This window comes from Aedes albopictus, chromosome 3, assembly GCF_035046485.1.
Source record: "Aedes albopictus strain Foshan chromosome 3, AalbF5, whole genome shotgun sequence".
Classification (NCBI taxonomy): domain Eukaryota; kingdom Metazoa; phylum Arthropoda; class Insecta; order Diptera; family Culicidae; genus Aedes; species Aedes albopictus.
The window spans coordinates 185,059,409-185,114,679 of NC_085138.1; the positions used below are offsets into that span (position 1 = coordinate 185,059,409).

At 39.3% G+C, this 55,271-nt stretch overlaps 2 protein-coding genes across 2 annotated transcripts; both read left to right on the forward strand.

Moving 5' to 3' along the window:
- The first annotated feature begins 7,276 nt into the window (after positions 1-7,276).
- Positions 7,277-32,391, forward strand: LOC109398904 (solute carrier family 35 member B1 homolog). Its single transcript, XM_062860793.1, has 4 exons — positions 7,277-7,958; positions 30,890-31,128; positions 31,190-31,551; positions 31,675-32,391. The coding sequence occupies exons 1-4, from the start codon at positions 7,702-7,704 to the stop codon at positions 32,122-32,124; spliced, it is 1,308 nt and encodes a 435-aa protein (XP_062716777.1). The 5' UTR covers positions 7,277-7,701; the 3' UTR covers positions 32,125-32,391.
- An 8,453-nt stretch (positions 32,392-40,844) lies between these two features.
- LOC109429210 (solute carrier family 35 member B1 homolog) lies at positions 40,845-55,048 on the forward strand. Its single transcript, XM_019705099.3, has 3 exons — positions 40,845-41,221; positions 41,282-41,643; positions 54,367-55,048. The coding sequence occupies exons 1-3, from the start codon at positions 41,023-41,025 to the stop codon at positions 54,811-54,813; spliced, it is 1,008 nt and encodes a 335-aa protein (XP_019560644.3). The 5' UTR covers positions 40,845-41,022; the 3' UTR covers positions 54,814-55,048.
- Positions 55,049-55,271: the final 223 nt, after the last annotated feature.

The following is a 55,271-nucleotide window of genomic DNA, read 5'->3' on the forward strand; positions in this document are numbered from 1 at the left end:
CATGTTGATTTTTTTTGTGTGAAAAAAAAGGTTGCCTATCCCAAACATATTGACCACCTTACGAGGAACAGGCCGGAGCAATTATCGTATTTTAAAGGAAGAAAATTATACAACACAACACAAATGGAATCCGATCCCATCCAAACCCCTAATTTTTGTCGTTTTCGTTGTCGGAGGCCCACATCTTCATTCATTTTTTGTTCTGATTATCATCTGGCTGCGTGCAAGCAAGGCTATATAGCACTTGCAGAGAAGAAGCTGGGCTCTCATTTCTGCATTCTAGCAGCATGCTATTCCTCCTTTTCTGGCATTACATCAGCATTATATCAGCAATTCAAGCAAGGATGCATTTTATGATTGCATTGAATGCTGATAGAATGCAGCATTTTAGTGCTAACTGGTTACTTGACTAAGGCGCCCGTCTAGCGAATTGGGAGTCGTGGGTTCGAGTCCCGTCGGAGTACGTGGGTTTCTTTTCATAATTCAAATCTCAATTTGTTCATCGAGCACGTGTTTCTGTTATGCACATGGATGCCAAAGCATTTTAAACGGTTTATACAGTTATGGCGTTTTACCGACCACACTGCAGTCTCCCACAATTCTCAAGTCGGGAGGGTTGAAATGCCACGTAATTTCTTCATTAGCACGAAATCTAGGGAGGTCTTGCCGATGCTCAGAATCCGTCCATGAATGGAACCGTTCCACAGTGTTTTATTTTGCCGATTTCGTGTGCTTTTTTAATAACGTTTCAACCGATGATTTTAGCGATATAGTTTCTTCGGAGAAGTTTCTACATTAGACAAGGCGCATCTTTTGACATAAAGAGTTGAATGATCAATCCACCTATAAGTGAGATGAAAAAAATATTTTTTTCAAAAAATGCAGATAGACGTTTGATGTCTTCGGCAAAGTTGTGCAAAATGCAATTTTGAACAACTTTGTCAAAGACGCCATAATGCTGAATCTCATACTTTACGAGATATATTGCACATACACATGACCCCTAGAAATCATATATTTCATCATAACTTTTTAACGGGATTTTTTAGATTTTTTGCGTCTTCTACATAGTTTTTTGGAATGTAAAAATACATGTTTTTGCTGAACGTTGGAAAACGCTAGCTTTTAAAATTACAAATTTATTTACAAATTACTGATATTTTTAGGGTAACTTTGAACTTGTCTAACTGCATTCGGCGCAAAATGGCGCAGAGAACCGTTTCGAATAATGAAACAACTATATTTCTACTATATCAAAATGGCTTAAGCTTTTGTATACAAGTGTATTTATTATGTGTTATTGTAAATAAACAAACAATTATCAAATATTGAAATTATTTAATAACTTCTTCATTTAACGAGATAGAATGTCGCAATGTTCAGCAAAATTGTGTATTTTTATATGCTCAACAACTTTACAGAACATGCAAATAATGTAAAAAGTATGGATCAAAAGTTTTTGCCGATTGTATCGAGTCGTATTTTCTCCTATGTTATTCGCAATGGGGATTTTTACGGGTGGCTTATTGGGCCTACGCCAACACTCCTGTCTCGCCGGAGGGCCATCGTGCCAGTTCTGTTTAACGTCCCAACCAACACTGGGACCACCACGCTGATGGGGCTACCATCTTGGATCTAGCTGGACGTGGTGCAGCGTTTCTTACTCAGCCGCTGGATGCCAGAACAGACGCTGTTTGAGCCGCACCTCCTTGGTGAACAGACACTCGGATCGTACCTCCTCAATCTAGCTGAAGTCAGAAGGACAACAGTGCCCAGGCTGCACTACCAGCTAAGCACACAACTCTTAGCTGGCGGTCTTTGTCATCGCTTGACCCGTGGAAGCATGAGGTAGGAACTTGTGAGGACCAGAGCTATATTGGACGCTCTCCTTATCGACTCACCGTTTTGCATCAACTACCAAGCGAGCTTCTAAAATACGGTGGAGAAGCACTGGTGAGAACACTACACTGGGTCATTACCAAGATTTGGGAGGAGGAAGTATTACCGGAGGAATGGATGGAAGGTATCATGTGTCCCATCTACAAAAACGGCGACAAGTTGGATTGCGGGAACTATCTCGCGATCACACTACTGAGCGCTGCCTACCACCGATTGCAAGAGAGTTCGTGGGGCAATATCAGGCTGGATTCATGGGTGAACGCGCTACAACGGACCAGATGTTCGCCATCCGCCAGGTGTTGCAGAAATGCCGCGAATACAACGTGCCCACACATCACTTGTTCATCGATTTCAAATCGGCGTATGATACAATCGATCGAGAACAGCTATGGCAGATTATGCACGAATCCAGATTCCCGGATAAACTGATACGGTTGATCAAGGCGACGATAGATCGAGTGATGTGCGTAGTTCGAGTATCAGGGACACTCTCGAGTCCCTTCGAATCTCGCAGAGGGTTGCGGCAAGGTGATGGTCCTTCGTGCTTGCTGTTCAACATTGCTTTGGAGGGTGTAATAAGAAGAGCGAGGATAAACACGAGTGGGACGATTTTCACGAAGTCCGTTCAGCTGCTTGGTTTCGCCGATGATATTGATATTATTGCTCGTAAATTTGAGACGATGGCGGAAACGTACATCCGACTAAAGAGTGAAGCCAGGCGAATCGGATTAGTCATTAATGTGTCGAAGACAAAGTACATGATGGAAAAGGGCTCCAGGGAGGAATCACCGCGCCCGCCACCCCGAATTCATATCGACGGTGATGAAATCGAGGCGGTTGAAGAATTCACTGGTGACCGACGACAACGACAACGCATTGTGGCAGGAAATCGTGCCTATTTTGGACTCCGCAGAACTCTACGATCGAATAAAGTTCGCCGTAACACGAAGTTAACCATCTACAAAACGCTGATTAGACCGGTGGTCCTCTATGGGCATGAAACATGGACCCTACGTGCAGAAGACCAACGCGCCCTTGGAGTTTTCGAACGGAAGGTGTTGCGTACCATCTACGGCGGGGTGCAGATGGAAGACGGGACTTGGAGAAGGCGAATGAACCACGAGCTGCATCAGCTGCTGGGAGAACCAACCATCGTCCATACCGCGAAAATCGGGAGGCTACGGTGGGCGGGTCACGTCATCAGGATGTCGGATAGCAACCCGACTAAAATGGTTCTCGAGAGTCATCCGACCGGTACAAGAAGACGTGGAGCGCAGCGAGCTACGTGGGTCGACCAAGTGGAGGACGATCTGCGGACCCTACGCAGAGTGCGGAACTGGAGACATACAGCCATGGACCGAGTGGAATGGAGCAGAGGCCACCCGGCCTTAGCCTGACCGGTAAGTATGGATCAAAAGTTATAACAAAAATCAATTTCTGAGTAATTTTTAAATATGTTTTTTTTTTATAATTCGTTAAAATAATCATAGCTTTTTACCAAGATTTTCTACAAATTTTTCATGTTCTAGAAAGTTGTTGAGCATACAAGAATACACAATTTTGCTGAACATTGCGACATCCTATCTCTTCAAATTAAGAAGTAATTTAATACTTTGAATATTTGATAATTGTTTGTATATTTACTATGACACATAAAGAATACACTTATATACAAAAGTTTAAGTCATTTTAACATAGTAGAAATATAGTTGTTTCATTATTCGAAACTGTTCTCTGCGCCATTTTGCGCCGAAAAAAGTAACACGAGTTCAAAGTTACCCTATAAAAATCAGTAATTTGTAAATAACTTTGTTATTTCAAAAGCTAGCGTTTTTCGATATTCAACAAAAACATGTATTTTTTCATTCCAAACAACTTTGTAGAAGACGCAAAAAATCTAAAAACTCCCGTTGAGAAGTTATGATGTAATATATGATGTCTAGGGGTTATGCACATACAACGCAATATATCTCGTAAAGTATGAGATTCAGCATTATGGCGTCTTTGACAAAGTTGTTCTAAATTGCATTTTGCCCAACTTTGCCGAAAGCATCACACGTCTATCTGCATTTTTCGAAAAAATATTTTTTTCATCTCACTTATAGGTGGATTGATCATTCAACTCTTTATGTCAAAAGATGCGCCTTGTCTAATGTAGAAACTTCTCCGAAGAAACTATATCGCTAAAATCATCGGTTGAAACGTTATTAGAAAAGCTCACGAAATCGGCAAAATAAAACACTGTGCGTTCCCGCAGTTAATTTCGGCCTCCAACGAAATTCGAACCGTTATCCGAATACAAATCGGTATACTTTCCTCTTTTTGTCATAGGATGAGAAAATCTGCTGATCAGATATTCAAGAGATTCATCGGGTTATGTGGGGATCGACTTACTAAAATCTCATTCTCTGTCTTCTTTACCTTCGCGGTACGCCCGTTAGGGCTGACTTCGAGAAGGAGGGGACGACGATATACGACGATATTCCTGCAATAGGGGCACAACTCAAAATTTGTCATTTTTCAGATTTTGATGGCAAATGATGAAAAACCATGCAAACTTTCATCTGAAAAAGACCCGTTCCGAAATTCGATGAGAAACGCGAGATTTTTGCATTTTCACCAATTTTCCGCAATAAAGGCACAACTCAAAATCAGTCAACTTTTTCAATAGTCGATGAAAAATAGTAATCTAAAATTCATGAAAGAGATAGTCCTTCAGTCTCTTTCCATGATACAACAATCAAAATTCGTATGCATTTGTCTAATAATGAGAGAAATAAGTAAACTTGTAGGATTTGCTTCAAGATTGCCAATTTTCAAACGCTCATTCTGAAAATTTTCATTTTTTGAGTTGTGCCCCTATTGCAGGAAACCGACGATATGAGTACTCTCTATTGGACGATTGTCACGGAACTAAAATAACACATCGATAGCAGCTTCTACTCCAAGCAGCTTCAATACTGCAAATATATTTAATTAATAAATGAATAATTACATATTTATTACATCTTACAATGTAGTGTTCGTTCTCGGGACAGACGTATGTCCCAACCACAGTGCAGTTCCTTTCTCGTTGATGGCTAGTTTCCACTTTGTACGTACTGTGCAAAAAGATAGGACAAGTAATGGTCAAGTAATGATGCCGCTTCAAAACTACTTGAGCAGTTCGCAGATGGCAAGTAAGGAAAAATGTGTATGGATTGCGAGCGTTCGACTGAATGAGATAGTTATGCTACAGAAACGGCTAAGCAGTCTCGAGGAAATCAAACGATACTATTTGATTTTACCCAACGTTTCGACCACTTTTTTGTTCTTCTTCAGGGGTTAATCGCTATTATCGTTTTTCGTCAAATTTTCTGCATTGAACTGTCGGGGTCTGGTTAACTATTTTTTACATCGAGGTGGTGAATTAGTGACTCGTAGCTAATTTTAATTTCTCGTCACTAAATTCTTCCACTTGTTTTGGGCACTGTTTAGTTTTCTGTTTGCAACTGTTAAATTGAAAAACCCACGGCCTCGATGGCCGTCTTAATGGCTACTGACGGAATAGCGCCCGAACCCGGAGCCTTGTTCAACTTAAGGAGAAACTTCAAAGAATACCAATATGGCTGCCACAATGGCCGACTTGGACCCCTACTCACGTTTTCAAGAGCACCAATCTTAAAAATTCGTAAACAAATGCGCTTAATTTGGAAAAGCTGCCTCTTTTTGCAAGTGAGCAAAAAGGCTTGGTTCGAGGCCTCGTTCGTCAGATTTGTGCCTCTAAAGTTTGTATGCAAAATTGCAATGGGATTTGTTGATGTTTCACTTAAAACGACTTCGCTATTGCGTCGTTCATCACCGGGGCGACCTTGCTTTGGCCAATTAGAAGATGGAGGCGCATGGACTTGTATCGCGGCGCGGGAACAACGTTTCTACGATCTTCTGCAGTATCTCGGGGGGAGCGTTATGAGGGGCTGACGCACCCGTTTTCGCCATGACAACTCTGTATTCATTACCCCAAGAAGTCGTATTGGCTGCCTGACGAGGTTTTCGAAGCACGCCCACTTACACGTCCTAATCTCTTTGTTCAATGCCAGTTTAGCCGCCCTGAAGGGTTTACTTCGTTCCATTCTACCCTTATCGGTGCAAGCTTTTTTGCATCCTCGTTCTAGTTCCTAGGCAGGATGCGCGAAGTTTTGCGATTTCTGGACACCACCAGTAGGGTGCCTGTACCAATTATGGCACTACCTAAGGAAAACTATTTGTATAAAAAATAACAAGAAGACCAACGAATATCACCAATATGTTAAAAAATAGCTGAGCTAGCATACTTAACAGGAAAAATATAGAAACGGAACCAAAACTACTTTTAGTATTTATTAAAGCGTGTGCCAATGATAGGAACCCTGTACCAGTTATGGCTACATTTGTTAACTTCGGTTCCTTTTCGCACTATTTGCATGCATTCCTTATGGGATTAGCCATAACTGGTACACTATGGCGAAAAAGGGTGCAAGAAAGTCGAAATTTTAATTTGAGCAAAATGTGGAGTTTAAATGAGTGCAACCATCTTTTGTGAACGTGATATGTTGTTCATATTTTTTTCTTGTTGATTTACATCGTTAAAGGGTGAAAATCAACTATGGCGAATAATTGGTACTACAGCCACAATTGGAGCACTTACCCTACATCGATTTACGTCTATTTCTGAGTAGATAGGGATTGCCTTGGCATTGCGACGTCACATGCTTGGCTTAGGGTTCTGACTAGGATTAGATCATCGCTGGATAGATGGATTGCTTCTACAAATGCCGGCTTATCGAAGCGCGTGGTCAGCCTTTGGCTGTGGCTAGATGATCACTATGCGTGTATTCATCGTCGACCCTCCAGTCCAAGCTAGGGTTAGATGACGTCCTTATGAACTGGCACGTTACTATGTGAGTACATATTTTTTTAACTGGAAAAAGGAAATTTTTCGAGAACGATCAACAAATCGAAGAAATTAAGAATGTCAAAGTGCCACATTTTACTAAATGAACAATCGCACTTTTATATATTCTATATTTTCACCGAATTGTTGATTATTTCCAGTTTCGTGTTCAAAAGGATTCGCTCATAAAGTTTCTTGACCGATTCCTGGTAGAATCTTTCTACAGGGAATACTATTTGAACTGACATTTTTTTTACTCAAGTTCGTACAGCGTGCGAAAAAAACAGGTTGGATGCTGTTCATAAACTACGAAACTCAGAACACCAAACCCTAACACCATACACAACATCGGAAATTGGTATGAGCCGTAGACTTTGGCCAGTAGTGCCTCCTTCAGCCATTAAAGTCTTCGTAGTTTATGGACGGGTTCTTACTCGAATGATTCAAGCAAGGAATATCCCATGCATAGGGGTAGGCAAAAGAACTGAGAGAGAATAAATTATCATTTCCAGTTTCAGAAATCCATGATTCTCATTTGAGCGATTAAATCTTACCGGCGATGTGGACGTTTGACGACTTGAATCGAATGAAAAGTAGAACATTCGTTGAAACGGGATTCCCTCTTGGTTCACCGATAACCGACATAGCTGCCAGCCGCAGCCATGTGAGACGACTGTTGCAATAAAAAGAGAATGTGCAAGCTAAGCGGTTTGATTTCTTTGCTTCGGGAGATGGTTTGAAAAGTTCTTAATAAATTGTTGAGTCTTAATGAAGTAGGTACGCATTTTACTTCGGTTCGTCTCTGGCGGGAATCGTCCACCATTATCTGCATACAATCTTGCGATACAATATCTTTTTCGTGTGATCTATTCATCTCAATATAACGGAAAATGAGAAACCAAAGTGATCTGGAAGAAGGACGCGATTCGTGGGATACCGATCGGTCGCAGCAGTTCTTAAACGAACAAACGGAGTCGTTGAATGTGCAACAAGGAGTTACGGAGCCACAGATCCTGCATGGTGACGTCCAACAACAGCAGTTCCAAAATCAACAGGGGCAGCTAGATATGCAGCAAACAAAATTAATAATGCCAACCGAGTGCGAAGCAAGTCATCATCAAACGTGTGTTCCCTCTGGAGAGCCACCGTAAGTTTGTACCTACCTCCTTTCAGCTGCACGAGATATGCCAATCACAATTTTGTCACGTTGTAAAAGTTATGCTCTGCAGCAAATAATGGGCCAAATATTTTAAATAGAGTGTCCATTTCCCGCTGGATTCGGTCAACGATCGAGACTATGTTCGCTGGGAAAAAGTCTGGTGAATCTCTTTAGCCGAAGACCTTACCCTGGCCAGCTGGAGGATCGAAATCAACCCGAGTTATTTGGAAAACGACATAATCCGGCGAAACGGCATAATACCACCGTCAGTAGGTCGGCTCCTGAGGCACCGTAAAATATTTTTGTAATCAATATCGCTTTTTTTGTAGATAGGGCAAATTAACTCCTTTTTTACACTCTTAAAGTTGTTGCTCCGTTTTCCAGATTCTGACTATCAGCCGGTGCAAACAAATGGTCAACTTTACCGGGCCCATCTTGATGAGTTCAATTGCAATATGTATCATCTTTAAGAGCTGCGTTTTTATTGTTGAGCTGTTGAACGGCATCCTTAACTTCACTCAATAAGGAAGCTGATTCCTATCATCCGCCGTGCTAATGTAGTCATTTCGTCCGAGTGTTCGTCGAAATGCTGCTTCCACCTTTCGATCACTTTTCAAGACACTCCCGTCGTTATTCCGCTCTTTTCCTGCAAAGTAACTCCTCGCTGAACCTATAGATTTTTCGACTCCGTTCCATGTACGGTTCTCTCGACTGCGTCGTCAATTCAATTGAACTCCAGCAGTCCTCTAGAGGGGCTTCATGGAGCTCGCCCTCGTCCGTCAATGTAACTGTAATTGTTTCGTTCCACAAACTGTAGTTCAATTCTGACGTGTTCAAAACAGAAAAACCAACTTCAGTTCCCAAAGATCCGATATTTTGCATCATTTGTCCTCCTTCTGATGGACAACACTATGCTGCTTACCCAGCTACAATTTAGCTCCGCCCAGCTAATAAAAAGACGTTTTTCTTCTGCTTCCCCTCCGTTGTGCGTTGTTCTAGCTGGAAAGGAAAGTTCATTCATGTTGTTGTGTACCTACCTAGTGCTCTTCATTCATGCGATGATGTTTTATCTCCGAAAATAATCCAGGAAATCCCTCTTCGCTGCATGCTCGATAGCAAAGCGTGAACACGTGGCCAGCTGTGTTTATTTACACAAACGTTCTATAAAAGCATCCCTCAGTCTATCAAACAGCAATTTGTACTCTGAAATTGTGGTTTATCGGGGTGTGAGGAGCACTCTATGATGATTTATTTGGAGTGGGTGGGGTGCACCCCTTGCAGTTTTTGCACTTTGAAAACCTTTGCTCTAGTAATACTACACTTCGCACCTTGTCATCTCATAGGCGGGTATAAATTTTGTTTTAACTTTACCGGCCAAAAATGGTGGGACAAAAAGTGCAATAAATATTAGTAACGGCCTTATAGAAAAAAAAACTGCCTGAAATGATGAAATGAATGCAAACAGATCAGTTAGAAAAATGGAGCTTAGTACAATACAAATTGGCCGCAACACGCTCAAAATGGCTGCTGTTAATGTAACGGCTACCTCGCTGGTCGTACACAAAATCAGCGAGTTTGCGTTGGTTACACTAGTTTACAGCATTTCTCAACTCGGTAAGCTGATGATCATTTTTAGTGCAGAATCATGTCTTGAGTTGGAAAATCTGGAGGAAAAAAATAATCAACAACTGGTGAGTTGAATTAGATTTTTGTTTTCTATTATTGGGAAAATTTTCTCATTTCGCAAATCCCGTTTTCTGTATCCGATGCTCCTATCAAGAAGATTTTTTTTCTGTAATTCACTGTATATTTCAAATGTACATTGAGAACAATTTTTCAATTGTATTTATCTCGTCAAAAAATCTTCATTTTTGATAAAATTTAGGAATGATGTCTCACATCCCGAGCAAAGTCCAACAACAAAATTACAGCAAATCGGAAGAATGATTTGTATTCAACAACAAATTGATAGCACATTTTGATATCAGTTTATCCTCAGTTAATTTGATTTCAAATTTTGTTTTTGGTTTGCTGTGATTTAAAATTAATGTAAATATTCAGTGTTAGAATAGTTTTATATGTTTTAGTAAACTTTGTAACGTAATTCAAGGGATATATCATAAATGCAATTGAGGGGGTTAGAGGCAGAGGGGTGTAAGTGACCAAAAATTCAAAATTGAGATACATATCCTACGTGACTCTACGAGATCAACTTTGTTTGTTGTCAAAGACCCGTAATTTTTAAAAATGGTTTAGCATGTTTTCTCACTGAACAAAAAAATGACGCTTAACAATGGAGGACATTTGTTTGGAGGCAAAGGGGTGTAAGTGCAATATTACTTTTATATTATTTCTAAAAAATCAACATATCAAACTTTATTACGAGTCGATGTGCATCTTTGATCCCTTTGTTTTTGTTTTGAATCATGGCTCATGTTATGGGCCCACGGCACGTGCCGAATGTTATTGGAAATGTAGAAATTGCAATTTATCAGGAGGTAGTTTTCAAAGTAACCTCTCAACTAAGCTTCATTAGTTATTCAAACTTCCAAGTTCCAAGAACATTTTTTTACTGGTGAGGAATGGAAGAAGCTTTAGATAGTTTTTCTTCATGTTTTTCTTACTAATAGTAATACAAACATGAGAGTCTTAGACGTTCTGTTTTATTTTTGGTATGATGAATAGTTCGCTAAAGTCGTTAAATTCGCGGAAGTTTTTAAAGTAGATTTATTGAAAAAAAAAACGGCTTGCCGTCTAACAAATTGCATCGATTAATTACCTCCTATCGCCCACATTTCGTTCCGGCTGGACCATCTTCAGAGCTCGATACACAGATCAACGTCTCTATATAAAAATATGAGTTTGAATTCCTATAGAAGCAACAAAACTCACGAACGGGTGAACATATCAGCACGATTCAATTTGTCTACCGGTCGGCTGTGATTATAAGTAGAAATAGTTCCGAAAATCAACTAAAAAGTATAAAAATTGAGAAAACACTGAAATGTGTATGAGCTGGGCAGACGTATGAGACGATCGCGATAAATTAATCTAGATAACGCCAAATAGTTGTCATAAAACTCTATATCACTACAATTTATGATGGCGATACAGCGTTTGCCGGGACAGTTAGTTTTGTATAATTTTAAAACTGTCGGGTTGAAAAGGATCACGCTGTCTGGTACACCTTTGGACCATACATAACATATGCCATGATTATTTCTAACTAATCTTGAAATAACGAGGGTTCCAAATAATCAAATAAGTAATAAAATTATAGCTCAATGGCCCATACTCGATTCTTGGTTTAAGCTGAAAATCACTAGCGGCCACTTTTCAAACCACGCATTTTCTCGAGCACAAATCTAGATACCCATCAATCGCATTAGCCTGAAAGTGCTACTCGGTGTTCACTATAAGTAATCGCAGCAAGAAACAATTTCAAATCAACTTGTTTGCTGGATTCCCTGATTTGTGCTCAACAAATTCGAGTAGAATAAAAGACGGTCATTGTGGCGGCCATCTTGATACTCCAGCAACTTTGTCCTTAAAAGATAAAATACGTGCCAAAAATGCGCAATTTCCTTAATTTTACGTTTTTATTGAATCGTTTTGAAATGTATTCTTTAGTTAACATCACAAACAAATAAAAAATAAATTCTGTGACCATTTTGTCGTATCAAGGTTACATCAAGAAAGGCCTTCAATATTAAAATAAGCTTTTCTGATTTAACCGTTTCTTCATCTGTATTTTCAGTTAGGAACAAATAATTATGCTTGTTAGCATTATTCACTTACATCGAAATTATATTTTCAATTTTGAGACACTTTTTGCATATTAACACTTGAGAGAGTATTAGAGTTGCAACCTTATTAAGGATTTGTTTGGAGGCAAAGGGGTGTAAGTCAATAGTTTAGTGGTAAAGGGGTGTAAGTGCCATTGATCAAAAAAATCCAATTTTCATATTCTAAGAAAAACAACATATATAACGTCTGTGGTCATCTCCAATGATGGAGTTACTTGATAGTAGCATATTCGAGGCGATTCCGACCTTCTCCGGTTGCTGTTGATTTTTTTAAGATGTCAAAGTTAACGTCCATTATCTCAAAATCAGCTTTTGGTCACTTACACCCCTCTGCTTCTGACCCCCTCAATTATATTATTGCATTTATGATTTGATATCAATCGGAAAACTCTACATTTAACGATTTTTCATTTTTCTTGCGCTGATAACACAAAACAGTTATCAACTTGCTACCATCGATAGCAGGAATTGTTTTCAATTTGCTGTCACAGGAACATTCTTCTGCTCTCATTTTCGATGTTTTAACCGTTAAAACGACCAAAATGACAGCCACCTGAGCAATATCAAAACATCAAAATTAGTTTTCAATTTGCTATCAGACTTTGTTCGGGATGCTCGTTAATTACAGGACTGTCATTAAATTGAGACAAAAACTATGTTCAGATTCGAAGGAGTGTAATCAGTTTTGTACCTTTTGATTCCGCCCTAGTTTGTTCTCCTTTGACAGATACGCGTATTTCGACTACCACTTGTTATCTTCCACAGTGTCAGTTATTACAAGTGGTAATCAAAATACGCGTTGTCAAAAGAATAAGCAAACTAAGGCGGAATTTAAAGGTACAAAACTGATTACACTCATTCGTTTCGCAGAAGGTATTCTGCTTAGAGGGTTCGAAAAGTCGCTAAGAGATCATATGTTCAGATGATTGAAAGGTATTAAAGACTGTCCACGTTAAATTTCGGCCAATTAAAAACTGCTGAATCTCGAAAACGATGTTAAAATTAGGGTAGTAGAAAAAAAAAGAAAAATTAACCCACCATCAGTCGCTTGCGTGTACTGAGTACACGCATCTCAGAAAAATGCAATAAATAATCGAAATTCGCACCAAATTGAACCGGGTGTTGGTCCTATTCCAAGATCCACTCTTCTTCTTGTTAGTAAGACAGAAAAAAATGAAAAAATGCACGGAAAGTACTCGAAAAATACGTAATTCTAACCTCACATTTTGAATGTGTACTCAGTACACCGGCGCGACCGCTGGTGTAACTTTTTTGTGAACCAGACCGTTACACGAGCGGTCGCGTCGTGTACTCAGTACACGGCATACGCTTTCAATTATGGTTTATATGCTTTAGGTACTAGATACAATGTTGGTGTCTTCAGCAAAAATGTCCAACTGGATAATGCGCGTCTGATAGTGGACATGTGGAACCGGTCAACACGATCTGGTCCTGTCCCGGGTGTCGGAATGGCCCTCGCGGGAACCTGTTTCGTGGACATTTCAGTTATGGCACCAAAACTAGGCATGTGACGGCTATATTTTCATGATTTTCCATATCCATTATTTTGGTAACCATGAAAATGACCAGTGACCTCCCTGGCCAACCCGTGGCCACCGGAATGTGCCCTGGAGGAACCTGTTTCGAGGACATTTTGACCATGACACCAAAACTAGGCTTGTGACGGCTCTATCGTCATGATTTTTCATAACCATTATCTTAGTAACTATGAACATGACCAGTGACCTCCCTGGCTAACCCGTGGCCACCGGAATGTGCCCTGGAGGAACCTGTTTCGAGGACATTTTGACCATGACACCAAAACTAGGCTTGCGACGGCTCTATCGTCATGATTTTTCATAACCATTATCTTAGTAACTATGAACATGACCAGTGACCTCCCTGGCTAACCCGTGGCCACCGGAATGTGCCCTGGAGGAACCTGTGTCGAGAACACTTTGACCATGACACCAAAATTAGGCATGCGACGGCTCTATCTTCATGATTTTCCATATCCATTATTTAAGTAACCATGAAAATGACCAGTGACCTCCCTGACTAACCCGTGGCCACCGGAATGTGCCCTGGAGGAACCTGTGTCGAGGACATTTTGACCATGACACCAAAACTAGGCTTGCGACGGCTCTATCGTCATGATTTTTCATAACCATTATCTTAGTAACTATGAACATGACCAGTGACCTCCCTGGCTAACCCGTGGCCACCGGAATGTGCCCTGGAGGAACCTGTTTCGAGGACATTTTGACCATGACACCAAAACTAGGCTTGCGACGGCTCTATCGTCATGATTTTTCATAACCATTATCTTAGTAACTATGAACATGACCAGTGACCTCCCTGGCTAACCCGTGGCCACCGGAATGTGCCCTGGAGGAACCTGTGTCGAGAACACTTTGACCATGACACCAAAACTAGGCATGCGACGGCTCTATCTTCATGATTTTCCATATCCATTATTTTAGTAACCATGAAAATAACCAGTGGCCACCCTGACTAACCCGTGGCCACCGCAATGTGCCCTGGAGGAACCTGTTTCGAGGACATTTTGACCATAACACCAAAATTAGGCTTGCGACGGCTCCATGTTCATGATTTTCCATATCTATTATTTTAGTAACCATGAAAATGACCAGTGACCTCCCTGGCCAACCCGTGGCCACCGGAATGTGCCCTGGAGGAACCTGTTTCGAGGATATTTTGACCATAACACCAAAACTAGCAATGCGACGACTCTATCGTCATGATTTTTCATAACCATCATCTTAGTAACTATGAACTTGACCAGTGACCTCCCTGGCTAACTCGTGGCCACCGGAATGTGCCCTGGAGGAACCTGTGTCGAGGACATTTTGACCATGACACCAAAACTAGGCTTGCGACGGCTCCATGTTCATGATTTTCGATATCTATTATTTTAGTAACCATGAAAATGACCAGTGACCTCCCTGGCCAACCCGTGGCCACCGGAATGTGCCCTGGAGGAACCTGTTTCGAGGATATTTTGACCATAACACCAAAACTAGCCATGCGACGGCTCTATCGTCATGATTTTTCATAACCATCATCTTAGTAACCATGAACTTGACCAGGGACCTCCCTGGCTAACCCGTGGCCACCGGAATGTGCCCTGGAGGAACCTGTGTCGAGGACATTTTGACCATGACACCAAAACTAGGCTTGCGACGGCTCTATCTTCATGATTTTCCATATCTATTATTTTTTTAGTAACCATGTAAATGGCCAGTGACCTCCCTGGCGAAACCGTGGCCACCGGAATGTGCCCTGGAGGAACCTGTGTCGAGGACATTTTGACCATGACACCAAAACTAGGCTTGCGACGGCTCCATGTTCATGATTTTCGATATCTATTATTTTAGTAACCATGAAAATGACCAGTGACCTCCCTGGCCAACCCGTGGCCACCGGAATGTGCCCTGGAGGAACCTGTTTCGAGGATATTTTGACCATAACACCAAAACTAGCCATGCGACGGCTCTATCGTCATGATTTTTCATAACCATCATCTTAGTAACCATGAACTTGACCAGGGACCTCCCTGGCTAACCCGTGGCCACCGGAATGTGCCCTGGAGGAACCTGTGTCGAGGACATTTTGACCATGACACCAAAACTAGGCTTGCGACGGCTCTATCTTCATGATTTTCCATATCTATTATTTTTTTAGTAACCATGTAAATGGCCAGTGACCTCCCTGGCGAAACCGTGGCCACCGGAATGTGCCCTGGAGGAACCTGTGTCGAGGACATTTTGACCATGACACCAAAACTAGTCATGCGACGGCTCTATCTTCATGATTTTCCATATCCATCATCTTAGTTAGTTCAGACACGAATGCCACATAAGTGGTAAAGTGTCTTTAATAAATATTAATAATAATAATCATCTTAGTAATCATGAAAATGACCAGTGACCTCCCTGGCTAACCCGTGGCCACCGAAATGTGCCCTGGAGGAACCTGCTTCGAGGGCATTTTGACCATGACACCAAAACTAGACATGCGACGGTTCTATTTTCATGATTTTCCATATCCATCATCTTTGTTACCGAAAAAACTGCGAGTGACCTCTCTGGTTAACCCGTGGCTACCAGCTATGCAAGGGCTCTATCTCCATTATCTTCATCTTCTTTTTTGTGTAACGTCCATACTGGGGCAAAGCCTGATACTCAGCTTAATGTTCTATGAGCACCTCCACAGTTATTAACTGAGAGCTTCCTTTGCATATGATCATTTTGCATGTGTATAGCGTGTGGCAGGCACAAAGATACTCTATAACGAAGAAAGCTAAGAAAAAATCCATTACAAAAAGTTCCAGTACCGACCGCGAATCGAACCTGTCACCATCAGCATGCATATACTGAATAATCACGCCTTCACAACTGTGGATATAGTGGTTTTCTATCGTCATGATGTTTCATGTACATCATCTTTGTAACTGTGAACAGTGCCAGTCATCTCTCTGGTTAACCTCTGGCCACTGGAATTTGCCCTGAAGAAACCTGTTCCGAATACATTTTGCCCTTGGCTCCTCATGTTTTTTCACCTTCGTTATCAAAATAGGACCAGTGACCTATCTGTCACACTCGTGGCCACTGGGGGTAACGGTTACCAAGACAATGAATATAAAAATTATGAAAATAGAGCCGTCCTCTAACATGTTCCTGTGGCCACGGGTTTATGCTAGGTATCGCTCGAGTAATTTTCGTTCAGTTCATTATTTTTTCTTTACCGGAATGGTCAAGAACTTCAACACAGAAAGCTTCATTTGATTTGACGTATCTTCTCAGTTCCGTACTGGAGTCAAGGAGAATCAAAAGCTTCCTCATTTCTCGAGCGATTCCTTACCTGAATTTTCCACGCAGGGCCAAAAAATCTTGCGAACTGCGTACTTCTTATAATGCAAGGACGCTGCACAGTGGTTCCACCATAGGTCTAAACCTTTGACCACAATCAACTGTGATATCAATGTGGTAACATTAAGTTTATTGATTTTTTTTTCTAATTTCAGTCGTTTGCATTCATCACTCTACCATCCAACATGTATTTAGTTGATTGTGTTCAATTTTTATATGGTTGAAAACGATGTAAATGTAAAATTTAAATGCTACTTTATCATCTTATTTGAATAAGTGTGACTGGGTTATGATTTTTCAAAAAATGTTTCCTCTTACGATCTCTTCGGACGTTTTTTTTATAAATCTTCCCTATAACATTGAACAATGATTTACTGACGAATTCAGTAGTAATTTTTATACATTACATTTCACTATTCTTAAGCAGCTGTGAGTACCGTGGATCGCCCAAACTAATATTACTATACATTCATAACTCGATATAACGTAACAACATTTTCATATTCGTTACGACATATCAAAGTTACGTTATATCGAAGCCAAAAAAGATCCCCCCCTCAAATTATGTTATTCACTCAACAATGATTTTTAACCTTGTTTAAATGTTGTTTTTTTCATTGTTGTATTTTATATACCTATCTTCAAAAGTCAACTTTATAGTATACCTTTTTATATCTAACTGTTTGAACCAATATCGCATAAAACAAGATTATTTTTCATTTTTACATACCGAACTGCTCAAGCGTCAAACGTTACCTGATCATGTGATTAAAAGTAACAAATGCCCTAGCAGGTAGCGTTGGAGTGTACATCATTTCATTTTCAGCAGTGGAAAATTCAAAGTTTCCTATACGATAATGCCTCCTAGAATTTCTCTTGAGATTCCTCCAAAACTCACTCGGGAATTCACCCAGGAATCTCTTAATGAAATACCTTCTGTGATTTATCCTGAAATTCTCGAAGGAGTTCCACTTAGAGTTTTTTTTTCAAGGATTCGAACTCCTCCATTTATACCTACTGGCTTTAATCTGCTAGGATTCCTCTAAAAAGGGCTTTGAAATAGGACTCAATTGGTAAAGTACTAGAATTGTAGTAATGAGCTGAATTTGTGTATGGTGAGAAGGTCAATTCTTCGTTTCTGCAATGAAATGGTGCAAAAAGCGTGCAGTATAATTATTCCTTGCCTAATTTGATGCTGTTTGAGCAAAACTACGGATAACTATGTTATTTATGTTGCAAGAAATGGAGAAAACAACAACACTGTTGCCTGAATTTTTGCTCAAACAGCATCAAATTAGGTAAGGAATAATAGTACCCTCGCCTTTTGCACCATTTGATGATGATGATGATTGTGTACCCACCATCAGCGCAAGGATTACCTATGGCTGCAGAGTCATACCGGAACGGAATGATCTACCTGATGGTTTGTTGTAGCAGGGTAAGCTAAATTCACTGGAGACCTTCGGAAAAAAACATGATAATTGTTATCTCGTGACAAAGTCTGGCCACCCCACGAACATTTGCCCGGAAACCAGTTCATTTAACTTCCTTAGGCTACCCTTCCGAAATCCCCATATATGTCATGTTCAAATATAAAAAATAATAATAAGGAACGAACTCACCGGGTAATCCTGACCAGCTGGTTTTCTATGTTTGGCTTTGGTCTCAGCATGCAAACGGTCCAACCATATTAAATGTGCACTCGTTCACACCACTCGCTGATTCTCCGATCGTCCATCGAAGAATCCGAAAAAATACATAAGCGAGAATAACCGACGCACTGAAAAACAATCTCTTGGATACTAGCATTTCCGAACTCGGAATAACGACGAACACGAGCACCACGATGCGGGCAATGTGGTCTCTTGCCACCGAGCCATCGTCGATCGTTTACACAAATTGCGAACAAAAAACACAAAGAAAAATACGAAAACGCGGGAACGACGAAATGCGGTAAGTTTCAGCCTCCGCGCCCTGCTTGTCACTGACGACCGACGACCGTTCACTCTTCCATCAGCGTTCCACTCAAGTACGAACGAAAACACAAAGAAAATTACGAAAACGCGGGAACGACGAAATGTGGCATGTTTCAGCCTCCGCGCCCTGCTTGTCACTGCCTCGCCTTTTGCACCATTTCATTGCAGAAACGGAGAATTGAACTTCTCACCATACAAAAATGCAGCTCATTACTACAAATCTAGTACTTCATCGATCTGTCCTATTACTCCAAAAGTTCTCGATATGATTCCTCCAGGAATTTCCTCTGTGGCTTCTCTAGGATTCCCCATGGGATTCCAGAGATTTTTGCAAGGATTCATCCTGCCATCCCCTTTAAAATTTCTACTGGGATTCTCCCAGTCATACCTGCAATGCTCTAATACCTTCCTGCTCAATAAGTATTTGCTGAGATTCACCCAGTAATTCCTGCTGGTACTTATTCTGCACATTTTGAACTCTTTTCTATTTTTTTTTTCAGGGATTTCACCGGTAATTCTTCCGAAAACTCGGGATATCGGCAAAAACCACCAAGAATTTCTTCAGAGACCCATTCAAAGATTGCTGGTTCCAGAAAACCCTGTTGAATTACTCCAGGGATGCCTCATTGATTGGTTTGTCTTTATTAAAAAGACTTTCAGCCCTTGGTAAGAGGGATGCCTTATTTTCTTTTAAAGCATTTCTTTTAATGATTACTTAAGGAATTTCCCCTTTTTCATAGATTTTCGCTGTGATTCCTCTAGAAGTTTGCTTTGAATCCCTCCAGAAATTCCCTCTGGTACTTCACGTGGCATTTCTACATAAATTCTTCATGTGATTATTCCATGAATTCCTTTAGGAAGAATAGAATACTTTTGAAATATTTCCACCGAAATAATTCATCCATGGGATATATCACAAAATTTCGCCAGAAATTTATCAAGAAATTTATCTAGGGATTTATCAGAGAATTTCTTGAGCGATTTTCTGCAGGGTTCTTCTAGGCGGACTTTCCCCGGCGTTATAACTCGCAGTATCGCATGAAACCGAATTTGCTTCCACTGCTGTCTACTGTCATGTCTTTTGGAGTTGGAAGGCTATGTTTCAGTAGGAATGACATGTCAAGAATAAGTACAGTAGACGTTCGGTCGGTGCAAACGGTTTAACTGCAATGCTTTTTAGTCAGGTAAGTTCAACAAATTTGGAGTTATCGCACCGCCAAAAGTCAAAATGATGTGCCATGTTTGCCCTGATAGGCTGGAGGAATTGAATGAATGTGAATGAATTAAACGAAGAGAAAAAGCAGGATCTTCATATAACGAAATGCAGAAGTAACTGATGCTGTGAATAAGTTCCTCTGGCCTATGAACAGTCGCATGAAGTTCACGTTCATTTTACGTCAATTGATGGCTTTATGAAATCTGTCAGGCGTTGCAGTTACTCAATTTCATTCGTTAAGTGAAACGTAAACATGTTGCAGTTAGCAGTTAAACAAAAATACTGACACCGAAAACTGTCATATAACTGCGAAAATGTTCGTATATCGCTAAACTGGTTAGTAGACTTGGTTCCAGGAGGAGCGTAATATCATAAAGACTATTCCGTGAATCACGTTTATTATTCAAATAGCAAAACATTGGAACCATAAAAAAGTTACGTTATATCGATGTAAAAGTTCCGTTATACTGACTTACGAAAACTACAAATTTAGATTGGACATATTTTTATACAATACAAAAATGCTTTTGGGAGGCAAATATGTATCAAATTAAGGGATTCACCATGCTATAAGCGAAATTATAAGCATGACCGCCTCATACAGAGTTATTGCACACCTTGGAACCTCGCTAATTGCTGCACACTCCATGCTTTTCTTATGAGGTGTGCAACAATTGGCGAGTTTTTAAGGTGTGTAACAATTGGCGATTTACCCTAGATGATGGATATGGAAAATCATGAAGCTAGAGCCGTCGCATGTCTAGTTTTGCGTCAAAGCCAAAATGTCCACGAAACAGGTTCCTCCAGGGCACATTCCGGTGGCCACGGGTTAGCCAGGGAGGTCACTGGTCATTTTCATGGTTACTAAGATGATGGGTATGAAAAATCATGAAGATAGAGCCGTCGCATGCCTAGTTTTGGTGTTTTGGTCAAAATGTCCTCGAAACAGGTTCCTCCAGGGCACATTCCGGTGGCCACGGGTTAGCCAGGGAGGTCACTGGTCATTTTCATGGTTACTAAGATGATGGATATGAAAAATCATGAAGATAGAGCCGTCGCATGCCTAGTTTTGGTGTCATGGTCAAAATGTCCTCGAAACAGGTTCCTCCAGGGCACATTCCGGTGGCCACGGGTTGGCCAGCGAGGTCGCTGGTCATTTTCATGGTTACCAAAATAATGGATATGGAAAATCATGAAGATAGAGCCGTCGCATGCCTAGTTTTGGTGCCATAACTTTTTTTTTTTTTTTTTTTTTTTGGTTTTTATTTCTGTGTATTTTAACTAGAGCTAATTCTACACTTAGGTGCCATAACTGAAATGTCCACGAAACAGGTTCCCGCGAGGGCCATTCCGACACCCGGGACAGGACCAGATTGTGTTGACCGGTTCCACATATCCACTATCAGACGCACATTATCCAGTTGGACATTTTTGCTGAAGACACCAACATTGTATCTAGTAAAGCATGTAAACCATAATTGAAAGCGTATGCCGTGTACTGAGTACACGACGCGACCGCTCGTGTAACTTTTTTTGATGCGACTGATGGAGGGTTAACAACATATAAAATAAGCTTATGGCAGCAGTAGACACATTTTAGTGATCTGCTCAAAGTGTCAAATATTCGGATCCTATTATCAGTATGTGGGCTTTGTGACCGTGCGGCTAGAGGCGTCAGTCATCTAGGCGTTTCGTAAGCCTCGGAGTGTGGGTTCGATTCCCGCTCCAGTCGGGGAAAACTTTTTGTCAAACGGAAAATTCTTCACTGGGCCACTTGGTGTTATGTGTGTTGTCCGTTGTCATATGTTAGTGCTCGTTCAGTCTGTACAACCTCTGGTTGAAGACGGTGTAGTGTTTTTTTTTATTATTTTCAGTATGTATTAGCTTCTTCTTACAGTTTTGCGGTTTCCGTCATTCTTTTCGTTCTTGAATGTTTATAATAACATGTACTTCTGGTTCCAACCGAAGAAATTCCCACAATAATTAGTTTTACTTTAATTTTTCACATTTAAGAATTCACGAAATTTTTCATTCATTATACGATAGATTTACGTGATTCAATAGATTTTTAGCAGTTGACAACGATAAATCAAAACATGAACATGTTTCGCTTCAGGAAGGCTGATGCTTCTTCGAAATGGCAATTTTTGGATGACACATGTGAAGCTTGCTGTCACAGATGCATGCTAATGGAAGGACAGGCAAGGGGAATGACACTATCATTAAATGATTTTTATTCACACCCCATAGAAATCTATTGCTTACGCTCATCGATCGCGTTCCAACCCACGGTAAAAGGTCATATTTCTTCTTGGTCAGTGTCACCGACTTTCGAAGTTTCTGTAAGCCCTGATTAAGGTTCTTATCGATCTTGTTCCGCCCTTTGGTGCACCGATCACACGCAGAAAAATGATGCTTGTTTAAAACAATAAAACGTTTGGATAATTTTAAACCTGAGAATTCACTTATTCCAAAATTATATTTCCTTGCTCTTACTTAGAGTTTATCGATAAAAACAATCAATTACCATCATTTTATATAACATTAGAAACATAGTCTGTTTCTACAAAATGGGGACGCAAAATATGATCCGGAAGCACTCACACATAATTAAAATTCGTAACACAACTTCGCCACAACGAGGAAAGTGTAGAAAATCCATCGCCCCAGCTTCCAAGTGCAGTTTTGGCCGTGATGGATGACGCGCAGGTACTCAAGACAGCATCCACAAAAACTTGATCGGTTTCGCCTTTTTGTCTTTTTTTTATCCGTTCTCGTTTACATCCGCTTGCCGAATGTCTAAAAATAGATTTCCTAGCTACCGCCGGAGCTCCCGTCACCATCACCATCACATTCCGACTTTGTTAGTGTTAAAAGTGCAATCGTTTGAAGCAATCCATTATTTTATTATGAAACAACCAAGTCTCTGTTGTTCTAAAAAACTGTCAAAAATTTCGTCAAATGAAAATATTTGTATTATAAAACAATGGAATAGTTCAGTTCAAACTGAAAATCATTTCGTCGCTATAGTAAACTGAAACATCGTTTGATTTAAACTTGAATTTAATAGTGCTTACAAATACTGCGTGTAGCTCAACGGGTTCTGCGCCCTCATTCATCTGATTTCCTCTGTAGGTATTATTCCACTCCGTATACCTCCTGGCTGATCATTAGTGGTACTCCAGCTTCCACCCTTACCGCCCGTTGTGGCGATCTTGCAAGGCAACGCTATCTGTTTCTCCGCTCACGCTTTCTTTGGGATCTAGGGAACAGCTAGGGAATACTAATTAGATGAATCTCCGAACATATGCCACCGTTCGATAGACCTGTAATCAATATTGAACAACATAAAACATATCACGACCATGGCCTTTTTGCCTGTCTAGGGGTAGTAGGGTGCGGGCACCGGTTTTGGCCAGTCTAAGGGAAATTATTTTTATAAAAATAACCAATAATCCTATGAAAACAACCAATGCGTCAAAAGAAAGGTTTCAATCTATATTTTGAAGGAAAAATGCAGAAATCATGCCAATACTTGATATTTGTAGTAAAAGTGGCCCTGGCCAAAATAGAAGCTCTGCCGCAGTTTTGGCCATATTCTTAAGTTTGGTTTCTATTTTGGCCAGTCACGTGTATTTCTTATGGGAGTGGCCAAATTAGAAGCACCCTGGCCAAAATAGATATATGGGAGCAGATTTTTTAAGGAAATATATTTTTTTCTTCCAGTTTTTAATCAAAATGTGTGGTTTTCACAGCTGTAATCATCATATTGTATTAGGATCTACTAGTAAAAAATATATTTACGCCGATTTAGATCGCAACAGGCTCAATACCGCACTATGGCCAAAACTCCGGACTGGCCAAAACTGAAGCTTCTACCCTAGTAGTTATTCTAGCTGCTATTTCTTAGCCGTTCAAGAGCAGGACGTTAGGTATGAAGCTCGTCGTTGTGATAGTGTTGTTCAACAATGGCTCTCTGTTAATAGAGGGGGTCAGAAGAACAGGGGTGTAAGTGTCCAAAATATGATTTTGAGATAATGCACATCATTTTTGACATCTTATAAAAAAATCAACAATAATCGAAAAAGTTCGCAATCGCCTCGAGCATTCAACAAGACGTTTGATACGTTGTTTTTTTCTAAAAATATGAAAATTTGATTTTTTTTTTTGGTCAGTGTCACTTACACCCCTTTACTACCAAATAGTTGACTTACACCCCATTGCCACCAAACAAATCCTCAATAGGGTTGCGCCTTGGTTGCAGCCTTACATATAGACTCAAGTATTACTATGAAGAAAGTGTTAAATCTCGAGGTATTGAACAGTACATTGACATTGTTCGGGAAAATAGTCTAGTCATGCGATGATTAAACCCTTAGTAGTAGTTGACCAGTTTTTAGAAAATTTAAATTTAGCATAATATTATCTCGATCTTTATGCCATGTAGTTTAAATTTGGTTCTGCATAGGAATCACAGAAAACTTAGGACCTATTCAAATCGAACGCCAGATTAAATCTTGTCCGACGTTTCGGTCACATCTGGGACATTCCAATCTGAAAACTAATATCAACTGTAGTTGCCTAAGCTCGATACCGAACAGAAACGTACTTTGAGCTTGAGGCCTCGCTTACGATCTAACAGGATGGAAGGCGGCGCCGACATTAACCCACTCGTCAACGTTTCAGGTCAGTGTCAGCCGAGGACATAATCCTAGGCTCGCACCTTATGCATAACGGTATTTCTAAAATAACTGAATCACCCTATCATCATTTTTGTGCAAGAGAGGCACAACTAAAATGTACCTTTTTCGAGGTTGCAATGAACCATAATGGAAATCTATTAGGGGTGGCACTGGCACCATCATGGCAGGGCTTCTATTTCGGGCACTTTTCTGCTATAACCCTGTCAATTTTGAACTATTGACACAATTTTTGGACCGCAGTGAGATACTTATACACTAAATTCTGTTTTTACGCGATGGATGCGTTCGCGCAAAAAAAGATCGTGTAAAAAAAGTTCACGTAACTTCGAGAGTTCGCGCAAAAAAAATCCAAAGGAATTTTTTTTTACGCGATTTGTCCTCTGCAAATGACCAAAATCGCGTAAAAAAAAGTCGCGTAACTTCGAGAAAATCGCGTAAAAAAAGTCGTGCAAAATAAAATCGCGTAAAAAAAAGTCGTGTAAAAAAAGAATTCAGTGTAATAACTAGCCGTGTACAAAATTTATTGTCAATTTGTTTGGAATTGACTAAATTATAGCGAAAAACTTGCCAAAATACCAGCCACTACCCAAGTGGCTCGGTATCCTCCCATTAGAGTGGGTCAACGTTGTATGGAGAAACTTTAAATTTGATCGTATCGACACGGAACTAGAGGTGTGCGCCGCCGCGCCGCGCCGCGCCGATGAGAAATCGGCGTGAATCGGCGTGCGGCTTCCCAAGCCAACAAGAATAAAAAATACTATATTTTTTTTAACGGGGATAGGTAAAGGGGGGTTATACCCATGCACTGGTGGAAAAAGTTTATGGTTATGTTGTTTGAAGCCGATCCAGGAAGCATCGGCGTGTCGGCGTGGCAAACGGCGGCGGCGGCGGCGTGAAAACCGCACGCCGATCGGCGTATCCCTTCTCAGAAAGGCTACTATCATCAAAACCGAAAAAATTCTGCAGCAGCACATAGCTAGATGTCCATTTGTTGCAATCCAATCATTAGAAAGTAGTTTACTTTGTTCATAATTGTTTGAGAAGCCCCACGCCGATGTACGCCGATTTTACGCCGAATATTCGGCACACACGTCTACCCGGAACAAAGCTTTTTCAATCAATATTAGCGTCCAAAACAACTGTGCAAAATGTGGGAGCGATTGGTTGCGTCCCCGAATTCTGCATTGCGATTGAAATTTGTATGGACGTTAGTAAGGGAAAACGTACTTTTTGCATTTTACTCATAAGTTGAATTTTTTGTCTAATACCATGTAATTAATGACGTTTAAGTATAGCCTAGGATATGCCGAAAAACTTTGCCGAAAACCGCAAAGTGATCCGACGCTTGTGAAAAAAGTTATCCGCCTGGTAACTTAGGTCAAAAATTGAGATTTTATTATTGATGTTATTCCTTAACATGTTAAATTTTAAGCACCACCGGCAAATCTGTACGTTATAACTTTTTTCACAAGTGTCGGATCACTTTGCGGTTTTCGGCAAAGTTTTTCGGCATATCCTAGGCTATACTTAAACGTCATTAATTCAGTCAGTCTTCGCAAAGTTTTTCGGCATATGCTAGCCCGGGTCGACTTTGTTGACCCAGTCTACCTCCCATTTTTTGCAACAAAAGCACAACTCGAACTCAGTCATTTTTTTTCAAGAAGCCAATTTATTTACGATACGTTTTGGATAGCTCATTTCATGAATGAAAATTTGACAGGAAATCGCGCTGTAACATGCGGGTATCAATATCTAGGGTGGGGCGGGGCAAGATGGGTCAGTGCCATTTCCGGGCGCATTCCTCATGTCTTGACAATATTAATAATTTTGTTAGATGACCAGCATGAATATACAAAAGTTTGGGGCATTGATTGAAAAATATTTCACTCTCATTGGAAATAAAAAATTAAATATTTTTTCATTTTTCTTATCCGATACATTAAAATCTCCATATAAACGGCCGCGGGGCAAGATGGGTCACCTTCAATTTTGAACGTATTTTTAAAGCATTCAAAAATTAATTATTTTTTATTACAAGACTATCTCATAAATGACTTCAATCAATCGGAATGAACGCTCAAAATTATAACAAAAAATAATGGTAATTTTTTAGTGAAAACATCGATTTTCAAGTCGCCTTATGACCACTCAAATCGTAAAGTTTTTTATATTCCAAATAAATTTATAACATGTTCACTAGTAGCTCTTGTTTATCAGTTTATTCAGTTTATTTTAGTCATTGTAGCAATATGGCAGATTAGGGCAGTTCAGACTTTAAACATGTCAAAAATTCAAAGCTCCCATATGTTCATTACAATCCTTGGTGCAAAACTAGAGTTCTGTCAAATTTTCAGCCATTTCGGTGGTGATTTAATGGTGGCCCAAAAGCAAAATAGGTTTATATGGGAATTACTATGGAGAATTTTCGAAAAAGGTTCTCCTCGTTGTAGAGCTTTACCACATGGATAGAGTCATAGGGTCAAAGCCGAATTGAATTCTTCAGACCTCAATGATGAATGTTGCCGAAGACCGGAACTCATTTCGACAATCGGATAAAAAGTTATTGAACAAATTCTCACTCGCATGCGCATCTTCATACACGATTCCCTTCAAGGTGTGCAAGAAGGTAACACGCATACTATGATTGCGTGTCAAGCATGTCGATCGAGCTGTGGTCTTCTGTTCATGCATGCATGGATGAATATCGATTAATAACTTCTGTCTCTTGAGTCGAAACGAGTTGCGGTCTTCGGCAACATTCATCATTGAGGTCTGAAGAATTCAATTCGGCTTTGACCCTATGACTTTATCCATGTGGTGAATCTCTACAACGAGGGAAACCTTTTTCGAAAATTCTCCATAGTAATTCCAATATAAACCTATTTTGCTTTTGGGCCACCATTAAATCACCACCGAAATGGCTGAAAATTTGACAGGACTCTAGTTTTGCACCAAGGATTGTAATGAACATATGGGAGCTTTGAATTTTTGACATGTTTAAAGTTTGAACTGCCCTAATGGCAGATATTTTGCAAACTTTTAATGATGGAACAGAAAGCCTGTTTTGTGAGGATTCTGCTGTATGTATCAACTTTGCTCAATTTCAACGGTTTTCGCTATAGAGGAATTCCACGGAGTCATGTCAGTCGATCCTGAGCGACCATTTCAAAAATATCTGAAACTTTGCACAGTTTTTCAATTTCATCTAAATCGCCATTTTTCGATATTAAACCTTCATATTCACTCACGACTAACTTTTCAAAAGGGTGTATGCGAAAATAGTACAAATATATTCTAAAAGCTGTACAGCAAAAACGGATTGTTCGATTATTATGAATTTTTCAGCAAAGTTAGATAACTACATGATGATTCCTTAGAAAATATACACTGTAAAAAAATTCTTTTTTTACTTTAAAAAAATATGATCTTAATCACAAAAAATCAAATATCTCAAAACCCTATCTTTTTACCAACGTCAATTTTTTAGGGGAAATGGCCCATTATATCAGCTATCTACCATAAAATTTTGGTGATGGTAAACTGATAAACAATAAAGTTATGACATTTCAAACATTTCACAATTTTTACATTTAGTAACAACAAAATTGTTTTTTCTGTGTAAATTATTTCGAGAATTATGTTTTGATGCTGATTTTATTGTAAAGGCTACCGCCTGAATTTAACAAGTTGTTTTCATGATATTTTTGTTTGATTATTCATAATTACTATAGAATCTATTTGAAACTTAGACGCGATTTAGTGTTGTGATCAAAAATATTGAGTGTGTCATACTTTTCATTGTACGTGACTGGGGAAAAAATCCCTTGATAGTGTTGAAAAGCTGTTGATTATAAGAAAAATAGAATTAAACTTATTTTTAAGACAAAAGCTGTATAATAAAAGTTTTATATACGCGTATACCTCTGGTTTATCTGCAAAAAAAAATACCTCTTAGAGAACAGACTTTATGATCGGAAGAATGCGAGTAACTTCAACAACAACAAATGCATGAGAGGTACATACCACAGACAAACAGACGAAACGCCTAGAACAATTTTCGTGAAAATCCATCGCCCAGTTCACACTACCACACCCTCTGGTGAAAATGTTTCACGAAACACTGCGTTGTGAAATATCGTCATCAGTAGGCGCTAGTGTGAAACGTCAAATGTAAAGAAAAACGATGGGCGCTCTTCTGGTTATGAAAGCCACAACCAAGATTCAAAATAATCGTTAAAGGCGTGGTCAATGAAAATTTCGTCAGTGTTACGTTTGTTTGTCTATATACATACCATGACAATGCTCACGAAAAGCAAAAAAATGCTACCGCTATGGATATTGAAGATTTTATAGATTTTTTTTTTTCAGCCAAGCAAACAACACCAAACTAGTCAGTTATAAAACTAATAAGTGATTTTGATTATTATAATCTAACGAACAACATGAACAGTTGCTTTCTCAAAGGTCTTCAGCTCAACACTCTCTTTTAGAGCGTTTGATGAAAAAAAAAAATGTTCAAAAGAGTTACGAAATCGCACCGAAAGCACCATAGATAAACTGAAAGAGACTGGTTATGCCCCAATGTCCACATTGAATACAAATTTAGGCATTTGCACGTCTTTTGACAAACGAGCCATCTGTATATCATCGGTAAAGCAGGGCGCAGGAAGTTCGAAAACGACAACAACCGAGAAATTGCCAGAAGTGTTGAGTGCAGAGAGTCATGCCACCGTACCACCAGCGACAACTGTTTATACAATTTAATCACGCCCCTTTTCAAAAAAGGTTTTAAATATTCTTCAACATCTATACCCATTTCAATATTTTTAACGTTGCAAAACACGCTTTCAACATTCACCTTGAAGAAGAGGGAAAACACTTGTCCTCAAATATAACAGCAAATTAATGAATAAACGACTAATGCGCGGAGGGCGTGATAAAATCGGAACATAACTGTACATAATACATAATAAAAACAGCTTGCTTTACTCACGCAAGGCCATTAACAATAAAATCAGCATCAAACTGCGATTTCCGGCCGAAAAAATTAACACAGAAAAAAAAATTATTACTAAATGTGAAAAATGTGAAATGTTTGAATTGTCATAACTTTTTTGTTTATTAGTTTATCATCACCAAATTTTTATGGTAGATTGCTAATACAATGGACCGTTTTCCCTAAAAAATCACGTTGGTAAAAAGATAGGGTTTTGAGATATTTGAGTTTTTGTGACAAAAATGATATTTTTTAATGTTAAAAAAGATTTTTTTTTCACAGTGTATATTTTCTTAGGAATCACCATTTAGTTGTCTAACTTTGCTGAACAATAAAATCAGCATCAAACTGCGATTTCTGACCAAAATAATTTACACAAAAAAAAATAGTTACCAAATGTGAAAATTGTGAAATGTTTGAAATGTTATAACTTTTTTGTTTATTAGTTTACCATCACCAAATTTTTATGGTAGATTGCTAATACAATGGACCGTCTTCCCTAAAAAAATTACGTTGGTAAAAAGATAGAGTTTTGAGTTATTTGAGTTTTTGTGGCAAAAATTATATTTTTTCATGTTAAAAAAAGATTTTTTTTACAGTGTATATTTTCTTGGGAATCACCATTTAGTTATCTAACTTTGCTGAAAAATTCATAGTAATCGAACGAACCAATTTGGCTGTGCAGATTTTTGAATATTTTTGAATCATTTTCACATACACCCTTTTGAAAAGTTAGTCGTGATTCAAAATAAAAATTTGATATCGAAAAATGGCGATTTAGATGGAACTGAAAAACTGTGCAAAGTTTCAGTTCAATAGAAAATCATGAATTAAAAAATTTCCTTAATTTTGATGCTGTTGCTTGGAATCGCTCTATAATAAGCGAATCCAACTGATCGAATTTTTAATCGACAAAAGCGCATACGACCTATTCAAATCGAGCTCCAGAAATCTTATATTTTGACGTGTTTCGCTGAAAAAAAATGTGAATTACTTAAAAGGTGACCCATCTTGCCCCGCACTTTTTTCGCGGCGCAAAATCGTTCACTTTTTAATTCTGCTTGTTTAACATCTTATTTTTTATTTAATGAACTTTTTATCGATATTTAGCATAGCTAACCAGTGTATTAAAGAGTAGCGGACGAATACAAACCAATACAATCCTTAGGTGATCCATCTTGCCCCGCCCCACCCTATATCAACTCTGTTGCCGACAACAATAGTTGTTGTTTCGTAAAATAGACTAAAGGCTTTTGAATAGATCGTCAAATAATGCTGTTCCGATGATTACTCTTGGAGACTTATTAGCGTTGTCTGCGTTTTTTTTCAGTGACGCTTGTCAACAAATTGACAAGACTTCCACCTGTGGGATGCCTTGTAATAAAAAAGCAATTATTGCGGCCTTGGGCATCTTTGTTTGTTATTTCTGCTTCGGAATCATCCAGGAGAAGATCACTCGGGGCAGATACGGAGATGAACCGCAAGAAGATGGAACACGAGGTGAACAGTTCACCTATGCGCAAGCTCTGGTTGGTGTGCAGTTCATCTGCAATTGGGTTCTTGCCAAAGGTTTGTTAAAACAAACGATATCAAGGTTAGGAATATCTAAATGATCTTTCCTATTTTTTAGCCATTCTCATCGCCAGGCCACAGAATCTAGATACAACACCAAAGAGGTACTATGCGTCCGGTGCTTTGACCTATCTGTTGGCGATGGTCAGCTCCAATATGGCTCTGCGATGGGTTTCCTATCCGATGCAGGTGGTGGTCAAGTCGGCCAAGCCAATTCCAGTGATGCTGCTGAGTTTCATGTTCGGTAGGAAATCCTACACATTGCAGAAGTATATGTTCGTGCTGTTGATTGTGATTGGAGTGGTGCTGTTTATGCTCAAGGAAGGAAAAACCAACAGCAGCCCACTGGAAAGAGAAGGCTTAGGCCAGCTGTTGTTAGGAATAAGCTTGATCATGGATGGACTGATGGGTGCCGTACAAGTAAGTATCTGAAATCATAGTTTATCACAGGTAGTATATATTTATTAGCTATGCGTAGTTTCCATTCGAACTTTCATTTTATGAACTTAAAGATCTAAATAACGATGCTTTTATTCTTAACAGGAACGCATGCGGCAACATAGCTCGCCATCGGCTCTGCAAATGATGTTGGCCATCAACGGGTGGAGTACAGTGCTACTCATTCCTCCGCTGTTCATCACCGGGGAAGCCATGGATTTCGTCGTATTCGCTACCAAGTACCCCCAGATGTTGGGACACCTAGCCACGCTGGCCCTGGCCGGTGTCATTGGCCAGCTGTTCATCTTCATGATGATTTCGTCCTTTGGATCTCTGGCTTGCTCGTTGTGTACCACTACGCGGAAGTTCTTCACCGTACTGTGCTCGGTGCTACTGTTTGGAAATAACCTGTCCATCCGGCAATGGATGGGAACAGTTCTGGTGTTTACCGGTCTGTTTGCCGATATGTTCTTCGGCAAAAAAGGCGCCTCTGCCTCTGGAAAATCTCCCCCGAAGTCGAAAGAAAAGAGTGAAGCTAATGGGATTCTAAAGTGAATCCGCAATACGAGGCTGCCGATATGCCATTTCATTCTCGTAATTATGAAAGCACAAACCCGTACTCACATTCATAATTGAAACAAATATACAATAAGTAGGAATTTATAATGGATTGAATCCAATCTACACTGCTGAACATCGTTAAGCAACGATCTGCCGTATGCAGCATAGTTGTACCATATTCAATGGGAATTCCAATTAGCATGTGACAACTATGCTGCACACGGCAGCGGTGTACCCTGTGAAAATAACTTAGTGAAACCGTAACGGATTTATTCAAAATAAATGTGATTTTTTTTATCATGTCTCTTATTTTTCTGTGAAAAGGCAACATTTCCCATACGTTATTCATTCTAAAATATTGAAAACCCAAACAAACTTAACCTATTGTATTTTTCGGAGCATTGCCGCATCATGATTATTTTCGAACGAACATTATCATCAAACGAACACACAAGCCTACACAGAAAAAAATAATGAGGTTTACACGTCATGTAAACTTCATTTTAGTCATGTAATCTTAGTGTTATGATGGTTTACATGATATATCATGTAAATTTGTGTTATATGTCATGTAAACTCTCAGAGTCATGCAGAATTACATGACATATGATGGAAGTTTACTTGACATTTCATGAACTTTACATGATATGTCATGTAAACTTCTGCGATATCCCACGCTCCAATTATGTGCCTCATATGTCACAGAATTTTACACTCTTTTTTCTATCTGTGTACACAGATCGAAAAAAGAGTGTAAAATTCTGTGAAATATGATGCACATGATTAGAGCGTGGTATATCACAAAAGTTTACATGACATATCATGTAAAAGTCATAAAATATCATGTAAACTTCCATTATATATCATGTAATTCAGCATGACTCTGAGCATTTAAATGACATATAACACAAATTTACATGATATAGCATGTAAACCATCATAACATTAAGTTTACATGACTAAAATTAAGTTTACATTACGTGTAAATATCATTATTTTTATCAGTGTATGAGAAGCGGTTACACTTGAAGGATAGCAGCCACAATGGCCGACTTTGGCACCTACTCGCGATTTTGAGCGCACAAATCTCTTCGTAAACAAAACCAGCGCACCTGAGCTTATTATTTTAATCTTATTACAAGTGAGCAAGAACAAAATAATGAAATGCATTATTGTTTGAAGCTTGCTTTGTGCCTATGAAGTTGTGATGCACTGTTGAAGCGGGATTTCAAGACGTTTGTCCTTAACCCTAGTTGGATTTTGGGATCAATATAACCCAGATAGGCACACTGAACGTACACTTCGGCATCGTGGTGCGGAAAACCTAACATCTTAGGATTTTTAAAGCTGATCGTTCTTAGCGTGAGTGTCGCGATGCAAATTAAGTTAAAACAAAACCATAAAAACTCCGCATATAAATCCGATTCATGCCTTTCTGAGCTTCAGCATTCACAATCATCTCGTGCTGTCGAAGCTTTTTGCGATGAATTCATTTTTCTTCTGTTTCTGTCTCCCGGTACCGCTCTCTGTTTCCCTCCCTTGATAAGGATCCAAGGTAGACAAATTCCTCCATTACCTTGAATGTCTATAAGATAACATCCCAGGCGAATTTCTGTCGAGCTCCGCCTAGCATTTTTTTTTTGCGCATTCACCGCCAGTCTCTGGGGGATAATGTCAATTTTCTCTGCAAAGCAAATAAATTGGCAGCATTTCATGACATTCGTACTCCGGATGTAGAGCCGGGCTCGTCGCATAACACCATCCAGAGCGATGTTGAAGAGTAGTCATGAGAGTCGGCCACCCTGCCGCAGTTATATGCAAATAGGCATTGTAGTTTTGAGGAATCAAAGTGATTGGTTAAGATTTGTTTCTAGTTTCGTTACCTCCATGGTTTTTTCCATAGCTTGCTGTAGTGATTCCATCATGAATTCTTCCAGAGATTTTATCTAGGGATTGAATCACACATTTATTCGGGGATTTGTCCTTGGATATCTTTAGAGGTTCCTCCAGTGATTGTTAAAATGCTGTTTTCCAGGTTTCCTTCAGGAATTTCTCCAGAGATCCTTTGGGGATTTCTCCATTTACTCCTTCCAGATTTCTGCTAAATATTGTTCCAATAGGTTCATTTGGAATTATGTGATTGATTGATTGATTTGCCTTTATTATAGAGACTTTCAGCCCTTGGCTTGGAATTATTTGAAATGTTTTTGCAGGAATGTCTTGCAGAAATTCTTTCAGAAAATTTTACTAAAGATTTTTCAAAAATTAACCCAGGAGTATCTTTAAAAAAATGTTCACAAATCCTTTAAGAGTCCATCCAAGTATTCCTTCAATAATTCGTCCAGAAATTAGTGCAGACATGGATTTCTTCAGATTTTTTAGCCAGGGATTCCTACAGAAATTCTTCCAGAAATTCGCAAAGAAATCGCTCCTGAGATTCCCTATGGAATTCCTCTTGAGATTGCTTCCGGCGTTCATCATGGAGTTTCTTCACAAATTCCTCAAATAATTCCTCCAGGGACCCGGAAATTCCTTCTGTGATTCTTTCAAAAAAAAAAAAAAACTACCAGAATTATATTAAAAATGCCTCCAGAAACTCTTCTTGGCATTCCTTCAGGAACTCCTCCTGGAATTCTTACAGAAACTTCCCCAAGAATTAATCTAAGACTTCTTCTAGGAACTGTGAATTCCCTTAAGAATTCATCATGGGATTGTTTCCGAGATACCTCCTGGGTTTTTTTCAGGAACTCTCCCAGGGATTCCTTCAGGAACTGCTTCAGGGATTCCTTCATAAGTTTATCTACGTAGGTATTCTTTTTAGGATTCCTTAAGGATTTCCTCAGGAATTTCAACGGTTTCTTCACAGTTTTGATTTCTTCTATACTTCCTCGTGGGATTTCTTCAGAAGCTCCCCTTAGAATTGCATCAGAAATTGATCCTTGGATTTCTTCAGGAAATCATCCTGAGAATCCTCCAAGAATTCTTCCAGGGATTCTTCCAAAAATTCCTCCAGATATTTCTCTGGGAATTCCTGTAGGAATTTCTTCAGAAACTTTTCGTGGGATTCCTCCCAGAACTCCTCTAGAGATTCCACCTGTTATTCATTCAGGAATTCCTCCAGCAATTCTTCCAGGGATAGTTCCACGGAATTTCTTCAAGAATTCCTCTAATTATTAAAAGAATTTCTTCAGAAAGGAATTTTCGGCTCTCAGTCTAATAAATTGCGTTGATTAATCTTCTATCATCGCCAACGTTTCGGTCCGGCTATTGCACCATCCTCAGGGCTCGATACACAAATCAACAGGTCACACAAATTTTGTAAACGTTCAAACAGCCGGGTTGTAAAAGGTCACGCCGTTAGGTACACTTTTGGGCCATTCATTCCGGTTTGGCTTGGGGATTCCCTGGCTGGTGTACGGATACAGATTGGAAACAGCAGATCAGTAAGGGAAATATTCTGTACCGACCGGCTGATAGCAGGTAGTATCCGTACACCAGCTAGGGAATCCCCAAACCAAACCGGAACGAATGGCCCAAAAGTGTACCAGACGGCGTGACCCTTTACAACCCGACTGTTTGAACGTTTACAAAATTTGTGTGACCTGTTGATTTGTGTATTTCTATCCAGGAATTTCTTCAGGGAGTCCTCCAGGATTTTCTCGAGGAAATCCTACAGGGATTCTTCCAGGGTTTTCTTCAGGACTTCCTTTAGGAATTCCTCCAAGGATTCATCCAGGAATTCTTCCATAGATTCCCAAGGAATTCAGGAAAGAATTTCTCTAGGGATTTCTTCAGAAATTCCTCCATTTTTCCATTAATTCCTCCATGAACACATCCAGGAATTCATTCTGTTATTCCTGTAGGGATTCCTCCAGAGCTTCTTCATGAATTCACCCAAGATTTCCTTCAACAACTAATCCAGAGATTTTTCAGGAATTCCTCAAGCGATTCTTCCAGAAATTCCTCCAGGGACACCACCAGAGTTTCCTATAGGAATTATGCCAGGGATAACTCCAGGAATCCTTCGGGGAATTTCGCCGGGTAATTTTCCCGAGGTACTTCTCCAGAAGTTCCTCCAGGACTTTCTCCAGGAATACTTCCAGGAATTTCTTCATAAATAAGCGATAATTCATCTAGGAATTCATCGAACGATTCCTTCAAAAATTTCTCCACGATTTCCTCCAGAAGTTATTTCATGGGTTCCTCCAGCAACTCCAACAGAGGTTCTTCCAGGAATTCCATCAGTCATTCCTCAAGGAATTCCTTCAGGGATTCCTCCAGAGATTCATCCTAGATATACTCGAGGATATATTCCAGAAATTCGTCTACCAAATACTCCAGGAGTTTCTTCAGGAATTATTTCAGGAATTCTTCCAAGAATTACTCTACGAATTCCTCCAGGATTACTACAGGAATTCCTCTAGGAATTGTTCCGGAAAATAACCCCAGGAGCTCCTACAAGAAATATTCCAGGAATTCATTCTGGAATTATTCCAGGAATTCCTTCAGCAATAACTGCAGAAGTTACTACAAGATATGTTTTAGGAATCACTACAGGACTTTTTTTTAGAAATTTGTCCAATTCCAATTATTGCGAGAAATATTTTTAGAACACCTAGCCAGAATTCCTCCAGAAAATAAAAATTAAAAAAAGTAACTACGAAAACTCCTCCAGCAGTTCCTAAAGGAATTCCTCAAGGAAATCTTTCAGGAATTCCTCTAAGAATTTCCCTAGGAAATTCTTTAAAAATTCCTTTACAAATTACTACATGAATTCTTCCAGAAATTACTCCAGGAATTCCTCCAGATATTTTTTGCCTTTCTCGTACACCAAGGTGTACCGAAAGGCTATATGTTCACTCCAAAAACGAAAATTTGATAGAGCCCCCGGAGGGGTCAAGTGTTATATACCAATCGACTCAGCTCGACGAGTTGAGATGATGTCTGTGTGTATGTATGTGTGTGTGTATGTATGTGTGTGCGTGTGTATGTGTGTATGTGTACAAAAAGGTCGCCTCATTTTTAGATAGTAAATATGAACCGATTTCAACGACCGATGGTTCATTCGATGGGGTACATTGTCCCATTGTTTCCTATTGAAAATGGTTCAGATCGGTCCAGCCGTTCCGGAGTTATGGCCATTTAGGTGTTCCGGACCGGTACCCCAGGAAGGGGCCAGATATGAAAATGCAACAAACCCATGCATGCGACCCATCAAACCACGGCATTTTCGATTATCTGATGAACGGGATGAAGGAAAATAGTCTCTGACTATATCTGAACCGGTAGTGTTCCGGAGCCGGCTCCGGGTGTCCCGCCGGAAGTGGCCAAATAAGAAAGTGAACATAACCCATGCATGCGACACGTCAAATAGCGGATTTTTCGATAACCAGTTGAATGGTAAGCAGGAAAATAGTTTCAGACCATGTTTGAACCGGTAGTATTCCGGAACCAGTCCTGCCGGAAGCGGCCAATTAAAAATGTGTACCAAACCCAGGCATGCGACACATCAAAGAGCGGCTTTTTCGATAACCAGATGAACGGTAAGCAGGAAAATAGTTTCAGACCATGTTTGAACCGGTAGTATTCCGGAACCAGTTCCGGATGTCCTGCCGGAAGTGGCCAATTAAAAATGTGTACCAAACCCAGGCATGCGACACATTAAAGAGCGGCTTTTTCGATAACTAGATGAACGGTAAGCAGGAAAATAGTTTCAGACTATATCTGAACCGGTTGTGTTCCGGAACCAGTTCCGGATGTCCTGTCGGAAGTGGCCAATTAAAAAAGTGAACCAAGCCCATGCATGTGGCACATGGAAGAGCGGGGTTTTTCGATAAGCTGATGAACGGTTAGCAAGAAAACAGTTTCATACCGTATCTAAACCGGTTGTGTTCCGGAACCGGTTCCAGGTGTCCCGTCGGAAGTGACCAATTAAAAAAACAAAACCAAACCCATGCATGCGAAACATCAAATCATCAAAAATGTTCGTTAACCAGTTACACGGGCAGCAAGAAAATAGTCTCTGACCGCACTTAAGATTACCGGCAGTGTTGCAGAATCAGGGTTGGATCCATTGCTGAAATTACGCAGGTGATCAAAATCGATGCAAGCGATTAATATGTGTAAAAGAACAAAATCTTGATAAAAATTTAAGCGATCTTGTCAAATTACATCATTTTAGATTCCTGAGGCGTCATTTTACAGTAGGATGGATCAACGTTGTATGGAAAAATTTAAATTTTATAGCACCAATCCCCTTCTGCGTCTAAAATTACTGCGAACAATTTTGATGCAACTGGTTGAGTCGTCGCGCTCTGTAACACGGTAGAAATTTGAATGGGCTTTAATAGGGGAAATTTCGATTGCTTGCACTTTTTTTTGTCAAATTTTACATGAATATAATAAATATAACTAATGGTAATAAAATATAGGCTAAAGTGCGCAGAAAAAAAATTGCCGAAATGTCTTGATAATGATCGGCATCCAGTGCTAGTGAAGGTGGTCAAGCAGTCAACTGAGAGATTTGATATTTTTTAACTCGGCCTATACGTTTAACATAGCGTCGGAATATGAGCCATCAATAAGTTTCCAAATTCAATTATGGCTTTGATAAAATTCTTGCTTTTCTGAATAAGGCTGACACAAATATTGATTTTCTCTTAAGTCCAGAGGGGTCCCCCCTTGGAAATTTTGGTCGGAATTCAACATCTTGAAGAAGTGCACAAATAAATAAACCAATAGATTTGTCAATTTTAAAGTGAAATTAGAGTCTTTGAGAAGTTTTTTTTTATCAAAACCGATGAGTTAAGGCGAAACTGGAAGCCTTTCCTCATTTTTTGGTTTTTGATGTACTATTAAATAACGAAGCAACATTTTCAAAATCGGTTTTCGTGCACTTGTAGAGTGTGGATCAGGGTATCTTCTGATTTTTTTACGCGGTTTAAAATGTTTTCCGTTTTTGCAGAAACCATGTTTGAACAAAATTTCACAAAAATTTCTGCAAAAACGAAAAACATTTTATGCCGCGTAACAAAATCAGAATATACCCTGATCCATACTCAACATGTGCACGAAAACCGATTTTGAAAATATTGCTTCGTTATTTTATAAAAATTCAAAAACCAAAAAAATTAGGAAATGCTTCTAGTTTCGCATTAAGCGGTTTTGCTTAATTTTTTGAAGAATTTTTTCATCAAATACATTTATTATTTATCAACTCCACCCCTCATTGACGAGTCAACGAGCACTGTGACAAAAGAAGAAAATGAGATTTATTCCGTTCTAGAGTATTCTCAGGATTCAGGAACACTTCGGCTTATGGCCGGAAAAAATGTTGAGTAGGCTCAGTGTACCAGTTATGGCTATAGTACCTAAAATTCGCCATAGTTGATTTTCAACCTTTTAAGATACAAATCAACAAGAAAAAAATCGTGAACAACAGATCACGATCACAAAAGATGATTGCAATCATTCAAACTTCACAATTTGCTCAAATTGTGGTAGAAATAAATCATTTTCCTTAACTTTTCGGCCTCCTTGCACCCTATTTCGCCATAGTGTACCAGTTATGGCAACTCCCATAAGAAATGCATGTAAATAGTGCGAAGTGGAACCCAAATTAACAAATGTGTCCATAACTGGTACAGGGTTCCTATTATTGGCACACACCGTAATAAATACTAAAAGTAGTTTTGGCTCCGTTTTTATGTTTTTCCTGTAAAGTATGAAAACTAATCAATCATTTGACTTATTGTTTACATTCGTCGGTCTTCTTCTTATTTTTGTAGAAATTGTTTTTCTTAGGTGGTGCGATAACTGGTACAGGCACCCTACATATTCGACGAGAAAGTCACTATCACCACTAGGTGGATTAACCTGGGTTTTTCAAGAAATTATTGAAGAAATTCCTGGAAGTGTTCTTATAGGAATTCTTGGAGTCATTCCTGAAAAAAAATCTTCAAGAAATTTCTGGAGAAATTCCTAGTGAGATTCTTGGAGGAATTCTTGAAAGAATTCTTGGAGGTATTCATGAAGGAATTCATGGAAGGAATTTCTGGAAGGTATTGTTGGAGGAATTCTTGGCGGATGTCTTGGAAGAATTCCTGGAATTACAAATTTTGGAGGGTTTCCTGAAGGAATTCTTGGAGGAATTTCTGGAGGATTTTCACATGGAATTCCAAGAAGTATTCTCTTCAGGGGCTGAGTTTCTTCGGTATATTTCTGCATGAATACCTTAAGGACAGACTTGTTAGAATCCCAAAATGGCCGCCACAATGGCCGACTTTGGCATCTACTCACGATTTCGAGCGCACAAATCTCTTCGTAAACAAAACCAGCACACCTGATCTTCTTATTTTAAGTTTATTACAAGTGAGCAAGAACAGAATAATCAAATACACTGTTGTTTGAGGCTTGCTTCTTGAGATTTGTGCGTTTGAAGTTCTGATGTACTTTTGAAGCGAGATTTAATGACGTTTGTCCTTAATTAATGGTTAACTTACATGACCCATGGATACACCATCAAGACTAGCTAACGTTAGTAAATTAACTACAGATTCCCGGCACGACGTGGCGCTAGCAGATAACCATCAACCAGCCAAAATGTGTCTCGGCTATGTTGCATGTGTGTTCGTGGTTTCCCCTCCAAAGTTAGCTGTGCGTTCCCTTTATTTTGTTTCTCATTTTCGTCTGTAAATACACGCAACAGCCTACCTGTCATCGAAAGCTTGACGTGTACTTTCAACTCAACACCCCCAGTTCCAGCGAGCGGTTCGTCGAAGAATGCTGTTCCGTTGCTGATTTCTCTTGGAGACTGATCAGTGTTTTCTGTATTTCTTGTCGTTTTTTTAAGTGACGCGTGTCAACAAAGTGACACGACTCCCGACCGGTAAGATGTCCGATAATAGGAAAGCCATTATTGCGGCCGTGGGCATCTTTGTGTGTTATTTCTACTTCGGAATCATCCAGGAGAAGATCACTCGGGGCAGGTACGGAGATGAACCGCAAGAAGATGGAACGCGAGGTGAACAGTTCACCTTTGCGCTGGCTTTGGTTGGTGTGCAGTGCATCTGCAATTGGGCTTTCGCCAAGGGTTTGTAACTACAGAGAATATCAAGGTTCAGGATGTCCATTGATCTTTCTTCTATTTTAGCAATTCTTATCGCCAGGCCACAGAACCAAGATACTACACCGAAAGTGTACTATGCGTCCAGTGCTTTGACTTATCTGTTGGCGATGATCAGCTCCAACATGGCTCTGCGGTGGGTTGCCTATCCGATGCAGGTGGTAGCCAAATCGGCCAAGCCAATTCCAGTGATGCTACTTGGAGTCATGTTTGGTAGGAAATCCTACACGTTGCAGAAGTACATGTTCGTGCTGTTGATTGTGATTGGAGTGGTGCTGTTTATGTTCAAGGAAGGCAAAACCAGCAGCAGTCCTCTTGAAAAAGAAGGCATGGGCCAGCTTCTGCTGGCAATGAGTTTGATCATGGATGGACTGACCGGTGCCGTGCAAGTAAGTATATGAAATAATAGTATAGTCTTTGTATATGTTCCGTAAAACGGGGTATCATTGATCAGCGGGATAACATTGATTTACTTGATTATGCCAATGAAATTTTAAAGCAAAGTATTTTCGTTAATTCAACTAATGGAAAAATATGGTGTTTCGACATCTGCAAAAAAAAATGCTACAAAATTACATGGAGTTCATGAAAACCAAGTTTGAGTCATGTACATTCATTGCACAATTATGGGTCACACACAATTATTACTCACTTTCCACTTTAGTAGATAAATACTAATTAATTGCAAGCTTTTGTTAGCCATTATCATTTTTCGTTCATAAGTTGATTTGTTTTGTGTTACTATACGTATCGCACACGGGCTTATACGTCAAAACATACATACAGGTCGGACTCGATTATCCGGAGACTCGATTATCCGGGATTCGATTATCCGGAATTTTAGACTCGATTATCCGGAGTATTTTTTATTGAGATTTTTTAAATATTTTAAAAATTGTGGTTTTCCTTGACATGACTTAAAGTTCAAAACTAACATGTTACCGTTTAGTAAAATAAATACAATACAATACAATACAATTTAATGTAGAAATTCGAAATTCTATATTATTATAATACTGTGCTGACCCGATTTTGGGAGGCCTCGATTGCGTTTTCTTCAAATATTGTCGGTTTTCGGATCCGATTGTGTTAGCTTTTGTAACAAGAATAAGTGTTTTACATTCGGCATACTATTTTACAATCAATCTTAATATAGTTCATATATTTTGGAATCATATACAAATTACGTAACAAACAAATCTCTCGTTATATTTGAAAAGGGCCAAACAATTTAAAATTCGTTTCAGCGAAAAAAATAATCCTTTAGGGAGGAAGTCCTTAAAGTACAGCTGGAATTTCTTCATGGATTATTCCAAAAGCTCCTTTTCCTTGAATTTCTGCAGAAACTCGTGCTTGTATTTCTTCTGAGTTTTTAGGGATTCCTCCAGTGATTTTTCCAGAGACAAATGAAGGAATTCCTTTGAAGATTTCTACAAGGATTCCTTTTGCGAGATTGTGACCGTTTTTGTGTTAAGCGTGTTTTTGCGGAATTGACATCACCGCTCTCAGTTTACCTGTGTATCATAGATTTATTGCGCAGAAGCTCTTTCTGGGTTAGAATATTTTGTAATATAATCCAAAAAGGCAACCATCGTTGATCTGAAATGAGAAATGTTATTTGTGACGTTCATTTTTATTTGCCACACAATTATGTTTTATGATTTAAGCTGTCTACACCTGTTCCACTTCACCTATCGTCTATTGTCTCCTCTTTGTCAGGACACAATCGGGTTTTTAAATCTAAAACTAATATATTGATTATTTTATTTTATTCAAAAGAGCACCATTTTCTGGGCCACTTATATTATTTTAGAGTGTTTAGAACTTTATTTTGGTACTTAAAATCATTTTTTTTTAAATCACCTTTTCACAGCTGGGCAACTGTTTGACCTGCCTTCGGCAGAAAACTCCATGATAAAAAAAGAAATTAAAAAAAATCACAGCCCTATTCATTACATTTTTCGTTCATCAAAACTGACAAAAAATAAAATAAACCACACCCCTTCACCATCCTCAATTAACTGTATTGTTTCTTTGATAGAATCAGTACCTTCATGTAGTTTAAAATTCACAAAAAGCTATGCCGATTTTGTCAGCCTAAAATACAATCAAGGTCCCACTGTATCAATATTCAAAAAGAACGCATACAACTTACGTCACGCTTTACGAGGAGAGGGGGAATTCAACATAGTGTGACTAGCAATACAATAATTTCAGGGACTGATTAAACCAGTAAGACTAGGAGGAAAGAAAAAAATAAAAAATGTGTTACGTAATTTATGGACGTCCCCTAATTGAAATTTCTGGCTATGTCACTGCTTCATGCATACAAAATAATATAAAGATATACTTTTCCATACGTTTTTAAATTAAAATTTATTATTTTTTTCGTGATTCGATTATCCGGAGAATTCGAATATCCGGAATGAAATAAAAATCAATACTCCGGATAATCGAGTCCGACCTGTATTTTCAATATTTTTTTGTTCGGCGCAAATCCATCTGTCAAAGTAACGCTTCGATTGTGAATATCGGAAAGTGCGTGCGCTGCTTTCGTAAACTTTGTAAAAGCGAGCAACAAAATGACCCATGATTGTTACACAGCCAATTTTGACCCATTATTGTGGTTTTCATTAGTCACCATCATTTTAGTAATTTTCACCGCCTAATGTGAATTTTACAAGCAGATTTTTATATAAAACAATGAAAAGGAGTTTCAATGTAGATAATATAAAATAAAAATTATGAAAGTGTTATTTTTGTACGAAGAACGATTCATATCATGAAATGATTGTTCCTTGAGTGACCCATAATTGTGCAATGAGTGTACCAAAAATAGTTGCTTCTTTAATTAATACATTAGACTTGAATATGACTATTATATTTACAACATTCATACTTGACATACCTTGGGATCAATAATATATATATATATATATATATATATATATATATATATATATATATATATATATATATATATATATATATATATATATATATATATATATATATATATATATATATATATATATATATATATATATATATATATATATATATATATATGAAACGAACACATTGTTTATGATGATATGAGCCATTTTACGAACCGACAACAATGTTGATGATGATATTGGTTTTCACATGGTAGTGACACTACCTTCTGTTTAATTTTCATTCATTAAATCAGCCCGTAAAATGAACTGTAACAAAGCATTGAAAATTGCCAGAAAATAGTTTGGAAGCGTCACAAAAAGACAAAAATATCGGCAACTTTCTTTTAACTCTCTCAAGATGTTAGGTTTTTGGCATCATAATAGCGTAGTGTACGTTCAGTGTGAATGTCTGGGTAATATTAACCCAAACATCTTACTAGGGTTAAACATAAATGTCTTTTCCTTTGGCGTCATTACGTAACAAATTACGTAAGGAGCACACTCCGCGTAGCTTCTGAAAACTTCTTTAGCGCCTAATCCTTTTAAACCAATGTAATTTCAAATTGCTGAAAGACCCATCTTCTTGATTATTATCTCTGGAACTGAACAAGCGTCAAAAGTTGCCAGTTGATGTCATGACAAGTAAGGCATTCTCAAACATGTGGCTGACAACAATGTCATATCGTTGTTTGCTAATTTCATTGCACCCAGGAGGAAATGTTAATCGACGATATCATTGATTATCCAGAACTAATCAGCATTATGACCTGGTCACGCGTACGAACAGAAACTTGAACCGGAAGTGGTGTAAGGGAACGTTCAAAAATTACGTCCAACATTTGGTGGAGGGGGGGGGGTGGTCTAGAAAAGTGTGACAGTACGTGTATTGGGTATAGGGAAATTGCGTGACAGAGCGACAGAGGGGGAAGGGGGGTCTAGAAATCCTGAAAAACGATGGACGTAATTTTTGAATCTTCCCTAAACAGAAAAATGTCATGACATTTTTTCATGAAATTCCGTGACATTTTCCATGCCCGCTCACCACTATCGCTGTTTGACACAAATTTGAGTAATTTCACGAGGATTGATATTTCCGTTTTTTTTAATTCTGACTATCGGACATTTTCTTTTCCTTCGGTTTATTGATCATTCGGGAGAAAAGTACTCTTTCAGTAGAGGAAAATATGCGATTTTCAATTGAGCCTTAGGTGAATCTCGTCTCAATACGGAAACAAAATGAGAATTTACATCGTGCTCAATGATGCCTTTTTGATTCTTGTAGAAATCCTTATTTTTAGAGAACTTTCTCTTGTAATTGCTTCAGGAATTTTTCAAACAATTTCTGTAGAAATTCCTTTAAAAAATCTTCAGGATGTCTACTACCTGGAAAAACCTGGAGAACCGGAAAATCTCAAGGATTTTATTTAACATGAAAAGTCAGATAAATTTTGCATGGATAAAAAAATAAAACATTGAGTCGTATGAATTAAAAGTTAAGAATTTTATTAGGGTATGTGTTCCATCAGTAATCTCACGCTCCCATATTCATCCTATTCGAAAACAAGCAATTACGGCACCGATTCACTCCGTTCTTTTTGTTTTCATGGGTGCTCACTTCTAACAAAAAATACAAAGATGAGAAACAAAACAAACAGTGCTTCAATTCTTTGTTTTTCGTAGGATGAAAATGGGAGCCACATGCTTAATAAGAGAACCAATACCCTACTTGTAAATCTACTCAGAAATAGTACGTTTCTTTCCGGAATTTCTTTGGAAATACCACTAGAAATTCCTCCCAGACTTTTTAACAAGATTCCTTCCGTATTTTTCCACGCAATTTGTCCTGTTATTCCTTTTTGAATTCCTTCATGATTCTTACCAGCATTTTTCTAAGATTCAAACATTTCTTCCGAGATCCTTCTTTGAGAATCTTCACGGATTCCTTAATTCCTATAGATTTCTTCTGTAATTTTAACGCCCATACAGAACTTCTCTAGAGGTTTTTCCAGTATTGCTCCCAGAGTTCCCGTGGGTTTCCACCAGGATTTATTCCGAGATGTCCACAAGAGTTTCTCTCAGGATATACCGCAGATGTTGCCGCGGAATTGCCTGTTAGAGTTTCTCTCCTCTTGAAGGATTTGTTCCTGGGGTTTCTACTAAAGCTCCTCCAAGGGTTTTAAGGAGCTTTCCACTAATTTTCTGCAGGAATTCTTTCCAGGATTTGTTCAGAAGTTTCTTTCATGATTTCTCCAAGAATTTTCCGATAGCTTTTTTTCTAGAGTTTCTCCTTGGATTTCTACAGAAGCTTCAGCTGGTACGGGATTTCTTTGGAGAATTCTTTTGGAATTTCTCCCAGGACTTCTTTCGGAAGATTCCTTCCAGTGTTGATCCTGGGGTTTCCTCAGAGATTTTCGGAATTTATCCTGGACTTTCTCCTAAGATTTTTTTGGAGAGTCTTTTGGGAGCTTCTGCTGGCATTTCGCATGGAGTTTGCCCCGTGATTTTTTTTTCGGATATTTTTCAAGGATTTTCCTTGCAGTTGATTATCTAATTTCTTTCAATGATTCACCTGAGATTGTTTTCTTACATATTTTCTCGGGATTATTCCTAGAGCTCTTACCGGAATCTCTACCAGAAATTATCCCGAGATTCTGGATGTAGGGGAGACTGGGGAGACTTGATCCCTTTTTCTTAATTTACCTGAAACTTTAAAAAAACACAAAACTAGATCCGATTTCCATACAAAATGACAGGTAAACATCTATTGCAAGTTAATACACAACATAAGGCCTTCAAATTATTGTTAAAGTTTTCAAAACTGTGTTTTTATGGAGGCATGTCTTATGATGTATTTTTCAAAAATGGGTGACACTTGATCCTCCTTTGAGCACATGATTTATTTAAAGGGAAAATAATTCCAGAGTCTTCCTATTGATTTTATTTTCGAATTTTCTCGTATTTTCGATGAATATGGAGTGTTAGAAATAGTAAGATTTCCTTAAATTTCTAAGGACATGCCGTATTTTCAAAATGGGAAGACTTGATCCCCCTTTTCTTGGTTTGTACTAAAGTTATAATTATCTGACACATTTTATCGTTGAATCGACTAGAATTTCAAGTAAATAGAGGCTTCCGAATAGAATTTAATTTTTCACAAGTATAATGTGTGTATAATCCTCGAGGGATCAAGTCTCCCTATGTCACTGTTGTGAATACTAAGCTGAATTTATTAAAATATGTTAACAACAACCTTATTTGGATAAATAAGTTTGAAAGTATTTTATTTAAACTATGTGCTGTGAAATTTTGACACGATTTGGTTCAATTTTCACAAAGTTATTGAGATTTTTTGGAATCGTCTAAAAGATTTCTGAAGGACTGAAAACAAACCATCAGCCGTTAAAAAATAATGCAATGTACAATCGAAATCACCTGTAGCCAAAACATAGTCGTTTATCCAGGAGTAGTTTTGAAAAAAAATATGCTAGAAGAAAAGAAAAATGTTTTTGATTCCGAGCAAATATGGGGGGAACAAGTCTCCCCAGGGATCAAGTCTCCTCAGTCTCCCCTATCTTTTTGGAATTTCTTTGAACATTGCTCCCAGAGTTCTTGAGAGATTTTGTCAAACAGAGTTTTCTCGGATTGCCGCCTGGGATAAGCTACGAGATTTTTTTTAAGAAATTCGGGGAAATATGTGAGGAAATCCTGAACAAATTTTGTGAAAATCTCCGCAAAGACTCATTGAAAAAAAAAACTTCGGACCATCGTAATAAATCCTGAGAAAAGCTGGGACATCTCGGAAAAAAGTTCTGGTACTAATCACAGGATGAAATATAAAGGAAATTTAAGGAAAATCTCCGAAAACCTCTAAAAGGAATCCCGGGAGAAATTACGTGCATAATCCCGCAGATAAAACTACAAAAAAAAACTGAAAACTGTCTCTGGGAGAAATTTTTGGAAGAACATCTGTAAAAACCCTGAGAGAAACTGTTGAAAACTATCGCGAAATCACTAAGATAAATTCTTGGAAGATTTTTGGAATTTTTTGGAAAGATCTCCGGGAAAAATCCATCTAGAAAGTGGAAGAAAATCTGTGAATTACATGTGCTAGCAGAATCGTGAAAAACTTCGAAAAATCTGAAATCGAGAAAAAATCTCAGAATTAACTGTTTATGGAACCTTTTGAAATACTTTGGAAAACTGGAGAAAACCAGAAAAGAAAATCCTTTGATAATTTCAAGAAAAAACTCTGCGAGAAACCGGAATTGAATTTAAAGAAGGAATCTTGGAAGAAATTTCAGAAGAATTTGAAGGAATAATCATGGGTAGAATTTCGAAATCTTAACATTACTGCCACCACCAGCACAGAATTCAATTATCCAAGTTCATATTCAAAACTATGTATGGAATTTAACGGTTATATAATCTGTTGAGTTACTGATAGAACACCTGAATGTTTTTTTTAGTATTTGGATGTTATTGTCGAGGGAAATGGCAAAGCTATTTTTGGCAATCAACCCAAAAGAACTCTGAAAAAAAATAGAATATCCTCTAAACTGTGTTTGTATTATATTCGAAGAAGTTTTGTCCAACAGTTTTTCAAAGAATTCAGCGATTTATTGGAATCTCTTGTATAATAAAACCTGGAAAACTCAGAGAATTTTAATTTGTCTTTTATGTAGACACCCTGTTCTTGCTGAGAATTCTCATAGAATTCATGCTAGAATTTCTCAAGCCATTGGTTCTAAGATTCCTCTAGGAATGGCTTCAGATATTCCCCCAGAGCTTCATCCGTGGATTTTTCCAGGAACTTCATCTGGAATCCTAACAATGATTTCTTCAGAGATTTCTCCGATTCTTCTAGAAATTCCTTTGGGGATGCCTCTTCTAAAGCTTTCTTCGTATATTGGAAATTGTAAAGAACTCCTGTAATTCCTCGGGCAATTTCTTCAGAGATTCTTCTGGTCATGTTTTTGGCTTAGAACGCTTTAAAAATTAAAGTGAAACGACCGATACTAGCTTGGGCAGAGTGAGTTATAACATGCTTGTCAATCAGATGTTGGCCCATTATAGTTTGTTGAAAGCCAAAGCTATGATTTATGAATCAAGTTGCGCTATCAGGTATCAGGTATCAGTAGGTCGGCTCTAGAGGCACGTTCTCCTCCATTTGGGAAATTTGTGCCATCGCCATGAACACGAGCCTATTCATCATTTACCTGACGGAGAAGGGAAGGAAAAAGGATAGGAGATGGGAAAGGACAGGTAAGGGAATAGGATCGTCATACTCGCAAAAGCGTACCACAATGGGTTCACATAGCGTCCTGAAAAGGACACTGTAATAACGCATAAGCGTGCCACAATGGGTTCGAACAGCGCCCTGAGAAGGGCACTGTGATAATGCATAAAGCGTAAAGAGAGCCTATAGCTCTTTACCACAGCGGGTCAAGAACAACAGAACGTCCTGAAGATTCAGGTTTCTGAAGTCAGTTTCACTTAATAAGTGTTTCCCGAGTACTCGGAAACGCAATTGCGCAAAAGCTGGACAGTTACATATTAAATGATACGAAGTTCCATAATCGGATTCACAGCTATCACATGCAAATGAATCAGCTTGCTGAATATTCGCCATGTGATAACTGAGTCGGCAGTGGCCAGTCAATGCTTTGACCAGCATGCTGCAATTCTGCTTTGACAGATTTGTTAGATACTTTGCCACCCCTAGAGATGGCTCAGTACAATACAATTTTGTTTGACGACATGACTCCAAACTATTCCAGTATTGTTTGTGCTGAGTGGCAGCCCAGGTGTCAATCTGAAGCTTCACCCAACACTTGGATACCGGAATAGCTGGCTCAGGGCCAATGAAGTCATGTGATGCTCCAGTGCGAGCTAACTCATCAGCCAATTCATTTCCAGCGATGGAAGAATGGCCAGGTACCCATACAAGGTGAACAGCGTTTGCTGAATTCAGCTCCTCAATTTGAGTTCGACAAGCGATAACTATCTTCGACCTGGAGTTGGCCGAAGCAAGTGCTTTAATAGCAGCCTGGCTATCTGAACAGAAGTATATTACTTTGCCCATTACGTGCTGCTGAAGTGCTGATTGCACTCCGCACATAAGAGCAAAGATTTCGGCCTGAAAAACGGTGCAGTGTCTGCCAAGTGAATAAGACTGATACAGCCTTAGCTCACGAGAATAAACACCAGCACCTGCTCGACCTTCTAGAAGGGAGCCATCAGTGTAACATACGATGCCGTCTGAAATACTTCTCTCCAGATAACCAGATGTCCACTCTTCCCGGGAAGGGAATTTCGTGGAAAATGTCCTATATGGAAAATTACAAGCAATTGTAAGATCACTTGGAGCAAGGACAACTTTGTCCCAATTCACCAAAAGTGGAAACAACGAGGTGTGTGTTGAACTGCGGTTCACAGGAGTTTCCTCTAGTAAACCGAGTACCCATAGACGGTAAGTGCAAGAAAGTGCTTCTTGTTTGAGATGAATGTGTAGTGGGACAACGTCAAAGAGAACTTCGAGCGCTGCCGTGGGAGTTGAAGAGAACGCTCCAGACATCGCCATTAAGCACATCCTTTGGAGATGGCCTAACTTTGATTGGACCGTTCTCACTTCGCCCTTTTGCCACCACACAAGACATCCATAGGCCAATATTGGCCGAACAACAGTTGTGTAGATCCATTTGATATACTTGGGTTTTAGACCCCAAGTTGTACCAAAGGTTCGCCGGCATTGCCCGAAGGCCATACAAGCTTTCTTGATTCTGAACTCAACATGAGGTGTCCAGGAAAGCTTGGAATCAAGAATAACTCCAACGTACTTTACCTGTTCAGTCACATTGATTTCAGAATCAAAGAGACGTAAAGTTCGAACACCATTACGGTTTCGCTTTTCCGTGAAAAGAACAATAGATGTTTTACTCGGATTTACCGAAAGGCCATATTGGCGACACCAACCCTCAACTACCTGAAGAGCGTTTTGCATCAGGTTGAAAAGGGTGCTGATGCACATACCGACTAACAATGTTAGGTAGTCGTCGGCAAAACCATAAGTAGGAAAACCGCTATTATTGAGTTGCCTCAATAGCGTATCTGCTACGAGATTCCATAAAAGTGGTGATAAGACTCCCCCTTGGGGGCATCCACAAACACTCAATTTCCTAATCGCCGCTTGACGCAATGTCGAGAAGAGATGTCGGTTTTTGAGCATTTGGTGAATCCAATTGGAAATCATTGGAGATATACCATGACCCCGTGCGGCCTCCAATATGGCATCGAAAGGCACGTTGTCAAAGGCACCCTCGATATCTAAGAAAACACCCAAGCAGGATTGCTTTTGAGCGAATGCCTTCTCGATATCGTAAACAACTTTGTGTAAAAGAGTCACAGTGGACTTTCCAGATTGGTAAGCATGTTGGTTCACATGAAGAGGCACATTGGCCAGATAAACATCACGGATGTGATGATCCACAATGCGTTCTAAGCATTTCAGAAGAAAAGAGGTCAAACTGATAGGTCTGAAGCTCTTTGCTTCTTCATACGACGCGCGACCCACTTTCGGAATAAACTTCACAGTAATATCCCGCCAGGATTTGGGAATATACCCTGTAGCAAAACTGCAAACAAGTAGTTGTTTCAAAACATGTTTGAAATGATCAAATCCCTTCTGAAGCAAAATAGGATAAATCCCATCTGCCCCAGGAGATTTGAAAGGAGCAAAGCTATTAAGTGCCCATTCAATCGATTCTAAAGTTATGATACTCCGAGCCGAAGCTAAAGAATCATAACTACAAGAAAAGACATCAGGTTCATCCGAAGATGTAATATCCACACATCCGGGGAAGTGTGTACTGAATAAACATTCTAAAACTTCCTCATCAGAGGAAGTGAAATCACCATTTGGCAAATGAAGTTCGTTCACTTGAAAATCCTTAGATTTTGCAAGGATTTTGTTCAATCGACTGGCTTCACTCAGACTGGAAACATTTGTACAAAGGTTTTTCCAGCCGGATCGTTCAGCAGACCGAAGAGCTTTCTGGTAGGCCTTGCGAGCCGACCTGAAAGCCTCCGATCCAGCCGAACGTCGTCTGTTCCAACTCTTTCTACATTGTTTCCTGAGCTTCGCCAGATCGGAGTTCCACCAAGGGGTTCCTCTTGTGGTCTTCACAGACCGCAGAGGGCAGGCTTCTTCAAAAGCTTCCATGATGAAGGCCGTTGTAGTATCAACGGCATCATCTAAATCACTTGGAGTGTCAATTGATGGTGAGTATCCATGAAATTTGGCTGCAACCAAATCGGTAAAGAGATCCCAATTGGTTGACCGGGGATTCCTGAAACGCAAAGTTTGCGAAGTAAAATTCACATGTTCAAACAAGATGTAACGATGATCAGATAAAGATTCTTCATCTGACACATGCCAATTGGTCAGCTCATGACTAATTCTGCTAGAGCAAAGCGTTATGTCTAACACTTCCTCTCTACCAGATACCATGAAGGTTGGGCGGTTGCCTATGTTAAGTAATCCAAGATCTGTACTACTCAAGTATTCCATCAAACTGGAGCCTCTCAAATTGATGTCTGAGCTGCCCCAGATTATATGGTGAGCATTAGCATCACTACCAACAATTAGCGGAAGGCCTTTTGAAGTGCAGTATGCAATGACTTGCTTGAAAGCATCCGTAGGGGATGGTTCATCATGCGGTAAATAAACCGAACAATAAACGTATTTCCTGTTGAGGTTTCCAACAGATACATCTATTATGATAGCACATACATCTCTGGTAGTTAGTTCAGAGATGATTGTAGCAACGATTGCGTTGTTGACAAGCACACATGCTCGAGGCATGACACGTGAGTTTGCCATTTCATTTTTACTGAAAGTAGCAAACACCGGATTCACAAGGTTTCCTAAATAGAAATTTCCCTTACGAAAGTAAGGTTCTTGTACCAAGGCCACTTGGGCTGTACCATTTTGCATAAGTCTACAAAGATTGATCGTTGCTGTTCTTTTGTGCTGAAGATTGATCTGAGCTATCCTAACCGTAGCCACTACCCAAACTAGGCAAGATTAAACTCTTAACAATCACAGCACAAAAAAGAACAGCAACAATAAAGCCAGATCGGTATCGAATTGAGTGCGCCAAAGGCGAGGATGCACAGAATACACTGTGTAAAACGCATAATGCGAAACCATATAGGTGAAAATCTAAACTAATTAATAACATCTTCATAATCCCGCCCTTATTCAGCCTCAAGTATGAGATTGAAGAAGGGCAGCTGATTGTCTCGGAGAAACACAAGGTCCACCGCGCTATTGCTCCGGTTAGCACAGTAAGGGCAAATACTGTGGAGGGTGCCCTGGTACTCCACAGGCTCCGTTTGCGGTTAGGTTTTTATTAGACCCCCCTAGCCATTCATTCCTAGGCACGGTAAGCATAAAGCCGCATAACACCATGAATTAGGGGTCACCTGATTAGTGGATTCCTACCACTGGAACAGGCGGTCCGTAGTGCTATTCTTAGCCAGTTGAACTAACCGCTACCGACACTACACAGCTATCTAGGCTGATCGGGAAAAGAAGTTGATATTGGTGATCAACTTCATACGGGCCCGAAAAGCCGGCAAATAGTTTGTTGAAAGCCAAAGCTATGATTTATGAATCAAGTTGCGCTAACCGGTGCAGCTTCCGCTGCCGTATACAGTCTTCTGTAAACCACGATTACCATTACCAACTGTAAGAAGACTGTGTATAATTAGAGAAATCATGATATGAAGAAGAAGTAACTGATGGAATACTTCTAAGTCAATTTTACTGGAAATACCGCGTAAAGTTTAACTGAAAGACCTCTGGAGAAATTCTTGAAAAAATAAGAAATTCATAAAATTTAGAAATTTTCCAAATGCTGTGTCAAGGGAACTGCCATTTTCGTTGAAACTTCCTCAACGATGTCCCCAAAATAATTCCAGATAAAATGTCTCAAAAATGTATTTGGAATCCCCAAACCATCATAGAATATTTTCTCTGAAGAGTTCCTAGTAAAATCCCTGAATCTTTGAGAAATCTCAAAACCTCAGTGATTTGTTGAATATAAACAGAGTCATCGAATAACTTGACCAATAAATACCTAGTATTAATAAAATTTCTTTTATTCCTAACAGGAACGCATGCGGCAGCACAGCTCGCCATCGGCTCAGCACATGATGCTGGCCATGAACGGGTGGAGTACGCTGCTGCTCATCCCTGCGCTGTTCATTACCGGCGAAGCCATGGAGTTCATCGCCTTCGCTACCAAGTACCCCCAGATGTTGGGACACCTAGCCACGCTGGCCCTGGCCGGTGCCCTCGGTCAACTGTTCATCTTCATGATGGTGTCGTCCTTTGGAGCTCTGGCTTGCTCGGTGGTTACCACTACGCGAAAGTTCTTCACCGTACTGTGCTCGGTGCTACTGTTTGGAAATAGCCTTTCCAGCCGGCAATGGATGGGAGCCGTTCTGGTGTTCACCGGTCTGTTTGCCGATATGTTCTTCGGCAAAAAGGGCGCCGCTGCCGGAAAATCTCCCCCGAAATCGAAAGAAAAGAGCGAGATCAACGGGCTGCTGAAGTGAGTTCGCATTGCGAGACTGCTGATATTCCAATTCTTTCTCGCAATTGTGCAAGCACAAAACCGTACCCACATTTATCATTGAAACAAATGTACAATAAGTAGGAATTTATTATGGATTGAATCCAATCTTCAGTGTTGAACATCGTTAAGCGACGGTGTACCCTGTGAAAATAACTTAGTGCATCTCTTAACCATTTATTTAAAATGAATGCGAAATATAAATTATTATTTTTTGATTCGTGAGTTGGTAATTTCGTTGTATACAGAGAACATCCCTCATAAGCAATACATATTAAAATATAAAGAATCCAATACCTCAAATGGCAATTACTTGTGGTGGGCTACTCCATAAATGGACTGAATCGTCACTGATATGATGACGATGGGTACGTTGTTATGTTAACAACGAACAATTCACAAGCTCATGAGAAGCGGTTATGCTTTGTTGCTGATCGGCAA

Bases quoted from the DNA above. Each gene is read 5' to 3' on its own strand.
- LOC109398904 (XM_062860793.1), top strand. From the start codon at position 7,702: ATGAGAAACCAAAGTGATCTGGAAGAAGGACGCGATTCGTGGGATACC. The intron at 7,959-30,889 runs GTAAGTTTGTAC...GTTTTTTTTCAG, and splicing joins GTTCCCTCTGGAGAGCCACC to TGACGCTTGTCAACAAATTG. The intron at 31,129-31,189 runs GTTTGTTAAAAC...CCTATTTTTTAG, and splicing joins CAATTGGGTTCTTGCCAAAG to CCATTCTCATCGCCAGGCCA.
- LOC109429210 (XM_019705099.3), top strand. From the start codon at position 41,023: ATGTCCGATAATAGGAAAGCCATTATTGCGGCCGTGGGCATCTTTGTG. The intron at 41,222-41,281 runs GTTTGTAACTAC...CTTCTATTTTAG, and splicing joins CAATTGGGCTTTCGCCAAGG to CAATTCTTATCGCCAGGCCA. The intron at 41,644-54,366 runs GTAAGTATATGA...TATTCCTAACAG, and splicing joins GACTGACCGGTGCCGTGCAA to GAACGCATGCGGCAGCACAG.